The following is a 72,089-nucleotide window of genomic DNA, read 5'->3' on the forward strand; positions in this document are numbered from 1 at the left end:
TTTGTTATCATCAAGCTAAACCCAAATTTATGCCTACAGTTCTAGTAAACATAAATAGGGGGAGATTGTTAGGAATATGTGTATTAGTTTGATGATAAGTTAAACAAAACACTTAAGTAGAAATCTAGTGTTTTTAGCCTCAACAGATAAGACCATCTTGGCTATCCGTTGAAGGAGTAGCTTTACTTAGCAATACGTTTAGTATTGTAGCACATTTCATTCTCTAGATTCAAGTTGTAATTCTTAGATGTTGTAGGAAATTATCAGTCATGTTGACTACTAGTGGATACGCAAATAGGAGGGCTAATTGTAAATATTTCATGCCTTGTAATTTTGTATAAGTGAAGAAGTATCAACTGATATTGAAGACCTTCAAGGGATAAGAAACAAAGCTTCAACGGATGTCTCTAAAGCTTCAACGGATAATATCCATCAACGGATAAGTGCTTCAACGGATAAAGACTTCAACTGCTAATGCATCAACGGATAAAGCTTCAACGGATAAAGCATCAACGGATAAGGCATCAACGGATGAAAGCTTCAACGGATGCTTAGTTCATTAACAGTTGATAGTGACAATTCATAAGCTGACAGAGGCACATGGGTTGACAGAGACAAACGAAAGTGGAAGCCTCTAGGAGGAATCAAGAAAATGCAGCATTTCCATTCTGGTGCAAACAAGGAAGTATTCAAAGATTAACAGCTAAGCCTAAATTGCATTGGATAGAGAAATGAAGTAGAAACATGTGAAGAGCCTTTTTAATTGTATTTTACAGTTTTGTCTTCACTTGTAAACTTGGTGATATATAAACCAAATAGAAGCTAGTAATTAGATGTGAATTTTCCAGAGCTGTTTAGAAAAATCCAGAGAGAAAATCATCTAGTTTGTACTAGGAAGCAGCTGTGATTTAATTCTTTGAATCACAGATTTTCTGAAATAACACATCTCTGGTGGAACAACAAATCCACCAGAAAAGTTTTTAAGTTCTCTGTGTTCTTTACATTTGTGTTTGAATATATATCTGTCTGCATTAGCTTCAAGCAATTCACACACATTTGCTCACAAGAACACTTAGCCTTAGAAACTGCTCAAAAATTGAAAAAGTTTTGAGATTTACATTCAACCCCCCTTCTGTAAATCTCATTGTTAGTCCACTGGGAATAACAAGAACTTAGAGATTTTGTAGCAAAACACTGCTTGATTTTTTAATATAAAATTAAGTGAGTTTTGAAGATCTTTATTTACATATTTGCACAGTTATTTATGTTTAACATCTATTCTACTAAATCATTGATAACAACCAACTGCTAAAGTCTAAGTCGATCAAAAATCAAACATTTAAGCCAAAACACATTCACCCCCCCTCTGTGTTGTATTCATACCTAACAGACATTTTCCATGTTTTGACTTTTTCGATCCGAATTACGGTTTGACCTGTGCGCGGCCCGACGCGATATTTTCGATACGCTAACCCTTTTCGATAACATTATCTTCGTATAAATCATTTTATAAAAGCCCGGTTTTGATAATTATCCGAAATAGGATAACGTTTATCTAAACCATGATAGTGCTTATCCAAAACATGATAGTGCTTATCCAAAACAGGATAGTGTTTATCCAAAACGAACGTATATATCGATCCAACACGATCCAGAACGTACTAATATTCCGTAAATATAAATAGCCCTTTCTTATTTCATTTTCACGCGCAAAATCATAATCAGACAGTACAAACCCCAAAAAACCAGAGAAAACTTTATTAAAACACCGTATTCTTGAAAATCAATCGCACAAACGAAGACGTTATCGAACTCCGATTCGGGCGTGCAATATATCAAAACGAAACTCTCGAAATCTTCATTCTGAATCAACCATTTATTTTTACCCAGAATTATTCCGTCAGGTTTTTCGGCCAAACGATTGATTTATTGTACGATTTGGTTGCATAATCAAGCTTTTGGAGGTGTAAACTTGTGTTCCTGTAATTTTGGCTGAATTTTGGGCTCGTGTGGCGGTTTCCGGCGAGCTCAGGGGCGGCGTTAATGGCCGCCGTCGCCGAAACCGGTGAAGTGGGGAAGACGACAGTAAAATTACCGTCTAATCCCTGTAGTTTCGTGCTTTTTACAGATCAGTCCCTGTAGTTGCAAACCTTTACAAATTATGGATTTCTGTTTATGAAATTTATAAAAACTATATTTCTGTTTATATTTTATTTTCAGAAAATTGTTTTAATTATTTAAAAATCCCAAAAATTCATGATTTAATTTCTGAAAATTATTATTTTCATTTAAAAATAAAACTTAATTATTTAATTTTAGTTGATAATTAATTATTTATTTAGTCAATTGATTTAAATATTAATTGATTAATCAATTTAATTAATTATTAATTAATTTTAATTGATTTAATAATTAGATTAAATTATTTAAAATTGATTTAAAAATTCCGAAAAATAGTTTCGAGTTTTAAAATATTATTTTAAATTATTCTCAAGGCTCGATAATTATTATAAAATTATTTTAAAGTCAGATTCGGGTGTTCGAACCCTATTATTTAATTATAAAATGATTCGGAGTCCAATTTTAATCCTGAAAAATGTTCAAAAATTTGTATTAAATACCTGGAAAATCTTTTTGACCCCAAATCTTCTTTGAAAAATTATTTGGATTGAATATCTTACATGCTATGTGTTATATGTGACCTGACTACCGTATAAGATGATTGTTTGTGCATTGTTTGACTGTTTTTGTTGTAACTTTCAATCTGTAAATCAAATTTGGGTAAAACGAAGGGTAGATAAAAACTTATGACGTCTATGTGACGAATAGAGTAGTATGAGATTGAGTATTGATAGATGATTGTGATGCCTAGCAGAGTAAGCGAGGCATAGAAAAAGAAAGCCAGTGACCCGTAAATATGAATTGGAGTGTAGAAAGAGAAGGCAAGTGATTGATGAATAAAAGCAAGACATAGAAAAGAAGAAAAGTGATTGATGAGTAGAATTGTTAGATGAGTACAAGTAAAGTTGGAAATCATCTATGATAAGACAAGTCTTTTTGAACCTTTCTTCGAAATATATTGCGATTATTTCTGAACTTTCTCATAACATGTTGCTATTATTCAAAATAAATCTTGTTTTATATTGCAAGCGCTTTAAACTATTCAACCTTGAACCCTGATTCTTATTGATCTTGAGCCATAAGCCTTATTCTTCATAAACCATTGATTGTTGAATTCTCAGATACAAGCCATACATATACGATACTACTCCACAAATATATACACAGCAGAAACCAAGTATTTCAACAGAATTTCTTGAGCACGCAAAAACTTATACACCCTGAAATACCCTATCACATCAATGATCAATACCCTGTATTATCATTGAACCATTGTTCTCCCGATACTTGATTTTTCATCAAGCTTGAAGCCATTCTTCATAATTACACTTTGATATACCCTGGTGATACCTGTGAAATGTTTTATGCTCTGAGATAAATGTTTTATCAATGTTGATTATGATTCTGTTTTATTGAATTGCAATGGTTATCCTATTGAATTGTTTTAGAATTGGATGGTTTTATAAATGTGGACCAGATTCGTGGTCAGACCAGATTCTTGGTCATATTAGGCCAAAGTGTGCCTTGGATCCAGTATATAGAGCAAAGCCGGGAGCCTTGCTCGGGGTTAGTGCGTGACTGATCAGCAGCCTAACCTTGGTTGTTTTAAAAATGAAAAGAATATCCAATTTTATTCATTGCTTATTTAGAAACTTGATTCTTATGAATCATCTCAACTGATCATTGTTGAACCTCAGTTATTGCTATTATGGCTTGCTGAGCTAGTTAGCTCACTCTTGCAAATCTGTTTATGTTATTTTACAGTTAAAAAGGAAATTGATGGTAACGAGGATTCTCAGTCCAGTGTGCGAGCTAGGATTTCAGGATAAGACGGACCGAGTTAGCAGGAGTTTTATAATGTAGATGAGATATGTAAGATTGTAAGAATGCTGTCATTATCAGTTGTAAGCAGAACTAGTTGGGATTTGGTACGATGTATAAAAGTTAAGACTGTGGCTTGTTTTCATACTTTTACCTGTTGCGCTCCATGGTTATGGTAAGAAGGGTCTTTGCATATATCATTTTCATAAGCAGGTATTTATATATTGTGTGTGTGTTGTGAACCCCAAACCTCTGACCCGGGTTTGGAGGGCGTCATACAAGGGGTTAGAATTCCTGATCTAAATTGAGAATTGTTCGACCAGGATCCTGACCGAATGGAATCCTGGTCGAAAATCCCACGACCGGGACAAATCAGTCCATAACTCGGTCAGTATCCTGTTCAAAGGGGGATTTCTAAAAAATATATAATAATAACAATAATATATATATCCGTATTTTTAACCCGATTTGGGCTATTTTTCGAAATTTTTATCAGAGTTGAATTTTATTCGATATTTTTTAACCCGGTTTGGGCTATTATTCGAAATTTTTTATCCCAATTTGGGCTATTATTCGAAAATTTTTATCCGAGTTGAATTTTATTCGAGATTTTTTTAACCCGATTTGGGCTATCATTCCAAATTTTTTATCAGATTTGAATTTTATTTGTTATTTTTAACCCGATTTGGGCTATTATTCGAAATTTTTTAATCCCGATTTGGGCTATTATTCGAAATTTTTTATCAAAGCTGAATTTTATTCGATATTTTAAAACTCGGTTTAGGCTATTATTCGAAATTTTTTATCCCAGTTTGGGCTATTATTCGGAAATTTTTACCCGAGTTGAATTTTATTCGAAATTTTTTAAACCCGGTTTGGGCTATTATTCGAATTTTTTTATCCGAGTTCAATTTTATTCAAGATTTTTTAACCCGGTTTGGGCTATTATTTGAAATTTTTTATCCAAGTTGAATTTTATTCGAGATTTATTAACCCGGTTTGGGTTATTATTCTGAAAATTTTATCCGAGTTGAATTTTATTCGATAATTTTTAACCCGGTTTGGGCTATCACCGAAAAATATTTTATACGGAAAAAACCGTATAAAAAATTATCCCGGTAGGACACTTATATTATTCAAAATCTTGAATAAAATTAATATTATTATTTTTCAAAAATAATATTAAAAAAAAACAAAAAAGTAAAATAATAAAAAAGAAGGAAAAAAGGTCGACCAGGATCCTTGTCGTGAATGATCCTGATCGAAATCACCACAACCATGACAAAGTGAAGCATAATTCGGTTAGGGGTGCTTAAGTGACAAAGTACAACTTGGTACCCCAATTTGAACTAAACGAGGCCAAGGGTGATTATTAAAAAAACATTAAAACATACCGGATGGATTAATATTAAAGTTAAAGAAAACACAAGTACAAAGGGGGACCTGTTTGAATATGCTTAAAGCCTTAAAAACGAGCAGAGGGGGTAATTACTAATTAGATTATGTAGAGATGAAGATTAGATTTTATCCCGAAATATGTGCTGACATATATGTTATGTCATAATCAACTTTAAGTTAATTTTGTCCGTTTGGGGTTGTTAATTTTCCTCTTTTTCTGATTTGGATTTGATAGATTTGTGATTCGCCTTTTAACACTCACTTTTTACTCACACTTTCCCCCCTGTCAATTACTGTGTATCGTATCCTATCTTATGTGATTTTTTATTATTTTTTTCCCACAGTTCCCCCGATTTATATTTGTACTTCACTTTTCGTAATACAAAATAACAGAGTACACACCTATTGTGTACCTTCTAGGAGCATATAGCTTGAATTCTTGAAGCCTTATGCAGAGTATTTTTTAGTTTACTTTACATCAACATTACTCCCTCGTTCCTAAAAACGTTTCCTTTTTGTATTGCAGACGTTTGTCAATATACATTTTTTATTATTAATATTTTTAATTTCGTATTAGTATTAAATATAAAAATTTTATTATATTAAAATACTCATAAATACGAATCCAACAAAATCATTCATAACTATGTTTGATATTATATATTAGACGTAAATTAATAATCAATCGCTTATCCTGAACAGTATAAAAAATCGAAAGGGGAAAAGAAATGTTTAAGGGGAAGGAGGGAGTAGTAGACTATGTTTTACTTTTAGTTGTGGATAGATGGAATAATTTATACTAAATAATTGAATAAATAAATACCATTATTCCTGATTAGTACTCAAAAAATGGGAAGAACCAGAAAGTCAAAGAATAGGTTTTTACATATAAATTAAACCTACATCAAGCTAGAAGATAGGAACGTCGTAAAATTGCAGTATTAAAATATCGTTTTAAATCTGCACAAGGCATGCTGGGATAAAATACTATTATCTAAATATATGGTATAGTAAATAATTAATTAAATATACAGTATATGGAAAAGGCATGCTTAAATCAGTCACAGGGAAAAATGCAGTGTATTCTACATCAGATTAAGTAGTATTCACTCCGTCACTCCCAAATATTTATATTGGGGTTAAGCACCGAGTTTAAGAAAAATGATAAATCAATAGAGTAAAGTTAAAAAGTGAGTAAAATAGTGAGACCGATTAATATTACATGTATAAAATGGATATATCGGAGAGAAGCAGTGATGTAGTTATTTTAAAAATTATAAAAACTTTACTACTTTTTGAAAATTTTGAAATGTAAATAATTGAAAGTACATCCCAAAAAAGGAAGCTTAAATAAATGAGAGGGACAGATATAATATGGGTTAATCAATACAATGAGCCAGGCTTTGAAAAATCACCTGGTCAAACCGCGGTAAATTGTAAAATGATGACTGAATTTTACCTTCTACATCTGCATTTTAGTGTCGGAATTTTAAATTTATAATATAATGATCAAATATTATTTTAACTCTTCAAAAGAATGACCGGGGGCCATTTTTTTGTACATATAATTTTATTTTGAAAAAAGATAGTCCTTAATCGTCTTTCTTAAAAGTTAAAATAATATTTAATGATAGAGTAGCCAACCATCAATATTTTGTATGCATTATACAAAGAAAAGTTGATGTTACATGTACCTGGTCTACTAATAACTTGGATAAACTTGGGTCATGGAGTTAAAAAAAGATTGAATTTTAACTTATACATTTAGATGCTTTGGTAAACAAACAGGATGAAAGAAATAATTTAAACCTACCCGCACCTTTTAATTTTTATAATTCAATTAGTAGCACTACGCCTAATTCACGTCAGTAGGATGACATTTTTATGTACAAGATGCGGTGAATGTGAATTTACAATTAGAGTTTTACAAGTATGTATATAATTTTAATATTAAAAAACATACATAAAAAGTTTAAATTACGGAGAAAATGAATTAGTACGTTGGCAACGGCTAGCTGTATAATTTGACTTCCTTTCCTGAAAATATATGCATGCACGTAGACTTTAACCAAAATGTTCTGGTCACAGAACACAAGTAAACAGTTTGTAAGTAGCCTAAAATTATAACAGTTCATCAAGATTGGGCTTGAGCCTGTCAAAATGGATCAATTTTTTGACAAGCCCAAATCCAATTTTAATGGAACACTAAACAGCACACAAATCCATCTCAATATAGCTCTTCCTTCTCTACCTTTTTCCTACTTTCACCAGGGCTATTAATCTACTGGTGCTACCTTCAGCAAAACTCTGGTGTAGCTTGGAAAAACAACACCTTATATACATTGTCTTAAAGGTATGCACATATGCCATTACAACGTGATCTCGACCTCGATAGACCTTTTGTGTTTGATGATGGGGTGACAAGGCTGATTGAACTCATGCCAAGTCTTTTTGAACTATATGCCATAATGCAGATTGCAGATATAATATATCGGATCAGTTGTACAGTATAAGGTCATTTGCATCGAGGAAACTGCCTGAGGTACATCCTTCTGTACAGAATGTGTCCAAAACTGTTTCAGAGACTGATGATTAGTAACTTCACTTGATTGCCCCTGACAACACTACATACCATTTAATAAGGATCAAATGTTATGTTACATTCTTACTGCTATGAAATCATGATAGGTTCGTTTTATCTTTAAAGAACTTGCACGGGAGTCAGTTGGAGAAACTTGGGATAAATTTAGGATGTCCTTCCCAGTTTTCACCCAGGGAGGTCACACACTGTTTTTCTTGTTATTGAGAACAAGAAAATGCCATTTACTCATCGGAAATGGAGTTTAAGTGGTTTCCAGTTCTGCAAGTTTCTATAGACGGTGCTCCCACTAAAGCATTGGAAACATCCCGGGAAGAAAGTAAAAAGACAAAAAAATTGGTGGATAAGGAGTCTTCTTACCTAAGAGCAAGTCCAATGCTAAACCTAAAATGACTATAGCTATTGCTATCATTTGAGACCAAAAAGTGCACTTTGGTGCTAAAATAGGACTTCAACTCTAATGCTAGTTCTATTTTACAACCACATTATCCAAATTAGTGAAATTTTGTCTCTCCCCCAAATTTCATTTAAAGCAAACCAAAATAGATTTCATTTATAGTTATTTAGTGATGGGGCAATGATAGCTATAGCTATCCTTGAGTCCTAAATATAGGACTAACTATCCATTTATGCATTTATAAGACCAAGTATAGCTATGCATTGGAGTAGAATTTTTTTTTGTCTTATATTATAGATATAGCTATGCATTGGACTTGCTCTAACTATGGATTTCTTTCGGAACTGCCTGCCATGAGAATGGAGAATAGGGAAAATTCAGCTGCCGTTGGTGTGTATTACTAAGCGGAGAGGCACTTGGGGGCTGATAGGGTCAGATGTATCACCTTACGTTAGTATGGTAGACAAGACTGTTCGGAGTACAATTCCTAAGGCTGTGGTTTGTTGTAAATTAGTGCAAGCAAGCCAACGAGTATCTGCAGTCTCAGGAATTCCCTAATTATACAGAAAACCTTTAGTATCTTTGTTTAGCACTGAAACAGAAACTCAAAAATATACCAGATATATATTTTGACAGGGAAGAATGCTTCACTTGCATCCAAACCATAGAAAGAAGACTGAAGTTTGTTCTTTTTAACCTTTTATATAGGAGGCCTTTGGGGTCCTACTTTATACATTCTCCATAAAATCTTCTTGCATTCTTCTCCCTCTTCCACTGAACTGAAAAAGAGTTCCAATTTGCCCCTAAACTTTAGGGCAACAGAGTATAGAATATTTGGTAGAGATAGAAACTGCAGAGATATCAGATCCTTATCTTGTTCACCCAGAATAAGAAGTTGGCATCTGGAAGTTATTGGTTTCACGGGAAATTACAAAAAAATATGCTAGTTTTGAAGGAATTGTACCGGTAGAGATGTTCCTAATTAGCCTATGAACTGAAATCGCACTGCACAATAGGCCAGAATATGAACTTATAGTGTATATATTATAAAATCTGTTTAAACAAACAGGTGGATGTTTAAACATGAAATGTAATGTGAGAATAACCACTTAATGGGAAGCTGCTATAAAGCCAGACCTTGGATCTTGGTCCAGCAAAATTAATAATTTTTATAAAATAATGTATTTCGAGCTTTACCTTCTATTGTGCATTTGTCTTCATCTCTTCCAAGCTATTCCACAGTTTTTGATCATTATAGTCCTTAATTACATATGTTGCTCCAGCTTCTACCAGTAATTTTTCAGGGTTTCTTATACCGACAGCTACAACTGCCATTCCAGCTGCCACCCCAGCTTTAGTTCCAGAGATAGAATCCTATATAAATACAAAACAGACAAGTCAGACATTTACAACAAACATAAGCAATTTCATGTCAAGTATCTTGTTTGAGTTATACCTCAAATACGATTGTGTTCTTAGGGGATACATTGAGTGAATCTAGACCCTTTAAGTAGGGGTCAGGGTAAGGTTTTGCGCGTTCACAGTTCTCAGCAAGGACTACTGTCTCAAAGAAGTCTGATAGGCCCAGCATTGTAATCATCATCTCAGCATTTGGTTTTGGAGCATTGGTAACTGCAGCTCGTTTCAAGCCACGTTCCTCAATCCATTTGAGCAACTTGTCTAGGCCATCTAAACGTTTTAGTTCTGTGCCTGCCAATCTGATAAAGTCATCAACAGACAATTACTATGACTGTTTGACCAATTGTTACATTTAAGCAAAACAATGTATTTTCAAGTGTATGAGGATTGGCTTCAGTTGTCAAGTGTAGGGAATACACAAGGAACATATGTTCATCTAAAGAAACTTAAACTTGTTTGATATGACATACTTTCGAAACAATGCTTCTTTATCATCCATAAATTGCATAGCTTTTCCGAATTCCCAATCGGGTAAGAGGACACGAGAAAGTTCCTCATTATGCTTTCCACTGATATGCTCTACAAAGAATTCCTCACTTATGGGAACTCCCCCATTGAAACCCACCTGTAGTGTGCTCATATGTTATTTGTTAATATATTCTGCATAGTTCAATAGAAGACTGTTGGCATGACATCAGGACTTGAAAAGCAACCTGTTGAAGCATCTCCACGAAGGCGTGATAGTGGATAGGATCCGAGTCACACAGTGTTCCATCAATATCAAATAGTATTGCTTCCAGAGGAGCATGACTTAACTGTGAAGATGTGCTGCATTGAAAAAAGAAAGTTATTACCAGTGTAGAATTATGCGAATAGTATAGGAGCTTACTGCTTGATCTTGCAATTAAAAAATGGTAAATTGGCATCGCAGAAACAAATCCTTTTAAGCAAATATAGAACTAATATGTAGAATCAATATATATATATATATATATATATGTCAAAAAGAAGAATGGGTGATAGAAGGAGAAAGATGGGAACCGGGACAAACAGATTAACAGAGAGATACTGGCAAACCTATTTAGCAAATATAGAATCATATGCGAAATCGATATATATACATGTCAATAAGAGGAATGGGGGTGATAGAAGGAGAAAGATGGAAACAGGGACAAACAGACTAACAGCGAGATACTGTATTATAGTTTTTACGTGCTTTTTTCTATGAAGAAATGAACATTATAGATCTTTAGAAAAGTTCATTTGAGTAAGTTTCTTACAGCAACTCAGGTTTACTTGTTCAACTACAAACATTAAACATTCAAAACTCATTTGCTGCAAATGCGCTTATTTAGGTCATGAGGAGTAATGAATTTGAAGAGAAATCTCACTGAAGTACTAATAAGAGGACAACATCTACGCTGTTTACTTCTTATTGCAAGAAACTTTATGATACTTAGACAGAAGGCTTTGTGGCCCTAGAATTTTAATTTTATTCCTTAGAGCCTCTGCCATCCCTTATCTTATACCCCTGGAAATTTGGCCACATGTTATCTGTTTTTGTAATGAACTTGCAAGATAAAAATGGTTTGTTTAGCAATGTAAACACAAAACTCGAGGAAGAGCTTCGGTTTAGTATCTCACGCAGCACTTTATCCAGCGAAACGTGTAGCAACATTAGGTATACTTTTAAGTGTAACTCATATAAATGATTTTAAGGGATCAGAAAGTATAAGGGTAGTTTATGCAGAAGAAAAAAAAAAGTCTAAAATGTAGTTGCAATTTATTGGACTAGAAAGTTGTAGTTGGGCAAACCTATATTCTGCATACTGACATGACTATAAACCATAACTCAGCTTGAGGACATAAACAGTAGATATAATCGTATATCAGAACTCAGACCCATATCTTCACAAGCTTCTTGTTTCCGTGGGTACTTACTATTTGGTATAATTTGAAGGCATTCACCTTAACAAAACGATGAAATCTTATGATTTTGGTATGATTTGGACCTCTATCATTTTTACCTTACTCGATCTTTCAAGTAGGCAGTACTCTAAGTTTAAGACCGAAGAAGTTTGTTTGCTTTCTAGACCGGCTGTTTATAAGAATGAGATTCAAACAAACCAAACCAAATCAAAGTAAAATCAATCATGTATTCCAGAATTAGGTGTATTCACATATACTTGTGGGCCTAGTTAAACATATACAATATACGAATATGTACTTGCATTCATGACCTTCAGAAGTATGTAACTAATCATTTTTAATTAAAACCTGATGTTGGATAACCAATACATGATTTACTTGTTGACATTAAAGATATCATTGAGCTTAAAGAATAGAAGGTGGAGCATTGAAGCAAGCACTATAAGATAAGCTGACATACAAGTTACAACACAGAAAGTGCTCTAGCATCATGTTTGCTCTGATTCAAGTGACACACATCATTTTCCGGGAAAAAGGTACGAGAGAAAGCAATATTTTTACCCACGACTTGTTAATAAGTTTCCCACATATCATCTACTGGTCTTTCACATCATAATAAATTTTAAGACATATATTTTTCATAAAGAATACAACAATATGTCCCAAAAAAAGCAAATTTCAGAATCTCCACCAACAAAGATTTAATTAATCATCCTCCTAAGAAATGTCTGTGTGTTTCACTATTTCAGAATCCCACCAACACCGACTGATTAATCATCCTCCCTAAGCGCTATAACAAGACAGTTCTTTCCCCCTTCTGACGTCTTCACTATAGTTAAGTTCAGCCTAACACCCAAGTTCTTGCAACTTTATCATGTCACCATGTACCAATTTCAGATACCAGGAATCAATTAGCAAGGATTTACTATCGACCACCACCAGTAAATCATAGTAGCTATTATATAATTATTTCTAATTTATTTTTGTATATAATTCAGAGAGCAAGTTTAATAAAAAAAATCCCTTATATCCCTAATACTACCAAATCACATATGCAGTATACTAATTTTTTCCTAAACAAGGAGGGTGGTCATGGGTCATTACTAAATAACAGCAACACACTGATGATATGTAATTACAAATTACACAAACAAAAGCATCAACAAAAAATGCAAACACGCAAATAAAAAAAAAACAGGGGGATATGGAGATTACCTCTGCAAGGAAAATGAAGTAGATGAAACAGAGAATCCAGGAGACACCGAGGTACAAACATTGTTTGTGCAAATGGGTGTTTTGGACAACTGAGTTTTGGAGGAAACAAAGTTAGAAAAAAGGTGAGAAGATATCAATGATAATGGCATGTTCTTCCTTTTAAATCTATTTTTGGTGCCTTGGAGACTAGTAGTTCTGTTTGAGTTGTGTCAGATATTAAAGTGTTGGCTCCTGTTTGTTTCATTTTCATCCTGTCTTTTCTTACTCTTTTTCCACTATTTTCTCCCCTTTTTATTTTGGCACTCCTTTTCAATAAAAATCATTTTCTTTTTCTGTGGTTATTTGTAAATTATAATCATTAGTACTCAAATCTACAACCACAGAGGTTCTCGTACGTGGTTTCTTTCTCCAGATCTCATTCGGATATTCCTCTTCCAATTGTGAGTTTTTCAGCTCTTTTCTTGCATTTTCATTTTTTTGTTAAATTTTATGCAAATAATCATATGCTCTTTTATTTTTATTTTTTGAATAAATGCTCTTTTAATTTCTTGATCCTAAACAAATTTATCTTGTTAATCTTTTTTTTTGTGTGTGTTCACAATCTTGTTTATCTTTTTAATTGATTAGTATAGGATACATATTATTGATTATTGTGGGTTTAATCATGACATAAACGTTATGTATCTATATGACATTAGATGTTTGGATCTATCTGGCTATGTTTTTTCTTAAAATTGTTATATATGATGATTGTATAAATAATTGCAATGCATTTTTTTGATGTAGTTGTTTTATGTTTTGCATTAGCTACTTACATTTTGTATGCTAATTTCTCTATGTAAATGATAAAATTCAATCACTCATTTGAATTTATTAGTCAATGGCAAAGCAAATGAAATCATGTATTGCTCTGCAATCTAATTTCTTGTTTCTTACAAGGGCTGGATCTTAAATTATAAAATGACTATTATTATTTAAATATCTCTCTCAGACTATTTATCATACCTGTTTATGGTGATATTGATCAAGTGTTATATGTATTTTATAGGTGAATTTGTGCATTCATGTGTTTGTTAAGTGATTGATCTATCTTTGGGCACATGTTTATTATACAAACCGAATAGGAGGGACAATGGAAGAAGAAGAAATATATAATTTGAAGGCCATTGTTGAGTTTAATAAGGTTCATGGCTTTTGCAGATTTAATAGAAAGACAGAATCCTTCTGCACATGGCGACTGTGATTGATTCGCCGAACAAGGTAATGATTATGGTTTTAAACAAGTTGGTTTTTGTTCTTTTATTAAAAATGATTCACTCTTAACTCCAACGTACGTGTTATCAAATGAAACATGGATCTGAATGAAGAAAAGTCCAGACTGAAACCTTTTTTTTTTGTTATTTACAATTACAATGTAGTATACATATGTAGGGAAAATTGAGAAACTTGCAACATCCTACTTGATTATTCCCTTAAATATTTTTAGTTATCTGAAACTGTTCAAAGAGATTATAAATTCAAGTTAGAGATACAGATTCATACAAGTAGAAAATTAGACTTTTAAAATTCTCTTTCCAAATAATCCAAGCCATTTAGGCCTTGATAATTATCGTTATACACACCACGATCCTTAAGGCAATTTCATGGGAGAATTGCATATAACCCATAACTGGTTATTCGATTCTATACACTCTAATCGGGTCTGATGCAGTGGTGTTATTGCTGATTGCAGGAGGCAAATGGAAGTGCACTATCTAATAAGAAGTTTACCGTTGTTTTTGTTTTGGGTAAGCTACTTTATTTCCAATTATGTACTTATGACTGCACAATAATTGTATGGTACTATAAGAAAAAACATTGCTACTTTCTTGATTCGGAGAGTGGGTATATACATTTCGTTTTTGTGTTCCTATTAGAGCTCAACTCTTTTAGTGGAAAATGATTTATATTTCTGATGACATTTCCTGTAAGTTTTTGAACCAGCCATCATCTTAGTGTGCTCAAATTGTATGATGGTCTTTTCCATGATTTCAATTTGCTTTTTGAGTCGTCTAAATTTTTGTGAATTTCACTATATTGAATTTGTTGAAGAGAGATTCTTACACAAATCACATGCTTTTGCTCCTAGCCCACTGTGCCCCTGTTTAGTGCTGCTACATGTTCTAGGAAGCACCTAAATTACAGAGTTTTGACTGAAATCTCATTCTATTTTAGAAGTATGGTTCTGCATAAACTTTTAAGTCAATTTGTCGAAACCATCAACTTTTAAAGTTAGTTGATCTTAGTGCTTAGCTCAAAGTGAAATAATTAATTCAAGCTTTGGCTGGAATTTGAACTATATCTCATCTCTTATAGCCGCTTGTCAATTATTCTAGTTTCTGAAGAGTCCTTTCCAACATTTCAGCATATTCTTCCCAAATAAAGCCATCATCATAAGTTCAATATAGCATTAAACTGGAGTTTGAACTTTATCTTAGTTAAGATGGTTGCCTATCAATTTTCTTTGGATTCTGAAGGCTCGCTCTTAATATCTCATTCTATTTGTTTTATCCTCTCTAGTGTTTAATGTTATTTCTGAGTTCTGATTTATTGCTTTTTCAATCGAGCAGGTGGCCCGGGAAGTGGGAAGGGTACACAGTGTGCATATATTGTTCAAAACTTTGGTTATTCCCATCTTAGTGCTGGTGATCTTCTCAGAGCAGAAATGAAGTCTGGCTCAGAAAATGGGTAATTTATTTTTCTTAACTTTTAGACTGCAAATCTGCATGCATCAATCTTGAAAAGAGAAAGAGAAGAATAGGAGGATTACAAGGCAAACATTTCAGCTCATGCTGTAAATGATTCTTGCTTCAGCATACGGGTTTCTGTTGCTTCTTAGAAGGTTTTGTATTAGACACTTATGACTATATTACTTAGATATTCCTATCTGATTTAGTCTAAATCTCATGCATATTCTATAGTATCTTGAATACTGAAATCTAATAACTGTGTGCTGTATGATTTATTGGTTATGAATACTTGTTAATCTCGTGTAAGTTCTGAAAACCAGAACTATGTTGCCTAATTCTGTTGAGAGTTTTTTTTCAAGGAATGTGCCAAGATTTCCTCGTGAAAACAAAAACAACTCTTTGTGTGGATTCTGATAGTCTGTCATTTGAAATCAGGTTCATGATTCAGGACATGATCAAGGAGGGGAAGATTGTTCCCTCGGAGGTAACTATCAAGCTCCTAGAACGAGCAATGCTGGAAAGTGGTAATGACAAGTTTCTGATTGATGGATTTCCTCGCAATGAGGAAAATCGAGCAGCATTTGAAGCTGTTGTAAGTTTTATAAGCATCCACGGCTGTGTTTACCTTTTTCTCTATTAAATTAAAAAAGTTACTTGGCTTCTACATCTGTGAGTGTATAATTGCAAGCGCAGATTTTTTTTTTTTAACAAATTTTAATGCTACAGACTGGCATTGAACCAAAATTTGTCCTCTTTTTTGAATGTTCGGTAGAAGAGATGCAGAGGCGACTGTTGAGCCGAAACCAGGTTAGTAAAGTGAGTTGCGTACGCATAAAATTATTTAAATGCTAGCCTATATATTCATTGTTTGGAAATAAAGAAATCTGCAGAAATGTATTTACGTGAAGATAACAACTGCTTGAATACAGAACCTGCAACATAACGAACAAGTAAATTTCTCGGGATATAAGTTACAGATCCTATTGATGATACATATATCCTGATAATAATCTACAATTATTAGAACCAAATATTCAATCCGTTCAACCGAATCAACCGCAAAAATCACCCACAACCGATCCGCATATTACGGATAACCGCAAAACGCGGGTGGTCGTGTATGCAATTTTAGATAACCGTCAATTTGTGGTTTGGTTGCGGATTTATTATTTAAAAAACCGTGAAAATCTAAGTGCAACCACATATTACATAAATTAATATATTTTTTTATAAAAAATATTTAAAATAAATATATAAATAAAATTATTCAAGTATTGAAACTTGGACTTTGACCCAATATAAATAAAGTCAGGAAAGTTTTGCATTAACTTTTAAATTCCAGGATTTGTTTTTCTTTTGTAATATGTCACTGGACTATTAAATTTATTTGTCATTTAAGCTTGTTGAATTTTTAGGCTTATTGAATTTCTTTTGTAAAACTTCATAATTTTGCATATGCAATATTTATTGAAGTTAGTTTTTTTTAACTATTAGAGCTGTTAAACCGCAAAACCAACTGCAACCAACCGTAGTTACGTGGATGGATTTGGTTGGTTTTTATATATCAACGGTTTGATTGCGGGTGGAGATATTAGAAAACCGTAAGTTGCGGTTTGATTTGATTTTTACCCTTCAACTGAACCAAACTGCACCACATACACCCCTAGCAATTATAATCCAATAACGAAAACATAAATTAAGAAACCGATGCCGTTATGGACATAAATTATGTGCGTGTGAAGGAGAAGACCGTTGTTTCATTGTACTAGGTTCTTCACCAATAATGCATCTACCTTAAGCGCAGCCCAGGGAGCTTCTTCTTTACCTCTTGTAGATAAAGATGATGAAAAGGGAGAGAGTTTGATTTGATGGCCCAGAGTCCAACTAAATGATCTTAAATTAGAGTTGTTAAATTGGCGAACTGATGTTTTGATATACTTGTGTTACATTTGTGACAATGCCACATTTTATTATTATTGTTAATTATTCTACCCTATAAAAGAAGTACAAAACTATGTTGAAACAAAGGTATATATATAGAATCATGTTCTACAACAAAGTGCAGAAACTCTATAAAGTAGCGGCAAATCATCAGTTGTAGTAATAGTAGCGCACAAATTACCAATTTTAGTATAATATTTTTTTAATTATTACCGTATTATATTTTGTTTACGACAACCTGCTTCTTAAGTTCATAAATATTTTTAAGGGAAGGGAAGATGACAACATTGATACAATTAAAAAACGGTTCAAGGTGTACATGGAATCTAGTCTCCCAGTAATCGAGTATTATGAAGCCAAGGGAAAAGTTCGGAAGGTACTGTTATACTCTTATTTCAATCTAAAAATAATAAGGTCGTTTGATTTGCAGCCATTGATATGGTATTTGCTCACAGATTGATGCAGCAAGGCCAATCTTACAAGTTTTTGAAGCAGTAAAGGCTTGTTTTCCTCGAGGTAACATTACGGTAAACCAGATGTGAAAAGACTGTAAAAGATGCAGGAATTGAATTCATAGTGTTGAAGATGTAAACGATCTGTGTAATGTGTTTAAACTTGTATGTGAAAGTTACAAACTGAATCTTCATATTGCATTTCACTTGAGTAAAAGAGAATGCATTTCAGTTCACCATATGCTTACGTTTCATCAGATTTGGGTCGTGTATGTCGGTGGTACATTGATTGATATCATTCACAAGTTTATTACAATGAGATGGTTAACATTAAGAACCAGCCGACCACACCTTTGTTATTATTGTTACATATCCCGCACCTACCAACTTTAACATGAAATTCCTAGTCAGATCAAATTATTCTCTCGCGATATCATTAACAAACAACTTCATCTTCACATCATTCAAAGTTTTAAGTGTGTTTTTTTATAGACATTACTTGAATTTCAAAATCTAGTAATCTTATTCAGCTTCGTGTTATTTTTTTTACCACAAATTCCAAAGTTAACTTGACCATCAATTATTGATGTGTAAATTTATAAAATTGGTTCACGACGAAGGCCTGATATTAATACCTATGTAAGTTATAATTCCTTACCGTCAACAATTGTGAAGGATAATTGGGTTTTTGTTTACCAACTAACTTAAACTAATGAGAAAATAAAAATAAATTTAAAGATTGTAATATTCAAACTCATACAAAATGTAAACCGAACCCAACAACCCCACCCTATATGGTTGACGTCCTTTGCACTTCGGCAGAATTCTAATATCATATGTCACAATCAAGGTCAAATTTCGAGTCTTTTTCGAAAATCGGGTCAAGTTCCAATTTCGAGTCCAAAATTAGGCAAAGGCTACTCTCCGAAATGCAACCAGCAAATATACACATTTCGATGAGGTCTGAAGCTGGGAAACAAACAGCAGGTGTTGAAACTGTCCTAAATACTGGTCATTTTTCTTGGAGTAATATACACATAAACACATGGATTAATAAGGAGTAGACATAGGTCTAAATCCATGTTTAAGGGCAGCTTCCCAAACTGTTCCAATGTCCAGAAATTTGTTGCCACATTCATGTTCAGTCCATCCTTCCAAAGCATGCACCATTCCAGCAACACGCGGAGCACTCATTACTCTTCTTGGCAACCAATTCTGTTACATGAAATGAGAGATATGTGAGTACAAATATTTATCAAGTTAAAGCTTATATATGAACGGAAAGATAAATTTTTTTAATTGATCGTAGATTGATCAGCAGGCTGTACCTGGTGCATAAGAAGTGGTCGGTAGTGTATTTGGATGATATTGTTGTGTATATTACTAACCTCACAAGAGTCGACATTTTCAACAGAGGCCGGGATTACCATTGCTGGTATGTGATGGTACAAACAGTCATCCCGAATTTTCTTTGGAGGAAGTGCTGAAAAAGGAATAAACTCTGTTCCTTTTGATGCCTTTGATTGATCTTCATCCGTCAATTCTTCTCCAACTAGCCATACCATCTGATCATAACTTCTTGAAAGCACAAGATTATGATGATACTTCGTATTATCCTTGAGCATCGAGTACTCATCTTCGTATAACGTGGCCACCTTAATTCCCTTGTGACAAATAATTGAAACTATTGGATAAATAATTTTTGTAATTTTACCCCTAAGGAGCACTTCTGTTGTTCCTTCCGGTATATTATTTAGGACAATAGCAATAGCCAAACTACTTCCGTCCACGATTTTGACATTAAGCTCAGGGTATTTCTCAACATAAAAGTCTCCATTTCGGTTAACTTCTCGATTCTGTAAAGAAAGCATATTAGTTCTAATTATTGACAATCTAGTCTGCAAGTGTGGGTACATTTTGTGGCTTACAAGTAAAAAAATTGTAAGTTTAGAAAAGGAGTAAATATTACTACTTGGTTTAATAGGCCTAGACTGATCACTTTTGTTCCCCTTGCATCAGCTTCTAGTATGGCATTCTCTATCAGGCCTCTTATAGTGCTTCTTTGCCACTTCCAAAAGTACTGCACACATATATTTGAATTTTCTATATAAGAATTTAACAGTAAATTCAATCAACAGTAGGGTTTATCAACACTTTTATCGGAAACTGAGCAAAGGATAAAAAATTTACCTGGAAATTAAATCTTGGAATTGCCCATGATTGTAGCTTGATATCTTTACATTTATTCCTCTCCGAAATGACTGTTTGCCCGAAATAAGAAGTCATTATCATGGACCACCACGTTAGCGGTGACAATAACCACAAGTACCAGGTCGAATTCTGAGGTTTGGAAGCAACAGAGGCAAAGCCTAAACGGAGATGATAAAGTGAGTCCACTGTTGTAAAATGAGTTAGATGAACAACATCTGCAGTATCCTCTTCCCTTTCGAGAGATGTTTGATGCAAAACATCACTAGACTTATCAAATGTTCCATAAATGTAGTCATAAATAGGCATAAAAAGTGATAGATTTGTCCTGAATTGGGTGTGGTGAAGAGAATGGAAAGATGGTGTATATAACATGTATTTAAGTGGCGGAAATGCACTGAAAAGCCATGAAGGTATGAACTCAAAATTGCAGTGTCCCATGTTGTTTAACACATCAAACACCATGATGTAACCAAAAAGAGAAACTAGAGAGGAAGTGCTTGTCAAATTTGTTGTCACCATTGGTACTCCAAATAGAACAAGGTATGCAATATGTTCCGCAAATGGATGAACAATAGCTGTCAAATTTTAAAGAAACAAGCAATATCAGGACTAATGTACCGAGTAGCGATGATAATATAAGAATATAATCTAATAAAGACAAACAGATAGAATGTAAATCCACCTGTAATGGGCTCAGTGACAATGGAAGAGTGGTGGTGAGAGTGGTAGCGAGTGTACAAATAGTGATGGTGAAGTGCCCGGTGGAGCCAATAGTAGATGAACTCAATTGGACCAACGTGAAGTAAAATTGTGATGATGAGACCATCTGTTCTCCAGAGGGGAAATTTAGCAACTTGAGGATCCACCAGACTAATCAGATAGTATAAAAGTCCGACCATCAACATTTGATCATCCCTATATCATTCATATCCCATCTTATTATGTTGCAACATTAAAAATTGAATACAAAACCAATAAACATAAGTTCATCCATTTAATAATCCAAAACCAATCGACAAGTAGTACGTTGATGAATGACTTACCAATCCCGCTCTCTATCTACTTGATCAAACTCGATGCTCTTGTCAACAATTCGATTCTTGGCAGTTCTATATCGAGAGTAAGAAATCCAAAGTTGGCTATGAAGCATTCTCAACAAAATGAATGGGAAAATGAGAAAGTTGAAGTAGTTTGTTTCCTCAACTTGTCGAGTAGCAAATGAATAGATGCTATGAGCCACAAATGGTGCCAATAGTCCATACTTGACAAACAAAATATATATACCATCAGTGAACATGTAATTACACATAGCCTCTTCAACATAAATTTTTAATATAAACAAGATCTGCATTACTGCATATAGTTACATTCATGTAGCAAAACTTGTAAACACACACACACACACACCTTAAAGTTTCCTAGTGGCTTCCATGGCCAGTCGGTAAGCAATCCCGGCCTCGAAGCCATTGTTCCTGCTCTGAATATTTGCTCCTACAAATATTTTCTTCCGTGCTCTCTTTAGCTGGAAATGTGAGAGTGAAATTTTCTTGAACAATATAAGTGCGTTTCCAAATAAACATGATCTGTTGCCCTACTTAAACAAACATTGATGTAGAAACAAAGATTATAATACTCATTTTAAACAAATGAAGTTAAAACCAATGTACTTTACTATGCATATTGAAGCACAATAAGCACACCATTAGTACAAGCAAATGTATAAATCTTTAGAATTCTATGAAAATGTATAAGCTGACCCGAACGCATGATTATTAAAAAATTGCCTTTTTTTCAAAAACCCTCCAGTTCTGTGTTGTACATATGTACCACTAGAAACATGATCTGGTTGGAGCATAGTGGGTTTAGTCAGTGACTCAGTGAATAGGACACTTGCTCTATTTTTATCCCTCTCTGTGAGCCCACAGCTCACATGCCCCTAAAGTAAGAGACCTGTGAGTCTGTGACTACTGACCACCACCTAAATCCAGATGCAGAATGTTACTGTGATTTATTCCTATTCTGAATTTTTTTTCATAGTTGATTTTTAGTATTGTTAGTATTGTTTGTTCATGCCAGGTTTATGTAGAACTAGCGAGCAAGTTTAGTTTTAGAGAAGTGCATTAAATTTATTATTTATGACTTGTCGCGACTTTAATTGGCTCTTCTCAAACAATGCTAAAACTAATGTTCTCAATTGATATACTTTGATTACTTTGAGATTCAATCATGCAATTCGCCCGGGTGTGTTTGGTATTGCTGTTGCACACACCAACAACAGTTTTCCCCTGAAAAGTAGTTAAAAAACTGTTTGGTCAAAATTAAAAACTACTTTTCGAAAAAGTGTTTTCGGCCTAAAAGCTGCTGTTAGGGAAAGTAAGTCCCCATACTTTTAGAAAAAACTGTTTTTCAGTTGTTGTAGGAAACAGATGCTGATTTCACCATCAAATCTTATCAAAAACATCATTATTTTTAATTTTTTGCATCAAAACATATACGTATCAAAAAAAATTACCAAACAGTCATCTGATTTTACAACATCACTTTTTTAACGGTATATCAATTTTTAATAGCAATCCCAAACAAAGCCTATATATGATTGACAAAGGTTCCAACACACAAGAAAAAGTGCTATATATAATAGAATAGAATATGGTATCAGATTAAAAATACTCCATACATCGCAAAATACTTGTCCATTTTGAGATTTACGCGTATTTTGAGTTGCATTGACCGCATAGTTTCATTTATTATTTTTTTATTTTTTTTTGAATAAAAGCTTGAATCTTAAAATTTTATTCACAAAAAAAAAATTTGAAATATAATTAACGGAGATTTACGATCAATGTATATTAAGAGAAAATTACATTTTCATCTTTTGGCACTGCAGACCTACTTGTTACCATGTGGTGTCATGTAGTATAATAATTCTGTTATCTTTTATTCCCGTTTGATTCCCCTCATATGTCTGAGGTGGCAGGTTGTTATTTGCTTTTATCCTTTTGCACTCTACTTATAGGGTCATGTCTGGTAGAGAGAACACATGCTGAATTATTATCCTCTTCTGCAAGAATACAACATCTCTTTTTTCTTGAGCAACTGTAATGGTGTCTTTTACATATTAAACCGTTTGCAGTCTTTATGGTATCAGAGCCACCCATTGCAAAGTTGCTCTCTTGAAACCTTCCTTAAACACCCTCTAAAACTTTAACTATATCTCTAATGGCGGGGAACAGACTTACACTAAGAGATCTGGTGAATCCACTATATCTCCACCCTTCTGATGGTCCAACCTCAGTCGTGGTCGAAAAACTTCAAGGGTCATCTGACTATAGAGCATGGCGTAGAGCTATGGAAATTAATCTGGCTTCAAAGCGAAAGCCGGGTGTAATATCCGGAATATATCGTGTGATTATTTTTGCTATTAAATAATTATTATGTGTGTTCAGTATCTATTCTGTGAGTTAATTGTTAAATGTTATCTGTACTTGGATATTCAAAAATAATATTAATTGAGTATTTTAATTTTTATATGTCCAAAATAAAATATAGATAATTGTCATATCTTCCTAATTATTTTTATGATGATTTATGGATTTATAAGGATCATATGAAATTTATAAAATCTTTTTCCGAGTATTTAAAATCTATTTTATAAAAACGGGAACCAATCGACGTCATCCGTTGTTACGTTTTTGGAACCCGAAACTCTTTCAAGAACTCCTTCCTAACCTAATTATAATATTCTGAGCATATTCCATGTTTCGACTTTTTCGATCCGGCGTACGGTTTGTTCTGCGCGGGTCCCGGCGCAACATTTTCGATACAATATTTGTTTCGGTAAATCAATAAAACCCGTATTTTCGATAAACGGGAGCTTTTTATTAAACTATCCCAATTATCACTTCGTAGTACGTGTAACCAGGCGCTGAGACCAAGACCGTAGTACAAATTGTACTGATTTGGATAATTATCCCGAAAACCGATACCGTTTGGATCAGTTTTTACAAATAAACGTACCGTTTTATATTCGGAATGATCCAACGGGATACTAATATTCCGTAAATATAAATAGTCTTTTCCGTATTTTATTTCGTATCAAAATCATTTGCAGATAGTTAATTCTATAATTTTCAGAGAAAAACCTTAATTACATAAATTATTCTAAGAATCAAACAACAAAACGAAGGCGTTACCGATCTCTGTTTTCAAAGCTTGAGTAACCAAAACGAAGGATTTGAAGTGTTCTATCAGATTCTGAGCTTTGTTTCACTGCAGAATCAAAGGTTTATTTTCTGAAAATTTATTTATTTTCGAATTAAATTTATTAAAAATATAAATTTTTGTTCGGATGATTGTTTGTATGATTTAATGATTGCATGTTGTAGAGCTTGTTTTCCTGATGATTTTGATATATTATACGTCTGATTTGGAGTTCAATAACATGTTCAAATTTGAGTTTGATTTTCGAATTTTAAAATTAGGGTTTATAACCTGTATGAATGTTCTTAATTGAAATTTAGGGGTTTCTTATTCTGAAATAGATTGATGTTGTGGTATAGTGTATTGTATTCTCTGTGAAATTTGCAATCGAGTCGTACAAGTTTCATGAATCAACGAGGTCTGTAGAGAAGGGAGTTGTGTTTTGAAGTTTACGTCGAACCCGCCGGAAACCGACGAGTTTCTTGATCAAATTCCGGCCAAGTTTGGGGTTATTGATGAATTTTGATTGCAGATATAGGTTCCTGGTGTTGTGTAGTTTAATTCTGGAGGTGATGGTGGTGGGAGGATGCCGGAGGTGAGTTCTCCGGCCACCCCTGATTTTCCGGCGACTGAAACTGCAAAATTGCAGTTTAGTCCCTGTATTTTTGAAGATGGTGAAGTTTAGTCCCTGTAGTTGCAAAGTTTTCAAAAATAGGATTCATGTTTATAAAATATTTAAAAATCATATTTCCTATTTATTTTTATTATAAAAATTCATTTTTAATTTCTGAAAATTCTGAAAATTATTATTTTAATTCCGAAAATTATTTTTAATTTAAAAATAAATCTAAATTAATTAGTTAATTAATTTCAGTTAATTTTTAATTAATTAGTTGGTCAATTAATTCGAAAATTAATTGATTAATTGATTTAATTAATTATTAATTGATTTTAATCAATTATTTAATTAGATTTAATTATTTAAAAATGATTTAAAAAATTCCGAAAAATAGTTTCGAGCTTTAAAATATTATTCTAAATTATTTCCAAAGCTCGATAATTAGTATAAAATTGTTTCGGAGCCATAATTGGCCTACCGAACCCTGTTTATTAACCCGAAATTGATCCAACGACCCGTTTTAATTCCGAAAAATGTTTTAAAAATCATTTTAAATATCAGAAAGCCTATTTATGACCCAAGACTTCTTTATAAATAATATATCATTGATTACGTGATGTATTATGTGCTATATATGACTTGTTGATTGACTATCAGTCTATATATTCAGTGTTTACTTGATTATTGCATAACTTTCAATCCGTTAATTGGATTTGGGTAAAACGAAGGGTAGATAGAAGTATGTGTTGAATAGAACTCTATGAGTCGATTATTGATAGATGCTTATGATATGTGAGCAGAAGAGGCAAGGCGTAGGAAAGGGAAACAGGTAGTTGAGGAGTAAGACGATTGTGATTGGAAGCGAGTGCAGTGTAGTAAGCTAATACCAGACAAGTGTTCTGAACTTTCTCGAGATATTGTAGTACTTGATAGTCTTGTTGATATTGCGAGTGCTTTGAAGCACTGTACCCTAAACCTTGATTCCAGTTATTGATCTTGAGTCGTAACCTGATTCTTTCTATACCATTGATTGTTGTATACCCAAACACGAACCTCAAGTATACGATCCTACTCCACAAATACATACAAACTAAATACTAAACACTAAACCAGATTGCTTACACAATTAAATCTTTGTATTTTATGCTTTGAAAGACCAAATCCTTGAAACCCTGAAACATTAATTCCTTTGTTATCCAATTCTTTCATTACCCAACATCCAAACTTTGAAATTACCTTATTGATCCTTACAAGGATTGAAACTCTTTCATTGTTAAACACTCATTGTTGTTAATGATTCTGGTTATTGATTATTATTGCTTATTTTGTTATTATGTTAGAATTGGATTGTTTTTATAAAATTGTGGACCAGATTCATGGTCAGACCATATAATGGTCAAGTTAGGCCAATGTGTGCCTTGGATCCAGTAGTTAGAGCAGTGTTGTGTGCTTTGCTCGGAGTTAGTGCGTGACTGATCAGCAGCCTAACCTTGGTTTTTAACATGAAAATATAATATCCAATTCTAAATCATAATCCATTGTTCACTTGATATCATAATCATGTTCACTTGATGATCATTATTCTCAGTTTTGTCATTGTGACTTGCTGAGCTAGTTAGCTCATTTGTGCGATATTGTTTCTGTTCTTTTCCAGTTAAGAAGGAACCAGTTGGTACCACGGATCCCCATTCCAGCGCGAGAGCTAGGGGTTCAGGTTGATTGAGCTGAGCTAGTAGGCTTCTTTTGGGATAATTTAAGTCTGTAAAAGTTTTTAATAATGTTTAATACTCAGTTTTGAGTTTGGAATAGTTGGGATTTGAACGGTATGTAATATAAGTAGATGTGTGGCTTGTGTGCATACTTTAACCTGTTGCGATCCGTGGTAGTTGATAAATAGGGTCACTGCATATTATTGTTATCTTTATTATTGTTATAAGCAGGTGATAAATAAAGTGTGTATGTGGACCCCAAACTTCTGACCCGGGTTTGGAGGGCGCCACACCGGGTCTTGTGAATGGAGGGTTAACAAAGCCAGCAGATCATGTTCAAGCTGACCTCTGGGAAACAACCAATAATATGGTAATCGCTTGGCTCACTCATAATGTTTCTCCATCTATTATGAAGTCTATTATGTTCATGACCAATCCTGCTGATATATGGTCTAATCTCGAAAAATGTTTTCAACTTACAAATGGGTCTAGAAAGTATAAAATTAACAAGGATCTTTATGAGTTAAAACAACAAAACTTGTCTATAAATGACTATTATACTGCTATGAGATCTCTTTGGAAAGAGCTTAATTCTTTGAACACCTTGCCTACTGTTCCCTCTGCAACTTCTGAAATTCAAAACCTTTTAGATACTATAGCTGCCCAACGAGAATAGGGTCCATTGTTTCAGTTTTTAAATGGTTTGATTGACATTTATAATACCCAACACAGTCTTTTTTTTTCTTACATCTCCTCTACCTTCTGTTGAAAATGTATCTGCAGCCTTACAACTAGAAGAAGCCCAGCGTGATCTTTTGCAAATAAACATGCTTGATTCTGACTCTATTGCTATATTTAGAAAAACTACGATTAGCAGAAACGATAAACCCATCATCTGCACTGTTTGTGGTGAAAAGGGCCACAAAGCTGATAAATGCTGGCATGCTATTGGGTATCCCAAATGGCACTCTCGCCATGGCCAAACACCACCCAAGCTTGGTGCTAGTATTCGTGCTAAGTCCTCAACACCAAGATGAAATTCTAGATCTCCATTCGGTCATGCTAAAGTTGCAGCTACAACTCAAGTGGCCTCAGATTCATCAGCCTTCACACCACAAAAACTTGCTCAATTAGCCCAGTTGATGCCCTAAATTGTTTCTCAGCAACGAGGTTCCGATACAGATGAAGAGCTTGAACAACCCTTTTCTAGCATGATGTCTTTGCACTCAAGTGTGAATGAGTCTCTTGATTCTTGGAAAATCGACTCTGGAGTAACGGATCATATGATATCGGACTTCACTCACCTCCTACAGCCTGTGCCTTTTGCTCCCTCAACTCAAATTAATCTTCCCACTGGAGCTAAAACACATATATCCCCCCGGGCACTGTAAAGTTGCACAAGACTCACATTGAAGAATGTTTTATACCTTCCATCCTTCCATCACAAGCTACTATCAGTACGCAAGATTGCTTCTGATAACAATTGCCATGTGCAATTTTACAGTACTCATTGTCTCATTGTAGATAATGTTACAAAGGAACTTAAAGGCGTGGGCGAAGCCTCTCAAGGTCTATACTACTTGGCGGATCATCTTTCTGGCCATATTCCTACCTCCTCGCTGCTTGGAGAGAAATTACATTCTCATCTTCCTCAAGGTTCTAGCTCGATAGCACTTGTAGCTGCTAGCGACACAGAGTTCAAGGATGTTTAAGAATTGGATAAATGGCATCATAGACTGTGGCACACCTCTGTAGCAAAATTGAAGCTCATACCATGTGTTCGACCTCATCTGCATCTGCCTACTAAAGTATGTGTCACTTGACCTCTTTCTAAATCCATAAAATTTCCTTTTCCAGTTAAGTGATTCTCATGTAAAAACTCCTTTTGAACTTATACATATAGACTTATGGGGACCGTATAAGGAGGTCACGAAGGGTAAGTATAAGCATATTCTGACTATTGTCGATGACAATACTAGGCATACATGGATTTATTTACTTGAGTTTAAGTCAGATGCTTTATCTGCTATAGAATTTGATGATTCGGCTTGTAAGTTGTTTTTTTGCTAAAAACGACATTGTACACCAGATATCTTGTGTGAGAAGGCCTCAACAGAATGCACGAGTAATAAGAAAGCATCCCCATATTTTACAAATTTCCAAATATTTGAGATTTCAAGTTGCCTTGCCTTTAAAATATTATGAAGAGTGTGTGATGACATCAGTATATTATTAATATATTGCCTACCCCTGTATTGGACAACAAGACTCCTTTTGAGTGTTTATTTGAAGAGGTGCCAGACTACAATGTGATGAAAATCTTTGAATGCCTTGCTTTTTCATCCAATCTCACTCACACTGTTGATAAATTTGCTCCAAGGGGGGGTCCCGTGTGTTTTCTTGGGCTATCCATCTCAACAAAAAGGGTATAGATTGCTCAATATTCTCACTATGCAGTCCTTTGTGTCCAGGGATGTACTATTTAGTGAATTAATCTTCCCTTTCAAATCAACTTCTAGCACAACCTATATGCAGCCTTTACCCCAAGCAAACCCATCTACACTGTTAAATGGCATTTATGTCCACTTAGAATGCTCTATAAAGGCCTGGATTGATGTTTTGTACTCAAATTATTTGTGTTTTTGATGTGTTTTGGTAGTACTATTTTGCATTTTGGGCATATATACGGGAACGAGGACATTTAGCATTGCTTTGATGCTAAAATGGTGTTAGAAAGGTGTCGTGAAGATTGCTCGTGGAAAGCCATCAAGAACCAGCAAAATAAAGAAGGCAAATTAAATTTTTTCCAGAAGGTTAGTGCGGCCGCACCGAAGATGCAGAAGGACAGCGCGCCCGCGCTGATGAAGTGCGCGGCCGCGCCGTGTCGGAATTTTAGAATTATTTTTCAATTAGAAGACTGTTTTCTGGGCTTCTGGCTTAATTGGTCTACTATTTAAAGACAACTTAAAGACGTTTTTCATAACAGAGCTTAAGGAGAAGACATCGAGAAGACCTATAGCACAAATACAACCAAGGCGAAGAATATCTAGTTTATTCTTGTGATTCTTTGTTTTAAGTTGTAATCTTGGATGCTCGTTTCTTTTTTTATTGAACCTAATACTCTTGTTTAACCTACTTTTTTTATTATTCATTTTATAAGGACCTAGTTATTATACCATGCTTTCATCCGAACCCATGGTGATGATGAGTTCGGTTATGAACTAATCGTTGTCGTGGGATTCTAGCGGACTTACTTATGGATTTCAATAGTTAATATGTTTTGATACCTTAGTGTGTGGTGTTTATATGACATCCTACTATTGGTTGTGCTTATTCGTCTTATGAGTGTCGCGAACTTATAAGATAGTATGTTAATTTCTAATGAAGCGACAGTAAATTTAGAGGTTTAGAACTTGCCATGCTAGCATAGGTTCATGTATTTGTTATGCATGATTCATAGGTAATTTTAACCATCTTACTTGCCCTATGTAATCACGATAGATAACTTGCACATTAAACCGTTATGTTGTTAAAATCTATAGACATATAGGGTCTCAACATAATTGGTGTCCATTCAGCTTTATCTCTTTTGTGGATGTCTGGTAGTAGGGTATTCGTACAAAGAAAGTTGGCGCTTACTAGTTTCATGTTTTCTGATTAGTGTCATCACCATTGCATGCTAAGGATAAGAACAAAAAGGCTATTGAGTGAAGTAGTAATGAAGTTAGAATCCCATGTTTGTGTGATATAAGTAAGTCAACCTTTTAATCTCTTAGTTAATTGCATGTTAGTTAATAATCTTAGTTATAAACAAAACCAAATTGTTATCATCTTGGCATTGAATAATAACCATACCATTGTTGCATAAGTACATTAATAAAATTAACGTAAACTAGTCTCTGGGGAACGAAGTAGAAATAATTCTATATTACTTGCGATCACGTATACTTGCGTGAATATCTGCGCGTGTTTCCATCCTAAAAAGTTTTTGGCGCCGCTGTCAGGGACTCGGTGTTAATTTTTAGTTTATCTATTTGTCATCAGTGGTCGTTAAAGTTCATTTACTCGAATATTGTTACTTACTTGGGTACTTGTTGTATTTCAGGTACTCTAGAGATCGTGTATGCATATGCGTTCTCGATCTCGCAAGAGAACACTGGATAAAGCGGAGGAAGTAGTTGAAGAAGTTCTTGTTGAAGAGAAGGTTGGGGAAGTTTTTGTTGAGGAGAAAATTGAAGAAGAAGCTCTAGTCATAATGGGAGATCAAGCAGCAAATCATAAGGCTTTGATGGACTATTCTAAGCCGAAGATCAATGATATATAGTCCAGCATTATCAGGCCATCCATCGCGGCTAACACCTTTGAAATCAAGTTGAGCACGATTCAGATGATACAAAATTCAGTTCAGTTTGGGGGTTCTCTTATAGAAGATCCCAACATGCACATCAGAGATTTTATCGAGATCTGCGACACTTTCAAGTTCAATGGAGTTACTGAAGATGCTATTAAGCTGAGGCTTTTCCCATTATCTCTGAGGGATAAGGCTAAGTGTTGGTTACATTCTCTACCATCAGGCTCCATTACTACTTGGGAGGATCTTGCTCAGAAGTTTCTCACTAAATTCTTCCTTATGGTAAAGACAGCTGCAATCAGAAATGCTCTTACGTAATTTACGCAGCAACCTGGAGAATCTCTGTGTGAAGCTCGGGATCGTTACAAAGAGATGCTTAGAAAGTGTCATCATCATGGAATGCCTGACTGGATGATCATTAACTGCTTTTATAATGGGTTGGGTGCAACTTCTAGACCCATGCTTGATGCAGCATCAGGAGGAGCCTTATGGGCTAAAAGCTATGATGAAGCTTATGAATTGATTGAACTGATGGCTACTAATGAATACCAGAACCCAACTCGGAGAATACCTCAAGGCAAGGTAGCAAGAATTCTAGAAGTGGACACAGCTACTACTATAGCTGCTCAACTTCAGGCTTTGACGATGAAGGTGGATTCTTTGGCTAATTTTGGAGTTAATCAGATCACAAGTGTCTGTGAGCTTTGTGCTGGTGCGCATGAGACGGAGCAGTGTGTTATTTCTAGTGAATCAGCTCAGTTCGTGAGCAACTTTTATAGATCGCAACAACCAGCTCCAGCCACCTATCATCCCAACAACCGCAATTATCCTAACTTCAACTAGAGCAACACTCAGAATGCAGTGCAACAGCCTTATCAGCTGTATGCAGCTAGGCAATACAACCCTCCTGGTTTTCAACAACCACAATATGCACCAAGACAACAACTCCAACTTCAGCAGCTACCAAAATCTAATGAAAAACCTGAATTGGAGGAGTTGAGACTCATGTGCAAGAGCCAAGCAGTTTCTATCAAGACCTTGGAGAATCAAATTGGGAATATTGTCAATACCTTGCTAAATCGATAACCTGGTACACTCCCTAGTGACACTGAAGTCCCAGGAAAAAGGGAAGCTAAGGAGAAGGTTACGACAATCACATTGAGGTTTGGGAAGGTTGCAAATCCCGAAAAATATCCAGTTCCATAAGTTGAAGTTATGGTTGAAGAATAAGTGTAGAAGGAAGCAAAAGTGGAACCAAGGAAGACAGCTGTTGTCAACACTCCTCCTGAGGGTAATACAGGGGAAAAACAAGTATATCCTCCACCTCCTTTTCCTAAGAGGCTGCAGAAGCAAAAGATGGATAAGCAATTTTCTAAGTTCTTGGAAGTTTTCAAGAAACTTCATATCATCATACCTTTCGCTGAAGCTCTTGACCAAATGCCTAGCTATGCGAAGTTTATGAAATGTATCCTCTCTCAGAAAGTGAAGCTCGACGACTTAGAGACTGTATGTTGGTGAGACTGCGTAGCTGTATGAACATTTACGTGATAACTCAACATGTACAACACTAGAACATGACAGGTTAATAATACTATGTCTACACAAGAAAGCAGAAGAAATGAAGACAAGGCAAATACAAAGAATCAGAAGATTAGAAGAAGGCTTGAAGTCTGTTTACAGGTCACTGAAAGAAGTTCATTAATATATTCATGCCTCAGTGAAGAATAAAGGTTAAAGACTTTTAGGGTTTCAAAAATATTGAAGATTCAGTGTATAAGTAAATTTCAGTGTATTGGCATTGGTTGAAGATAGACAGTGTATGAAGCATAGGAATCTGAAGAATTGAAGACATGGTATAGACAAAGGTTAAAGAAGACAGCTGCAGTCTTGAAGTTATACTCACTGACAAGAGTTCATTTATATGTTCAAGCGTCGGTGAAGAACAGTGAATGAAGTATTCAAGATTGTAGTAGCAATGAAGACGTTGTCTAAAAGTACCAGAAAGAATTCCATTGAAAGTACAGTTGTTCATTGACATTTAGTGTTCGAAGCAATAAAGTTGTTACAAGCTTAACAATTTAATCAAGGCCATAATACGAAGACTTGAATCGGGGTTAGTCGTCTGTGAACCAGACCAGTTGCACTAGGCGTCAATAGCTCGTGAAAGGAATCTGGGTATTATTTTTAGAAGAATTGTTAAGTTGAGGAACTTACTTGGATTGAACGTTTATTCAGTTAAAGTACGAGAAGAGGTGCGCAGGGTATACAGCTAAGCGGCTCGAGGGATTGGCGAAGCTCAAAGTTTAATTGATAAATTAAATAAATTTATTTAATGGACTTTAATATAATTTATTTAATAAACTTAAAATGATTTATTTTATAAACTTTAAATAAGTTTATTTTATAAATCTAAATTAGTTTATTTATATAAGTTATATTTAAGTTTATTTTATAAATTAAGTTATAATTTAAACTTGAATAAAAATAAAAAGAAATAATGGTCGCCAGTTAACTATATGGTCGCAGGTTGGAGTTGTGAAGAATATTTCTAAGGCAAAACCAACTTTGTAGTCGCATGTTAACTTCTTAGTCACAAGTTGAGTTTATTGGTCGCAGGTTGAGGACCTAGTCGCAACTTGAGTTCTTAGTCGCAGGTTGAGGACTTAGTCGCAAGTTGAGTTCTTAGTCGCAGGTTGAGGACTTAGTCGCAGGTTGAGTTCTTAGTCGCAGGTTGAGGACTTAGTCGCACGTTGAGGACTTAGTCGCATATTGAGTTCTTAGTCGTAGGTTGAGGACTTAGTTACAAGTTGAGTTCTTAGTCGCAGGTTGAGTTACTAGTCGCAGGTTAGCAAGCCCTTACTTCTCAACCATAACTTTATTGATTGATTCAATTAATTTTTGTGGCTCAATTTCAGCCACACATTTTAATTGAATAAAAAGTCAACACTACAATAACAGAAGAATAACGAGAAATTGTATTATTCTCTTCATCTTCTTCTCTCCCAAAAAGAGCTGATGATTTGCAGTAAAGAGATACAGAGGAGATATACACACAAATCCATATAACTTATTCTTCTCACCGGAGTAACGTTATAATTCCTGATTTAACTCTTGTATATTTATAGGGGCATTATAATCGTTACCCGGTAATTAAATCCTTGTACAAACAATAGCTAGAACATTGTATAGGATTTGATTTATAAATCTTTGTAGAAGCTAAGAACTTTGTTGTTCTTAGATTGTAGCCGGTTAATTTATTTACCGGAGTGTAGCAACACCCATCGCGGATTTATATACGAATATATATTTTCCCGAATATCTTGTTTTCCTCATTTTATTGTTCCAAACACTATTTCTCTCAAGAACACGAAACCACTAACCGAGCACTAAATTTTATATCCGTAAAAGATTCGAAAGAATTTTTTAATTTAGTGATTATCGTATTCAATCCCCCTTATACGATAATTCGGGACCTAACAATTGGTATCAGAGCTGACTGATTGATACACAAATTAGGATCCTTAAATTAATTTATTTTATTAATTTTTCATTTACATAAATTTATTTTGTAAATTTAATTTAGAAATTTAATTTAAAAATTTAATTTAAATAATTTTATTTTATGAACTTAATTTAAATGAATTTATTTTATAAATTTAACTAAATTAATTTAGTACTTAAATTTTAGTAAATAAAAATTCTTAATTTAATTAGTTTTGGTTCATCTTTTTTGCTGCCAAATTCGATATTTTTAGCTGCCAAATTGTACTAAGTTACACAGAAGTGAATTGGCTAGTTTTTAGTTAATTAAAAACCTGCCATTGTTTGGTTTATAGTTCATTCCGCAGCTTGGCAGGTAAATAAATGGATTTTATTTTGTTTGTTCTGTCAACCTGCGACCCCAAAGACTTGGTCACAGGTTGTAATTTATAAAAAAAACGAAGGCAGTAAAGCAGCCGTAGCTTAGAATTTGGTACACTACTGCTCAAGGTCACAGGTTACAATCCCTGTAGTCGCTAGTTACTACTTAACAATTCTGAAGCCCCATATATTTTTTATTTTTTCTGATTTATTTACTTTTTAAGAAACTTTAAAATTCTTATATTTAATTTTTTCTTAAATATTAATTTACGTATTATTTAATTTTTAAGAAAATTCAAAATTCTTGAAAATTAGATTTTTCGTAAATATTTATTTTTGATAATTTATTTTTTAAGAAATTTAAAACTTTTGGAAATTTAATTTTTTTTTAAATATTAAATTAAGGGTTCATAAGGTATTGGTAGAATTAAGATTCCTCTGGGCTTTTAAAGGTGATTTTAATCTTTTAAAGAAAACGAAGACCATGTGTTATTCAGACAGAAAATTCCCGAACATGGATTGTAAAGATAATGGTTTTCTTATTCCAATAAAGTTAAAGTTGAGTTCAAGACCTACAGAAGAAAATTGTGGAACTTCCTCAAAGGCTTACTCCATAGGATACCACTGGATTTTTAGATGCAGAAAAGGAATGAAATTTCTACACGTACAATTTTTCTCGAAAATTTTAAGACAACTCTATGATTCCAGATCATACAATCACATAGTGGTTTGTACCAATGCTACATTTATCTGGGAATCACAAAGATAAAAAATGAAGGAATTGTGGAGGTCAGAGAGAATAGTGGGGATATACAAATATCTCAGTTACATGAAGTAATGTTGGAACCTCAAGACAGAATGTAAGAGTTACTGATAGTTGAATCAGAGGAAGCTCAGGTAGAAGTACCTGAGGGATTGGACGTCAGGGCAGTGTTTCACATGTCAAGGAAGTTTAGTCGAATCGAATTCACAAGGAGTACTTATGCTATATCCAAGGATCAAGCTTATCTATTCCGAAGCAGAGACTTTTACGGATTCAGTTCAAGAGGTGGTTACAAGACTGAGATTGGGATATAAACAAGATTTGATAGCTATAGATATGACAAACAATATGTGTCAAGTAACTATCAGGGGTTTTGATATAACAGAACAAGAAGCTTGACAAACAAGGATGAGTTGGGATTCAGTTGAAGAGTTGAGACAAAGGTGGAATGTTTTATTAGGGAAGCAGCCAGTCAAAACTTATAGTGCATCTGGAAAGAGTTGGGATGGATCAGATGACGAGGATCATGAATATCTTACTTTCACAGCAATCTCTGAAGATGGTCCAACTCACATATCTCAGGTTTCAATTTCTTGAACCACTACAATATTTTGTTTTCAATATTCAATGCAAGATAAGATTTGAGTGTTTAAATGTTTAACACTCGCACAAGCATGATAACATCACACATAGATAATGCTGAACTAGTTCACTAGATTATTTTTCTGGTAACTAGGATTGATGTTTAACTTGTGCATGTTGCTTTAGATGATCTTAAATATGTGTTTGAATATTTGTTGAACATGATTAATTGCTTTAGTGAGATATATGTTTTCCAGTATATAAGACCTTTGTTTATGCTTATCTCCCGTATCCTATTACATTGTAACTTATTCATTTGACCTGAATTGTTTGTTAAGATGTATTAGTGTATAACTGGATTGAGATAGCTAGATGAGATACATCAACATGATGGGACTAGATAGAATTAGTGATTTATTTATTAATTCTATTTGTTCCATATCATGCCCGTCTTGCTTAATTCTTATGTGTAATGTTTCTGAATGAATGCCATGTATTCTTAATACAATGCTTACTCATTTCAATTCCATGAATGCATCTCTTAGTACTTGCATTAAATGTATAAAAAGCATGTTTAAGATTACAATAGGGCAAAGACTGCTAGTCCTCCTTATGTAAGGTTGGAACCATTTTCCCCTAGCCTAGAGAAAATTCTATCAAGGGTATTAAAATGGAGAAAATGGTCAGTCAAAGATAAGAATTAGCATGATAAGGTTGTAGTTGTTCTTATTTTTGTTTATAGTAAGATCTTTAATCCATCTGGACCCAAACTAATAAGTTGGGTACCAAGAACTGTTAATCCATTTGTGAGTGCAGGACATAACAGGTTAATTGATTCATATGTACTCTTGGCAATTCATACTCAAGGCATATGATCAAAGAAAGGGACTCAAAATCAAATGTGATCAACAAAAGCTATTCCGTCAATAATCTTTGGAGATGATAGCAAAGGTTTTCATCACGGGACAAGCTATACAGAAAAAGGAATGTCATCATGGATTCAAAAATTGCTATCACTGATAATAACGAATCATTGGAGTCATTGATAACAATTGAAGCATCTTTTTTGCTGAAGAATCAAGGCACAAATCCTCTTATCAAACAGTTCTGCATTAAAGGACAAAATGTCAATTCAATGAAGGATTAGTGTCTCATCTGAAGCAGGAAGGTTGAAAAGCTTGCTCTTGTTAGAGTAAGGAAAAGAAATGCTTGTGGCTAGACTAGAATCTCAAGAAAGGTGAAGTCAATGGTTTCTACCGTAAAGCTTCATCTGATAAAAATTTAGCTATGACATTGGAAGTTCTCACCCTTGAACATCAACACAAGGAATTCTTTTGTAAATAGGGTTTAGTGAGAGGTTCGCCTCACCTAAAATTCAGAAGACGATAAATGTGAGGCATTTCAGAAAGAAAAGTCAAAGACAACATCACATCAAAGTAAAGATATACCTTAGTGATGGTGTTTGACTACTCTTATTAAACAAAGTTGTTGTTCGTGCGTTCTCAAGACAAGACATCATAGATGGTGATTGATTACATCAAAGAAGATCAAGCTGGAAGCAACTGTAAAAGAAATGATCATGTGGTCAGATAATAGGACTGAATTCAAGAAGCATTTCTGATTAATATCTGTAACATCAAGAATATTTTGAGACATATTCAACACTGGAAACTCCATGCCAGAATGGAGTGGTACAAGGGAAGAACCAGAACTTGATTAAAGCTACAAGGGAAATATCAAGCTAATCAAGACTTTTTAAATATCAAAGGTCTGAAGCAGTCAATACAGTTTGCCACAAGTAAGATTAGGCCTTGATCGGGATGTATACATGAAGACCACTAATGAGTTAAGGGCCAACAGAAGCAAACACTGGATAACCTGAAAGTGTTTGGAGAGAATGTTCTAGAGAAGCAAATAATTAAATATTTTCAGTTGTTTGAAGATCTTGGCATTTGCAGCTAAGACTAATCAGGATATTTTCCATGGCTACTCAGTGGAGTCTACAACCTATAGGGCATTTGTGGTTGATCAATAGAAGGTGATAGACAGTCAAAGTGCACAATTCAACAACTCAATGCTCCAAGCTATTAAAGGAGAAATTAATGGTATTGATGATTCATATCCAAGCAGTGAAATGGTAGTGTATAAAATAACTCATTATTTCAATAAAGCCAGTCAGCAAGGGTAAGGATTTTCAGGAAATCCCAGCAACAACTTAGAGGGAGAAAAAGAAGGATCAACTAGTCAGACACACACCACATTAAATATCAGAGGACACTAAAGAACATATCTGCTGAGACAAAGGGTTTGATTATAACGACTGGGAATTTTGCAACGTAATTAAGTAAATAAAGTATGATTTTGTGGTATAAATTATGTGATTAAATGATTTTTATGGTTAATTGTCTTTCTTATATATTAGTATCTGGGAGCGTAGATAGATGCATTCCAATTTAAAGAGTCAGCTTAGGGGTTAAGCTGTGTTGTTGGACCGTCAGGTAGAACGGAACCCATCGTAAAAAGGGATTTAAATGTGAAATATGTGTGTTTATGTGAAATGGAATGTTTAAGTAAGTATTACGTTCTAGTGACGTGTTGGTAAAGTTAATTATGAAGCGTAATTGAAACGCTGAGTGTCGGGCTGTCAGGTAGAACGTGACCCGATACGCGAAAAGAGGAATAATAATAAAAAGGGAAATTTTATGATCAAATATGAGTTTCTTGTCTGTATGCATGATTACGTGATCTGATAATTTTTAAAATGGATTTAAGGGAATTATTTGATTTAAAACAAGGATTATTGGACCTTTATGCATTTTTATAAAATTATTCGAGTAATGTTAAAGCATGAGACTAGTTATGTTATCTTCAAAATAGTCCTAGAGACTTTCTAAAAGTGATAGATGGATTTATTTCATGATCGTTGCATTTTAAAATTATTTTATGGAGTTAAAATGCTATTTGCAGCATAATCTTGTAAAATCCGTTTTTAATCAACCGTTCGTTCAAAATTATTCCGAAAATATGGACGAAAAGCTAATTTTGAAACCTATATTTTAAAATTGATATTTCTTTCATTTCATCTTTTCTGAGAGAGCTATATGATATTCAAATTCGTTTTTGGGAATGAGAATAAAAGAAATGAGAAGTGAAATTAATTGTGGCATAATACCATTCTACCCTTGCCATACCATTATATAAGCCACCCACCCTTCTCTTTTTCTCCCCTTCTTCCCTCACTTCTCTTCTCTCTCTCTCTCTCTCTCTCTCTCTCTCTCTCTCTCTCTCTCTCTCTCTCTCTCTCTCTCTCTCTCTCTCTCTCTCTCTCTCTCTCTCTCTCTCTCTCTCTCTCTCTCTCTCTCTCCTCCCTCACTCCCGAATGCTCTCTCTCTCTCTCTCTCTCTCTCTCTCTCTCTCTCTCTCTCTCTCTCTCTCTCTCTCTCTCTCTCTCTCTCGGCTCTCTCTCCATCTCTCTTCTCTCTCTTACATGCAACCTTAAAACATAGCTTAAATTCAAAGATTTATCCATCAACAATCTTTATTTTCAGTCCTCTATTCATTTACACTTTTCATGTAAGTTTCTAAGCAACTTTTCCTAGCTTAATTTCTTTGGTCATATTCAAGAAAGTGTAATTTCTTGGTATGTGATCATAAAGGAATGTAAACAAGTATGCTTTGTGGTTTTAAGGTTCAAAACTCAAAGAGGAGACCCATGTTGGGAACTCTTGAGTTCGACCACCACCAGTCGTGATCCAAGGAGAGCCGGTGGAATTTAGGAGTGTGATATTCTTGGTGAAATGATGTATTCTAGTTAAAGTGTAACTTGCATGTTTGATAATTGATGGATTCTTGAGTTTTGATGGTAAATGAAGTTTTATGTTTAGAAAATGGGAAATAAGGTTTATTACTAAGTGATTTTGGTGTTTAGTTGATTGAAATGGGATGCATGTCATAAGAATCAATATGCATGTCACTAAAAGTCATTGCATGTCAATGTTCTAAGTCTCTTTTGGTCTTGAACCTAGTTAGGTTTGAATTTTTCTTAAAAATTATGTGGGAAGAATGATTTTTGATGTGTGATAGTATGAATGGTAGCATTAAAATGATTGCAAGTGATTTGGTTGGTTTTGTGCTAGTGTTTGGTTCAAATTTGTGTAAATAAAAATGAGAGAAGTAGTTGTTTGCTTAAGGTGTTTAAGTTTTAAGAATCAAGGAGTCTTTTGTCTTGATTAAATGGTTTTAGTTCGAATTTTTACTTCTTAAAAATGGATTTTTGATTTTGATTCAAGTTTATAAAAGGGTTTTGATTTGAGGATTTGAACTTGCTTCGGTTTTCTTTGAAAAAGGTTTGAAAGGATGAATATTGGCTTGAACTAAAGGTTATAAATGATCCCTATATTTGCATGTCAATTTGTGGTGTTGCATGTGATAAAGCCGAATGGTTTATGGTTATAAAAGTAAATATTTGAATTTAATATCTTACCAAGTGAATGCATGTGAGATTTCTAAGAATTATGTGGATTATTTGTTTGTTTTGGTTCGAATTAAGTGATGTAAAAAGGAGGTTTTTTAGTCATCTTGATATAAGATTATGTATTGATATGGTAACTCGAGTAGAGAGTTTAAAATACAAGGATTAAATGTTATATGTCGTATTTGTATCGCAATACGTGATCTGAAGTCTATATGGTTAAAGTATACGGGTTTTGGTATAAACGTGCTTGTATTTATGATTGAGTATATATATACTCTTAGAGTATTGCAATTAAGGGAAATGTTAAGCGTTCTGCGAACGTCGAGTGGGAATCTAATTAAGGATTGGTTTTTAATTGTAGATTCGGAGCTTGAGGGCATTCAGGCTAGGAAAGGGAAAGGTATACTAGGTGGCAGTAGTTCAACCTTTGTGAAATAAGAAAGCGAATTCAGGCACTAACTCTACTTACTTGTACAATTGTTATAGAGAGGATATTGTTCATACCATGTGTAATATCCCATATTTTCAAATATTACTATTATTATTATTATTTGAAATTGTTTATGTGATTTTATATGAATTTATTGAATTATCTGGTAATTAGAGTTGATGTTTTGGATGTTTATATGTGATATTCGGTGAGTATTCCAATTTTTATATGTCCAGAATACAATATAGATAATTTTAATATTTTTTCTGGTAATTTTTGGACTATTATATGATTTTATAATAATTTATAGATTTATTAATTATTTTCTGAGTAATTATAAAACTATTTTATAAAACCGAGAATCATCCAACTTCAACCGTTTTTACGTTTTTACAACCCGAAACTCTTCCAAAAACTCCTTTCTAACCTAATTTGGTATTTCCGGACATTTTTCGTGTTTTAACTTTTTCAATCCGGATTACGGTTTGACCCGTACGCGTCCCAGCGTACAATTTTCGATACGATAATCATTTCGATAAATCAATAAAACCTGTATTTTTGAAAGACGGGATATTATTACATTATTTTCGTATAAAGTGTTTTTAAGAAGCTCTGTTTGATAATTATCCAAATCTAGTATTAAAATTGTATCGTTGTATAGTTACTTAGCGACTAAGTAATCTATTTTCGGATCTGATATGTTCATGTGATCATCGAATTATTAAATAAATAAATTATGTGCATGGGTTCTGTCAGCTGGATATTATTTTTGTTAATATTTTTTTATTAATTATGTAAGATTATTGGTGTTCGAGTATCGTTTGTGTAATTAGTTGTGACGCTGTGTTATTTTGTTTTTATAGTTAAAAGTGATTTTATTAAAGAATTATTTTCATAAATATTTGGATCATCTCTAAAATCATTTGTATTGCTTCATAATCTTATTTATTATTTTAGGAGTTTATAAAATTTAGAAATCAATATTTTATTGATTATTAATCTTTAAATGATTTTTTGATTTCATTTAATTGTAAAATTAGTATTTAATTCCCGAATTCTTCAAAAATTATGAAATTCATATTTTATTTAGTTACGAAGATTTCGAGAACTTTAAAATTTGTTCGGAAATTTTGAGGATCAGTTCGACCCGCGTGTTATTTTATTTGATCGATAAATTCTAATATGAGTTGCATTTTGGAAATAATTTCAAATTATGGAAAAATTATTTTAAATAACTTTTAATTATTTGTGATATTTTATAAAATATTTTATTAATGTTCGGATTTTAATTACCCGTGAATTGCTCGTTAAAACTAAAATACGGGTCAGATAAAATTTTGTTGCGGGGTTTATTTGATAAAAATAAGGGGGCAGGGGTTTATAATCGGGTTTTAACCCGTTCTCTTCCTCTCCTCAATTCCTTGTCTCCCACAAATCTCTCTCAACAAATCTCTCTCTCTCTCTCTTTCCCTGTGGTTTCTCTCTCTCGATTACTCCCTATATCTCTCTCTCTCTCTCTCTCTCTCTCTCTCTCTCTCTCTCTCTCTCTCTCAATCTATTCCTTCTCTACTCCCCATTTCTTCTTCTCATGTTCTGTGTTTTTCCCCCACCGCTGTTCTTTCTGGTTCCGGTAATTACTCCGACCATTTTTTTTCTTTTCTTCCGGTTGCTAGTCCAATTCCTTCCTGCTGTTATATATAAATACATGATTATATATATATATATGTGTGTGTGTGTGTTTTGCGTGTATATGTGTGTGCCATGTATGTGTGTATTGTTCACGTGTGTTCGTGTGTGTGTGCGGCGGCGTGGCCGTGTGTGCTGCGGTGGTGCTTCCCTGTTCCTCTGTGGGTTATGTTGTTGGGCTTGTTATTGGGCTTTGCTGATTGGGCCTCTACTGTTGGGGCCGATTGTGTGCAGTTGATTTGGTTGTTATAATTCTAATTTAAATTCCTTTTATGCAAGGATTAATGATTAAATTCATGATATTAAATTTTAATTCGTGCAGGAAATGGTTTAATAATCGGTAGAATTTATTCGGACACCCGAATAATTTTCTGGCACCAATAAATTTTATCACCGTCGGCGATGAGCTTAGGTGAGCCGACGGTGGACTATGATGATTCAATCTGAGTCCTACGATTTAAAACACAAAATACGAATACAAATTATAAAATATGGATTAAAACATAAATATACGGATGATAACGATTAATAATTGTATTTAATTGGTATTGGTGAAATTGTGAATTGACTTTGTTGACTGAAGTTGGTGATTGGATTTTGGATTGCGATTAACATTGTTGTGATTGATTTGACGTCGGGATGTTCGACGGGTAGGCTGATAAACAAAGGAGACGCTGCCCGATTTTCGGGAAATTAATTCCAAAAATACGGGAACGTAACCTATAATTATCGGAAACGTCGAACGAGGATATATAATTAAATTTTACGAAACCTAATTATGTGTTGGGACAAGATATTTTATCAATAAATCATTCTTCCTTTTAATACGAAAAGAACGCCTCTAGACTCAGAAAAATATTCCGATTTCAATAAAAATACTTTTGAGACCTAATTTTCTTTTATTGTAAGGTCGTTTGATTTGCGAGTCAGTTCTGTGTCGCTTATTTATCAAAAAGTCATATTTTGACCCGATTTTAATTTTAAACGTACCGAGTCATATGTGATATGAACTATGTGATACATGGATTATGTGTTTATATGCTATGTGAATTACGTATGTACGTAAGTCATAAGTCCTGTGTTTAGTTGTTATAATTATGTGTGGGCTATCGTATGGGTAGACAATTGGGTTTTGATGCGCAGTTCATCGAGTAATTATCGTTTAGACGATTAAAGTTATATATTTTAATTACAGATGCGGATCATTCGATTTGATCAAGACAAGACGTTGGATAAGGAATGAGACGGAATGGTAATGGGTATCTGGCTTCTAGCAATCGCAGGAGCAGCATATCGGTGAAGTGTTGAAAAGAAGGACGGTGATATTTTGAGGCAGAATGTCATAATAGATGTGTTATTGCGAGTGTGACTAACTACTAAATCCCAAAGGCAAGTATCCCTATCATCAGTTATTGTTCAAGTGATATTTATTTTGAATCTTATCATGCAAGTATTGCTTTCCCTATTCTCAGTTCAGAATAGATAAATATTTTACATATCGCTGAATTAAATGATCCGGTTTATGCAAGCACTCTTCTGTTATTCTATGTTCAGAATAGCTAAGTGATTTTACTTATCAAATTACTGGATTTATAAATGTTTTGGGATTTTGAGAAATATGATTTTGTTGCGAGTATTTCTACCCAAGTGAATGGGGGAAATAAAATTATTTAGGATGTCGATTGATTCGGCTCCTTTTTCAATAAAAAGGTTTTAAGATTGGAATGGTTACTTGTTACTGGTTACAGCGTAGGTGATCGAGATATCGGTCCAGCTGTAATATCTTTCAAGGCGAGTATATGCCTTTTCTGGCACCCTATAGGTACCGTATGGCTGCGGGATACGGGTAGTACCTATATTTACGGTATGGCTGCGGGATACCGGTGCTGTTTCATGACTGATCATCTGGAACATCATGAAATATAATTGGTTCCAATCTAAACTGTTGTTTCTAAATTGTTTTGATATTCTTAGAATAAATGGTTTATCAACTGTTTATTTTTTGGATTAAAGGTGAAATGCGGTTTTGATTCAGTTTCTGAATTATGCTGATACTTACTTTATTGTTGAATATCAAAGGTGGTATTTGTATAGATGATTGATGTTGACTTCGGTATGGGATGTTGTGAGCATCAAATTTCGTATTGATATCTAATTTGATATGACAACAAAATGAGTATTCATTTCAAGAGTTCGGTTTTGAGTAAAGTTTATGATTCATTCCATAATCATTGCTTCTTGTTATTGTTGTTTACGATATTTCCGTAAACACTGTTTTACGAGTTTTATTCTCGTCAAGATTCAAAGTATTGCTGAAGCATTTCGCTCAAAAATATCAAAATGGTTTTAAACACAATTAAGGAACCAATTCTTGGGTTCCTTAACTAAAATTTTATGATTCAGCAATTATAATTTTAAATGTTCTGCTCTAATGCAGATGTCGGTTTAATATCAAAATGACCCTATATACGTTATAACGATCTTGCTGAGCATTTCTTCCGCTCATATTTGCCTGTTTTTAAATTTAACCTCTAGTAAGGACAAGCTTGCGCTGTTTAGCCATGTAATTCAAGGAAGCAAAGAAGAAGCTTTTGGAAGGTGGTTGGTCCAGGGTTTGCGAACTAGTGTAAGTTTTATTGTGTAAAGTTGTTTATATTATATTATATTATAGTTGTGTATTTTATAGTTGGGCCTAGTATACTTCTTTTCGAAGTTATACTAGGGGGTTTAGCTTTGAGTTTGGAATTTGTTCAAAAGAGTTTTAAAAGAAAGTGAAAATTTATTTGTGGAATTTGGATATCTTGTTTCTAGAACTGTAACCTTAAAAGATCTTGGATTAGTTTGGGGTCAGATATGATAAATATCTTCCGATGGCTATGGTTTATTGATTAAGCAGGTTAATTTGGATTGAGGTTTCATCATGACGACCAAATCCTCTGACCCCGGATTTGGGGGCGTTACAGGTTGGTATCAGAGGTGAGGTTATAGTAAACTGGAAACGAGAGTGTGTAGGAGTGTGTATAGCTATGTGAGGACGATTGAGCTCATATCGAGTTCCTGTTGGACAATTGGATATAGTACCAACGAGTAAGCTAAGATAGGCGCATTCGTTTGAGATAGTTGTGCTGAGCTGGATGGAACTTCGGGAAGCTGCAAACTTCTATTATGGAATCTTCCGAGGCTATTACGATTCGACGAAGATGGAGATTATTGATATCCTTGGAACATGAAGAAGTATCTAGAATTGGATGGCGAGTCAACTGAAGAGGTCAAATAGAAGATATGTAAATACCTTCTCTTTCTATAATTCCTTTTGACATCTCTCAAAAAGAAGTGATTGTTAGAGGATATATTCCCTAACACTCATTTACAATCATATCTGTGTTTTAAATATGCCAGAGACTGTCATGAAGCCTATTTTTTAGGTTTTGATAGCTCTGCCAAGTTATGATAATTTAATTCCATTTTTCTTATTTGGTGGATAGTTTTTTGGTGATGTGAAACCACTTGCTCATGTGGTGCTGTTAGATATATTTGATAATGTCATGGATAATATGATTTATGTTTAGTTTTCAGATCTTACTTAAACAGGATAAATCAGTACTTACTGGAAGTCAGGACTTAAGGATATCAGTACTTATATTATCAGGAGATAATCATCAGAAGATGGATATCAGAACTTAAGTGCTGAAGGATGTTCAGATAAGGACAGTAGCTGATTAAAGGAAAGAAGATTGAGATAAACATAAGAAGAGATATGCATGAAGAAGGAGTTCTACGAAGAATAGAATACTTGGAAGAAAAGATATCTGATTGATATATTTTAGGAAGCAGAATTATATTCCATATCAATTAGCGATTATCTTGTAACTGTGTAGTATATAAACACAGACATAGGGTTTACACTATAAGTGTTATCATATTCGAGAAGATTATTCATTGTAACCCTAGCAGCTCTCGTGATAATTATTCATCACTGAGAGGTAACAGTTCCATACTGTAATAGAGTTTATTGTTTCAATAAAGTTTGTTTTCTGTTACTTGAGATATTAAAGTTCGATTTGATTGTACTTTACACTGTATTCACCCCCTCTACAGTGTGTGTGACCTAACAGGTGCCATAATTTTGTTCTCTGGATTTCATTTTCTTCAGAAATATCAGCTTTGAAATCTTTTCAGTTTTATTCATTTGATTTTGGATTCCTTTGATATTCTTTTATTCTGACTGAGATGAACAACCCTAACTATAGGGGACACAAGGTATACATGTCTGTGTGATAGGAGTTGGATGGGACGCCATCACTTGTGTGTATTGTGACTACAAGAATGCTAACAACCTTTAGTAGTGTCTTATTTGGACACACAATACCAAGTTCATTTGATCATATTGATCTCTCAGTTATTCTTTTATTTTAACAATACTTTTTCTCAAATTCAGATTTTGGTCCCGTTATGATATCAAATTCTTTTCTTTTTGAGATTCGATAATTTTATCATCTCAAACATTCAAAGGTATGCCAATCAAGTTAAGCTGAGTTATCCTGGTCAAGTCAAAGCAGGGTTATGTGATATAATTACCAAGGATGACAGTGGATTGCAATGCGATTAAAATATTAGTGGCGTATAGCGAATTCAAACGGTTTCTTTACCTCTCTCTCTATTTATCTCTATCTCTCTTTCTTTTTCTCTATCTTTCTCTCTACTTCTTTCTCTCGATCAGTAAAAGCGATTCTAGTGAGAAATTGGTCAAAGGATGTGGATGGAACAATAATGCGGAGTGAAGCTCATGTGATAACTGTATGGTATAAGGAATTGCAGTGTTATTGAAAATTTTGAGAAAAATTGCGTATGCAAGATTGAGAAGTTGGTTAGAAGACCTTTAGTGCTCTCTTATGCTAATTCTGAGGACAGAATCCTTATAAGGGGTAGATTGTAATATCCCATATTTTCAAATATTACTATTATTATTTGAAATTATTTATGTGATTTTATATGAATTTAGTGAATTATCTGGTAATTAGAGTTGATGTTTTGGATGTTTATATGTGATATTCGGTGAGTATTCTAATTTTTTATATGTCCAGAATAAAATATAGATAATTGTGATATTTTTCTGGTAATTTTTGGACTATTATATGATTTTATAATAATTTATGGATTTATTAATTATTTTCTGAGTAATTATAAAACTATTTTATAAAACTATTTTATAAAACCGGGAATCATCCAACTTCAACCGTTTTTACGTTTTTACAACCCAAAACTCTTCCGAAAACTCCTATCTAACCTAATCTGGTAATTCCGGACATTTTTCGTGTTTTAACTTTTTCAATCTGGATTACGGTTTGACCCGTACGCGTCCCGGCGTATAATTTTCGATACGATAATCATTTCGATAAATCAATAAAACCTGTATTTTCGAAAGACGGGATATTATTACATTATTTTCGTATAAAGTGGTTTTAAGAAGCTCTGTTTGATAATTATCCAAATCTAGTATTAAAATTGTATCGTTGTATAGTTACTTAGCGACTAAGTAATCTATTTTTGGATCCGATATGTTCATGTGATCATCGAATTATTAAATAAATAAATTATGTGCAAGGGTTCTGTCAGTTGGATATTATTTTTGTTAATATTTTTTTTATTAATTACGTAAGATTATTGGTGTTCGACTATCGTTTGTGTAATTAGTTGTGACGCTGTGTTATTTTGTTTTTATAGTTAAAAGTGATTTTATTAAAGAATTATTTTCATAAATATTTGGATCATCTCTAAAATCATTTTTATTGCTTCATAATCTTATTTATTATTTTAGGAGTTTATAAAATTTAGAAATCAATATTTTATTGATTATTAATCTTTAAATGATTTTTTGATTTTATTTAATTGTAAAATTAGTATTTAATTCCCGAATTCTTCAAAAATTATGAAATTCATATTTTATTTAGTTACGAAGATTTCGAGAATTTTAAAATTTGTTCGGAAATTTTGAGGATCAGTTCGACCCGCCTGTTATTTTATTTGATCGATAAATTCTAATATGAGTTGCATTTTGGACATAATTTCAAATTATGGAAAAATTATTTTAAATAACTTTTAATTATTTGTGATATTTTATAAAATATTTTATTAATGTTCGGGTTTTAATTACCTGTTAATTGCTCGTTAAAACTAAAATGCAGGTCAGATTAAAACTTTTTGCGGGGTTTATTTGATAAAAAGGGCAGGGGTTTGTAATTGGGTTTTAACCCGTTCTCTTCCTCTCCTAAATTCCTTGTCTCCCCCAAATCTCTCTCAACAAATCTCTCTCTCCCTGTGGTTTCTCTCTCTCGATTACTCCCTCTCTCTCTCTCTCTCACAATCTATTCCTCCTCTACTCCCCATTTCTTCTTCCCATGTTCTGTGTTTTTCCCCCACCGCTGTTCTTTCCGGTTCTGGTAATTTCTCCGGCCATTTTTTTTCTTTTCTTCCGGTTGCTAGTCCAATTCCTTCCTGCTGTTATATATAAATACATGATTATATCTATATGTGTGTGTTTTGTGTGTATGTGTGTGTGTCGTGTATGTGTGTGTTGTTCGCGTGTGTTCGTGTGTGTGTGTGACGGCGTGGCCGTGTGTGCTGCGGCGGTGCTTCCCCGTTCCTCTGTGGATTATGTTGTTGGGCTTGTTATTGGGCTTTGCTGATTGGGCCTCTACTGTTGGGGCCGATTGTGTGTAGTTGATTTGGTTGTTATAATTCTAATTTAAATTCCTTTTATGCAGGGATTAATGATTAAAATTCATGATATTAAATTGTAATTCGTGCGGGAAATGGTTTAATAATCGGTAGAATTTATTCGGATACCCGAATAATTTTCGGGCACCAATAAATTTTATCGCCGTCGGCGATGAACTTCGGTGAGCCGACAGTGGACTATGATGATTCGATCTGAGTCCTACGATTTAAAACACAAAATACGAATACAAATTGTAAAATACGGATTAAAACATAAATATACAGTACAGATGATAACGATTAATAATTGTATTTAATTGGTATTGGTGAAATTGTGAATTGATGTTGTTGACTAAAGTTGGTGATTGGATTTTGGATTGCGATTGACTGTGTTGTGATTGATTTGACGTCGGGATGTTCGACGAGTAGGCCGATAAACAAAGGCGACGCTGCCCGATTTTCGGGAAATTAATTCCGAAAATACGGGAACGTAACCTATAATTATCGGAAACGTCGAACGAGGATATATAATTAAATTTTACAAAACCTAATTTTGTGTTGGGACAAGATATTTTATAAATAAATCGTTCGTCCGTTTAATACGAAACGAACGCCTCTAGACTCAGAAAAATATTCCGATTTCAATAAAAATACTTTTGAGACCTAATTTTCTTTTACTGCAAGTTCGTTTGATTTGCGAGTCAGTTCTGAGTCGTTTATTTATCAAAAAGTCATATTTTGACCCGATTTTAATTTTAAACGTACCGAGTCATATGTAATATGAACTATGTGTGATACATGGATTATGTGTTTACATGCTATGTGAATTACGTGTGTGCGTGAGTCATAAGTCCTGTGTTTGGTTGTTATAATTATGTGTGGGCTATCGTATGGGTAGACAATAGGGTTTTGACGCGCAGTTCGTCGAGTAATTATCGTTTAGACAATTAAAGTTATATATTTTAATTATAAATGCGGATCATTCGAGTTGATCAAGACAAGACGTTGGATAAGGAATGAGACAGAATGGTAATGGGTATCTGGCTTCTAGCAATCGTAGGAGCAGCATATCGGTGAACTGTTGAAAAGAAGGACGGTGATATTTTGAGGCATAATGTCATAATAGATATGTTATTGCGAGTGTGACTAACTACTAAATCTCAAAGGCAAGTATCCCTATCATCACTAATTGTTCAAATGATATTTATTTTGAATTCTATCATGCAAGTATTGTTTTCCCTATTCTCAGTTCAGAATAGATAAATATTTTACTTATCGCTGAATTAAATGATCCGGTTTATGCAAGCACTCTTCTGTTATTCTATGTTCAGAATAGCTAAGTGATTTTACTTATCAAATTACTGGATTTATAAATATTTTGGGATTTTGAGAAAGATGATTTTGTTGTGAGTATTCCTACCCAAGTGAATGGGGAAATAAAATTATTTAGGATGTCGATTGATTCGGCTCCTTTTTCAATAAAAATGTTTTAAGATTGGAATGGTTACTGGTTACTGGTTACAGCGTAGGTGATCGAGATATCGGTCCAGCTGTAATATCTTTCAAGGCGAGTATATGCCTTTTCTGGCGCCCTATAGGTACCGTATGGCTGCGGGATACGGATAGTACCTATATTTACGGTATGGCTGCGGGATACCTATAACGACTCGTGTATTTTTATTTTATTTTTAATATTTGGAAATATAATAAAAGTTTAAGTAAATAAATAAAGGTGTATATTGATTTTGGCAGTAGTTACTGATTGTTATATTTATGATTTGTTAATATGTGGACTTGGAATTATGTGGTTTATTGGCGAATTATATGATTTTATTTCGCTTGCAAAAGTGAATTTATGGTAATTTTAATTCCATAAATCTTTGAGTTGTCTTTAAAATTGGTTTTCTAATTTTATAATTTTAATAATTATTCTTATTACTTTATAAAATTAAGAAATCAATATTTTATTAATTATTCATTTATAAATAATTTCCTGAGTGTGTTAAATGCTAAAATCCATATTTAATTATGGGAATCTTTAAAAAATTATGAAACTTATAATTTATTAAGTTCGTATTATTCTGAGAATTTTAAAATTATTTTGGAAATTTTCGGGAATCGTTTTACCCGCGCACCGTTTCGTTATTTGTTAAGAAGCGGGTATAAGGTGTACCTTAAAAGTTGTTTAAAATTTTTGGAAATTTATATTTTTATTTATTTCGGGATATTTATAATATTTTAGGATTGTTTTCATAATTTTCTGAGTTCGTTTTCGGGTGCACTTGAGTTCGTTAATTGAGAAATTATGGGGCAAACGGAGACTCGAAACCCTTATAATTATCCTATGGCTACGTGTTGAATTTTCAGAAGGGGAGTGTGCCACGTGCTTCCATTTCTTGTGTTCATCAGCAGAAAAAAAAAAAATAATAAGCACCCTCGTGCTTACCCCCTTCCCCTGTGTTCATCTCTCAATCTCTTTAATCTCTCACAATCTCTCTCACATTCCTCTATCTCTATCTGTTCATTTTCTTTCCTCGGTTTCTTTTTTTTCCTGTTCCCCGTTGTATTTTTCCGGTGAGTCTCCGGCTGCATCTCCGTTACCTCTGTTCTGTTCGGTTCTTATTCGGGCATGTATATATATGTACATATCTGTGTGTGGTTGTGTGTGTATTGAATTGTATGTGTGTATTTCTTGCTGTGGTGATTGCGGCCGCCGGTGGTTCCGGCCACCTGTGTTCGGTTGAAGTGTGATGTGCGTGCGCGTGCTGCACGTGTGTATCATGCCTTGTCTTGTTGCTTGGTTGCCTTCTGTTGCATGTTTGTTCCTGTTTATCCTGGTTGCCGCCTGATTAATTCAGGCGAGGTGACCCTGTTTGTGTTGTGTGTTGCAGCGCGTAGGCGCGTGTTTCCTGTTGGGTTGTGTCTGTGTGCGTTTCAGTTGTGTTAGTGTGTGTTGAGACTGTGCGGCGTTGGCCGTGTTTGGCTGCGTTGCGCTGTGGTTCTGTTCTGTCTTCTTCTGTTGTTTTGCTTGGCTGAGTTCGGCCCTGTTATTTTGGGCTTGGGCCTCTTGTACAGATTGGATTAGATGTTATATATTTTGATTCAATTTCCTTTTAAATTGCAGGAATTATTTGAGTTAATATTCGTGATGTTATCGATGTTATGCGGGAATTTAGTTGAATTAATCGGCGAAGTTTTGTGTTGGAAACCCGAAAAATTAATCGGGTATTCCCGGAATTTTGCCGCCGTCCGCGATGATTTTTACGAGCGGATGGTGGACGGTGATGAAGATGTTCTGAGTCCTAAATTTTATAAATAAATAAAATGATTTTTTTTATATAAAATATTTCCGGATTTAAATAATTAATTGTGATTGGTGTTGGGATATAAGCTGTATAAAAGAACGAAGTAATATTGTGAATTGTGTGATTATTGACGTCGAATTGCAATCGACGGGTAGTCTTATAAATAAATAAGATGCTGCCAAAATTTCCTAAAAATACGTTCAAAAATATATTTATATGTTATCTTAATAATATTTCCGACTATGTGACTATGTGATTACAGGTTATGTATATAATAATAATACGAGTCGGGTTGTCGGATTTGGGTTATTAGGATTTGAGGATATCAAGCATGTCGGTATAACTAATTAGGGTATTTTATAATTGTAGATCCCAATCGAGTCATTCCAGGATCGAAGTCAGTGTGAAAGCTATTAGGGTTTGTAAAGCGTTGCAAGGCAAGTACCCCTGACCATTCTTTTATGGTTCAGTGTATATGGATAGCTAAATGTTTTATTCTCGTAATGGAACAAAAACGTTTTAAGTTACGTATTCCCCGTAGTTATAAAATCACCGTTTTCGAATTGTTTTGGGGAGAAGTAACTTTAAAAAGGTACCTATCTAAAATGAAATGAATTGCAAAAACGGATTTTATATGTGTGCTGGCTAAATAAATGATTTTGAAAATGAGATGGGTACAAGTGTTTTGAAAACTGGATAAAACGGTCAGATATGGGATACATTGGGGGCCAGAGTAGGCCTATTGAGGTGGCGTAAGAGGCTAATTCGGTTGCGCGTATTATAAAACCGATTAGTCCAGCAGGTTAGAGACTTAGCTAGTCTCTGAGTTCCGGAACATGTAAATGGGATGGCAGTTAGAGCCGTCTGGTGATGATAGCCTGATCAGCTGTCTTCACATATCCGTTATGTATCTGATTGGGATTTGTGAATTATGTGAAACCATGATTTATTGATACAGCGGTTTTATAAAATGATTAGCATGTTAAAAAAAAAATTGGACTCTGGTATTACGCAGCACACTATATTGTTGTTTTCACAAAGCATGCTAATTAGTGTTTTACTTTGATTATCATTATGAAATGTTGATATCGTGATTACAGCTCTGTTCCCATTATTGTTACTTTACTGTGTTAAATTGTTATTCATATTTGGTACTGCTGAGTGATTATGCTCACCCTTGCAAACTGTTACGTATATTTCGCAGATGCCTAGAAGATCTGACAGACCGACCCGTGTTTCCGCCCCTTCTGGACCTGGCTCCTCTGAGGTAGTTTGTATCAGACCATGAGGTCTGAAGCGTTGCTGAATAAAGTTAGTGCGTCGTAGATAGCGAATAAAGAATTTGTAATAATGAGAAACCTGAATTATACTTGAACCTGGATCGGATCTTGGTTCGGGGTCGAGTTAGTATATTTTAATAATAATTCTGTTGTTTATATTTTGGTAATTGTGTTTAGTGACGTCAACTCCTGACCCCGGGGTTGAGGCCGTCATAGTTGGTATCAGAGCTACAGGTTCAAGTCCCTGATTCAGGTTAGGGATTGTGTTAAGTAGGTGATAACGTGAGTCTTTAAGTGTGAGTCAGCAACTCATATAGAGGAGCAAACCTTTAGAGTCAGTCGAGGGTTCCGACGACGTTACCTTGGCATCTATTAAATGTTTTGATAGAACTGCCTTGACCTGGTCGTGTCTTGTCTGTACACTATTATGTTGACAGTGGCCTATTGCGATTTCGAGTTCTCCATCTCGGGCTTCTGATTCGGATAGCTCATATACGGAGAAACCCCTTGATGCTGTTGCTGAGGAGACCCCTATGCCTCCTCCACCAGTTCCTTCTTATGTACCTCGAGACATTCCTGGATCTGGTCCTCGTTCCCGTTGGATACGTAGGTCTGTGTCTGCTGTCAGGGATTTCCCTCCTGGCTACGGTCCCAGTTCTTCCATGATGAGACCTCCGGCACTTACTGTGGCCCCTAGTGGTATTTCTTCACCGATCCCTTATCATGTGCATAGGGCGGTGAATACTTCCTTTATCAGAGACCAGAGTCCAGAGTTTGCTGCCCAGTTGGACCAGGTACCTATTGCACCATTTCAGGGTATTTCTGCCCCTTCCCCTGAGGTGCGAGTCCGTGTGAGAGCACTGACCCAGATGGCTGTAGAGAGGGCTAGATCTGTTGACCGTTTCATTAGTTCAGAGTTCAGAGATGTGCAGTATCAGGATCTAGTGAACTGGCTAGTGTTTGAGCTAGGTTCTATTGGTGGCAGTGGTAGAGACTAGACAGAGTTGCAGTAGAGGGATGCAGAGCTCAGAATTGACTTTTAGGAGTTCTGTGGTTATTTACTTTGTATATGTACATTATGTTGTGATAGTTTGTAGTAGGCGAGGCTGTTTTGACAGCCAATTTTGGTGTGTATTCGGATGGTTCTTTGTATTTGGATTTTCAGTTGTACTAGTTGGATTTTGTTGGTTACTGTAGTTCAGCTGCTTTATATTATCTTTCAGTTTTTTTTATGTTGTGTTGCTATTATTATTGCTATTATTATTGTTGTTTCTGTTGCTGGCATTTTTAGATTATAATCATTCACTCAGGACGGATCCAATTATAATGAGGGATGAGAATATTGTCCTAGTGGCAACGCTCTCCTGATGCATAAATATAAACTGCTGGAGCAATCCATTTTCTTATATATGACTATTATATTTCAGGAGATGCCACCAAAGAGAAATTCTCAGCCCAATAACAGATCTGCTGGGGATCCTTCCATGAGTGATTTGATGAACTTGTTGCGTCAGCAGACTGTACAGCTGGCCCAACAGCAACAACAATTCCAGCAACAGCAGCAACAATTGTAACAGCAACAACAACAGCAACAGCAGCTCATACAGCAACAACAACAACAAATCCAACAGCAGCAACTACGAATCCAACAGCAGCATGAAATGAGAGGGGCAAATCAAGGTGTTAGTTTTAAGTCTTTTCAAGCAGTGAAGCCCCCAGAGTTTAAAGGAGAGGTAGATCCTGTTGCTGCCAGGATATGGTTAAAGGAAATGGAAAAGGCGTTTGCACTCACTAAGGTGAGTGAGGATTTAAAGACTGATTATGCTAGTTATTTTCTGAGAAATGATTCGAATTATTGGTGGGAATCCACGCGAGCCCTAGAAGGAGAAGGTCCAGTTCCCTGGGCCAGATTCACAGAACTGTTTTTGGAAAAATACTTTCCAGCCTGTCTCCAAAGTCAAATGGAGATGGAATTTTTGGAGATGAAACAAGGAAATAGGAGTGTTACGGAATATGAAGCGAAGTTTACGGAGTTGGCCCGTATAGCACCGGAATATGTAAGTTCAGAAGCTTAACGAGCGAAGCGGTTTCAACAAGGGTTGAAGCCAGAAATAAGAAGTGGAGTTGTAGCCTTACAACTCAAGATATATACTTCGGTAGTTCAGGCTACCCTGGTGATAGAGAGTGATCAGAAGTTAGCTGCAAAGGAGCAGGGTGAGAAGAAGAGAAAATTTGAAAGTGGACCCGCTAGATCAGAATCAGAAATAGCGAGTCGGAAGTTTTAGCGTTGGTTCGATAGGAATAAGAATAAAAAGTTTAAAGGGCAAAAATTTCCCCAAGTTAAGCCAGGTACAACATCAGTTAACTCTGCCCCGACGAGGATGAGTAAGCCAGTGGTTGATTGTAAGACGTGTGGGAAAAGGCACAGTGGACAGTCCCGAGAGAATGTTAATTGTTTTAAGTGTGGACAGAAAGGCCACTATTCCACGGAATGTAAGTCTGAGATTCAAGGAGTTACTTGTTTTAGTTGCGGCAAAGTGGGACACATAGCTAGGAATTGCAAGTCAGTAACCCAAGGTAATGCAGGGAGGAGTGTGTCTCAAGGACCAACAACCAGTATTGCGAGAGCTAGGACTTTTAAGATGACCCAGAAGTCTCCAGTTCATGACTCTGATGTGGTTGCGGGTACGCTTATTCTTAATTCCGTACCTGTTAACGTTTTGTTTGATTCGGGAGCGTCCAAATCTTTTATATCTGTGAGTTGTGTGAATAAAATACAATTAATGCTAGAAGATTTAGATGAACCCTTAACTATAGATATGGCTAATAAGGATAAAGTACCTGTAAAACAATTTTTTCCTAGTTGTTTCCTAGAGATTTCGGGGTATATGTTCCTTGTTGATTTAATACCCTTCGAGTTGGGAGACTTTGATGTTATTCTAGGTATGGATTGGTTGTCTCGATATAGGGCAAACATTGATTGTAAGAAAAAGAGAGTTGTTATGTACACCTCAGATAATAGAAGGATTAGTTACCAAGGACAGAGGCGAGATAGGAAGTTTCTCTCAGTGATGCAAGCAAGAAAATTGCTGAGACAAGGATGTGAAGCGTACTTAGCTCATGTAGTGGATACGAAGAAAGAGACCCCTATTTTGGATGACATCCCTGTAGTAAGAGAATTCCCTGATATTTTTCCAGAAGAATTACCAGGATTGCCACCTAATCGTGAGATAGAGTTTTCCATTGATTTGATACCTGGAGCTGAACCAGTTTCTAAGGCTCCATACAGAATGGCCCCGATTGAAATGAAAGAATTGGCTAAGCAACTTCAGGAGTTATTGGATAAAGGAGTTATTCGACCTAGTGTTTCCCTGTGGGGTGCTCCAGTGTTATTTTACGAAGAAAAAGGATGGAAGTATAAGATTGTGTATTGATTACAGAGAGTTAAATAAGTTGACAATCAAGAATAAATACCCCTTGCCGCGGATCGATGATTTGTTTGACCAGCTTAAGGGAGCATGTTACTTTTCAAAGATTGATTTAAGGTCCGGTTACCACCAATTAAAGATAAAGCCCGAGGATATTCCCAAGACTGCATTTCGAACAAGGTATGGCCATTACGAGTTTCTAGTAATGTCGTTTGGATTGACGAATGCGCCAGCAGCTTTTATGGATTTGATGAATAGGGTATATAAGGAGTATCTGGATAAGTTTATTATTGTATTTATTGATGACATCCTCATATATTCGAAAAATCCAGAAGATCACGCGGTGCATCTATAGATTGCCCTTCAAAAGTTAAGAGAAAAGCAATTGTATGCTAAATTTTCTAAGTGTGACTTTTGGTTGACGGAGGTACAGTTTCTTGGACATGTGGTGAGTAAGGAAGGTATCAAAGTAGACCCGGTAAAGATTGAAGCCGTATCAAAATGGGAGCAACCGAAGACACCCACGGAAATAAGAAGTTTTCTTGGATTAGCAGGATATTATCGAAGGTTTGTGAAGGATTTCTCAAAGATTGCATCCCCACTAACTAAGTTGACCAGGAAGAATGAGAAGTTTGTTTGGACGGAAAAGTGTGAAGAGAGTTTCCAGGAGTTAAAGCGAAGATTAGTGACGGCTCCAGTGTTAGCATTGCCAGATGAGACGGGAAACTTTGTAATTTATAGTGATGCTTCTCTGAAAGGATTGGGATGTGTGTTGATGCAGCATGACAAAGTGATTGCATATGCCTCCAGACAACTAAAGCCTCACGAACAAAAATATCCAGTTCATGACCTTGAATTGGCGGCTATAGTATTTGCTTTAAAGTTATGGCGTCACTACTTGTATGGAGAGAAATGCGATATTTACACCGATCATAAGAGCCTAAAGTACATATTCACGCAGAAAGATCTGAACATGAGACAGAGAAGGTGGTTGGAGTTGATTATGGACTATGATTGTTCAATTAACTATCACCCAGGTAAAGCCAATGTAGTGGTTGATGCCTTGAGTAGAAAGGAAAGGCTGAATATGATTAAGATTTCGGAAGAGTTGGCGCAAGATTTAGAAAGAATGGAAATTAAAGTTCGAGTACCAAATGAAATTCAGGAGCAACTATATGAAGTTACTTTCCAGCCAGCATTAATGGAAAAGATTAGAAGATGTCAAGAAGGAGTTATGGAGCAAGAGTTGGATACTTTGATAGGAGAAGAGTTGTGTACTCAAAAAGATAGTCAAGGTTTATATAGGTTTTTGTCCAGAGTATGGATTCCTGATGTAACAGAGTTGAAGAACGAAGTATTTCAGGAAGCACATAACTCTAGGTTTTCTATCCATCCTGGTAGTACCAAGATGTACCAGGATTTGAAGAGAATTTTTTGGTGGCCAGGAATGAAGAAAGATATTGCTAATTGGGTAAGTAAATGTCACGTGTGTCAGACGGTGAAAGCAGAGCATCAACGACCAAGTGGATTGTTACAATCCTTGGAGATTCCCCAATGGAAATGGGAAGATATTGCTATGGACTTTGTAGTAGGATTGCCAAAGACGAGAGCGAATCATGATGCTATTTGGGTAATCATTGATAGATTGACTAAGTCGGCGCATTTTCTTCCGATTAATGAAAGGTATTCATTGGAAAAGTTAATTAAGTTATACTTGGATGAGATAGTTACCAAACATGGAGTTCCTGTTTCTATAGTGTCGGATCGAGACCCGAGATTTAATTCCAGGTTCTGGACTAAATTCCAAGAGTGCCTAGGAATGAAATTGAGTATGAGCACTGCTTATCATCCTCAGACGGATGGCCAAAGTGAGAGGACAATTCAGACCATAGAGGATATGTTAAGAGTCTGTGTTCTAGATTTTAAGGGTAATTGGGATGAGCACCTACCTTTAATTGAATTCTCATATAATAACAGCTACCATGCCAGTATAGGGATGCCACCTTATGAAGCTTTGTATGGTCGAAAATGTAGGTCACCATTGTACTGGGATGAGGTAGGAGAAAAGAAAGTGTTAGGCCCTGAGTTGGTTCAGCAGACTAGAGATGCTATAGTATTGATTCAGAAAAGATTGGAAGCAGCTCAAGATAGACAAAGGAAATACGCAGATATGCATAGGAAAGACATGAACTTTGAAATAGGAGCATTGGTGCTACTAAAGGTATCGTCTTGGAAAGGGTTAGTACAATTTGGTCAGAAGGGTAAACTTAGCCCTAGATTCATAGGACCCTTTGAGGTTTTGAAGAAAGTAGGAAAGGTCGCTTATGAAAAAGCGTTACCACCGCAGTGGCAGCACATTCATATTGTGTTCCATGTGTCTATGTTGAAGCCCTATGTCCCTAATTCGAATCAAGTTATAGAATACGAACCGATTGAGCTTCAACCAAATTTGTCTTATGTGGAACAACCGGTCCAAATTTTAGACCGTAAAGAACGAGTCCTTAGGAATAAATCGATTCCTATAGTAAAAGTTTTGTGGAAGAATCCTCGAGTAGAAGAATCTACTTGGGAATTAGAGTCAGACATGCTTGATAAATATCCTCATTTGTTTAGCTGAGTCAGATTCTGGGGACAGAATCTTTTTAAGGGGGAAAGAATTTAACGACTCGTGTATTTTTATTTTATTTCTAATATTTGGAAGTATAATAAAAGTTTAAGTAAATAAATAAAGGTGTATATTGATTTTGGCAGTAGTTACTGATTGTTATATTTATGATTTGTTAATATGTGGACTTGAAATTATGTGGTTTATTGGCGAATTATATGATTTTATTTCGCTTGCAAAAGTGAATTTATGGTAATTTTAATTCCATAAATCTTTGAGTTGTCTTTAAAATTGGTTTTCTAATTTTATAATTTTAATAATTATTCTTAGTACTTTATAAAATTAAGAAATCAATATTTTATTAATTATTCATTTATAAATAATTTCCTGAGTGTGTTAAATGCTAAAATCCATATTTAATTATGGGAATCTTTAAAAAATTATGAAACTTATAATTTATTAAGTTCGTATTATTCTGAGAATTTTAAAATTATTTTGGAAATTTTCGGGAATCGTTTTACCCGCGCATCGTTTCGTTATTTGATAAGAAGCGGGTATAAGGTGTACCTTAAAAGTTGTTTAAAATTTTTGGAAATTTATATTTTTATTTATTTCGGGATATTTATAATATTTTAGGACTGTTTTCATAATTTTCTGAGTTCGTTTTCGGGTGCACTTGAGTTCGTTAATTGAGAAATTATGGGGCAAACGGAGACTCGAAACCCTTATAATTATCCTATGGCTACGTGTTGAATTTTCAGAAGGGGAGTGTGCCACGTGCTTCCATTTCTTGTGTTCATCAGCAGAAAAAAAAAATAATAAGCACCCTCGTGCTTACCCCCTTCCCCTGTGTTCATCTCTCAATATCTTTAATCTCTCACAATCTCTCTCACATTCCTCTATCTCTATCTGTTCATTTTCTTTCCTCGGTTTCTTTTTTTTCCTGTTCCCCGTTGTATTTTTCCAGTGAGTCTCCGGCTGCATCTCCGTTACCTCTGTTCTGTTCGGTTCTTATTCGGGCATGTATATATATGTACATATCTGTGTGTGGTTGTGTATGTATTGAATTGTATGTGTGTATTTCTTGCTGTGGTGATTGCGGCCGCCGGTGGTTCCAGCCACCTGTGTTCGGTTGAAGTGTGATGTGCGTGCGCGTGCTGCACGTGTGTATCATGCCTTGTCTTGTTGCTTGGTTGCCTTCTGTTGCATGTTTGTTCCTGTTTATCCTGGTTGCTGCCTGATTAATTCAGGCGAGGTGACCCTGTTTGTGTTGTGTGTTGCAGCGCGTAGGCGCGTGTTTCCTGTTGGGTTGTGTCTGTGTGCGTTTCAGTTGTGTTAGTGTGTGTTGAGACTGTGCGGCATTGGCCGTGTTTGGCCGCGTTGCGCTGTGATTCTGTTCTGTCTTCTTCTGTTGTTTTGCTTGGCTGAGTTCGGCCCTGTTATTTTGGGCTTGGGCCTCTTGTGCAGATTGGATTAGATGTTATATATTTTGATTCAATTTCCTTTTAAATTGCAGGAATTATTTGAGTTAATATTCGTGATGTTATCGATGTTATGCGGGAATTTAGTTGAATTAATCGGCGAAGTTTCGTGTTGGAAACCCGGAAAATTAATCGGGTATTCCCGGAATTTTGCCGCCGTCCGCGATGATTTTTACGAGCGGATGGTGGACGGTGATGAAGATGTTCTGAGTCCTAAATTTTATAAATAAATAAAATGATTTTTTTTATATAAAATATTTTCGGATTTAAATAATTAATTGTGATTGGTGTTGGGATATAAGCTGTATAAAAGAACGAAGTAATATTGTGAATTGTGTGATTATTGACGTCGAATTGCAATCGACGGGTAGTCTTATAAATAAATAAGATGCTGCCAAAATTTCCTAAAAATACGTTCGAAAATATATTTATATGTTATCTTAATAATATTTCCGACTATGTGACTATGTGATTACAGGTTATGTATATAATAATAATACGAGTCGGGTTGTCGGATTTGGGTTATTAGGATTTGAGGATATCAAGCATGTCGGTATAACTAATTAGGGTATTTTATAATTGTAGATCCCAATCGAGTCATTCCAGGATCGAAGTCAGTGTGAAAACTATTAGGGTTTGTAAAGCGTTGCAAGGCAAGTACCCCTGACCATTCTTTTATGGTTCAGTGTATATGGATAGCTAAATGTTTTATTCTCGTAATGGAACAGAAACGTTTTAAGTTACGTATTCCCCGTAGTTATAAAATCATCGTTTTCGAATTGTTTTGGGGAGAAGTAACTTTAAAAAGGTACCTATCTCAAATGAAATGAATTGCAAAAACGGATTTTATATGTGTGCTGGCTAAATAAATGATTTTGAAAATGAGATGGGTACAAGTATTTTGAAAACTGGATAAAACAGTCAGATATGGGATACATTGGGGCCAGAGTAGGCCTATTGAGGTGGCGTAAGAGGCTAATTCGGTTGCGCGCATTATAAAACCGATTAGTCCAGCAGGTCAGAGACCTAGCAAGTCTCTGAGTTCCGGAACAGGTAAATGGGATGGCAGTTAGAGTCGTCTGGTGATGATAGCCTGATCAGCTGTCTTCACATATCCGTTATGTATCTGATTGGGATTTGTGAATTATGTGAAAGCATGATTTATTGATACAGCGGTTTTATAAAATGATTAGCATGTTAAAAAAAAAATTGGACTCTGGTATTACGCAGCACACTATATTGTTGTTTTCACAAAGCATGCTAATTAGTGTTTTACTTTGATTATCATTATTAAATATTGATATCGTGATTACAGCTATGTTCCCATTATTGTTACTTTACTGTGTTAAATTGTTATTCATATTTGGTACTGCTGAGTGATTATGCTCACCCTTGCAAACTGTTACGTATATTTCGCAGATGCCTAGAAGATCTGACAGACCGACCCATGTTTCCGCCCCTTCTGGACCTGGCTCCTCTGAGGTAGTTTGTATCAGACCATGAGGTCTGAAGAGTTGCTGAATAAAGTTAGTGCGTCGTAGATAGCGAATAAAGAATTTGTAATAATGAGAAACCTGAATTATACTTGAACCTGGATCGGATCTTGGTTCGGGGTCGAGTTAGTATATTTTAATAATAATTCTGTTGTTTATATTTTGGTAATTGTGTTTAGTGACGTCAACTCCTGACCCCGGGGTTGAGGCCGTCATTGTTGGTATCAGAGGTACAGGTTCAAGTCCCTGATTCAGGTTAGGGATTGTGTTAAGTAGGTGATAACGTGAGTCTTTAAGTGTGAGTCAGCAACTCATATAGAGGAGCAAACCTTTAGAGTCAGTCGAGGGTTCCGACGGCGTTACCCTGGCATCTATTAAATGTTTTGATAGAACTGCCTTGACCTGGTCGTGTCTTGTCTGTACACTATTATGTTGACAGTGGCCTATTGCGATTTTGAGTTCTCCATCTCGGGCTTCTGATTCGGATAGCTCATATACGGAGAAACCCCTTGATGCTGTTGCCGAGGAGACCCCTATGCCTCCTCCACCAGTTCCTTCTTATGTACCTCGAGACATTCCTGGATCTGGTCCTCGTCCCCGTTGGATACGTAGGTCTGTGTCTGCTGTCAGGGATTTCCCTCCTGGCTGCGGTCCCCGTTCTTCCATAATGAGACCTCCGGCACTTACTGTGGCCCCTAGTGGTATTTCTTCACCGATCCCTTATCATGTGCATAGGGCGGTGAATACTTCCTTTATCAGAGACCAGAGTCCAGAGTTTGCTGCCCAGTTGGACCAGGTACCTATTGCACCATTTCAGGGTATTTCTGCCCCTTCCCCTGAGGTGCGAGTCCGTGTGAGAGCACTGACCCAGATAGCTGTAGAGAGGGCTAGATCTGTTGACCATTTCATTAGTTCAGAGTTGAGAGCTGTGCAGTATCAGGATCTAGTGAACTGGCTAGTGTTTGAGCTAGGTTCTATTGGTGGCAGTGGTAGTGACTAGACAGAGTTGCAGTAGAGGGATGCAGAGCTCAGAATTGACTTTTAGGAGTTCTGTGGTTATTTACTTTGTATATGTACATTATGTTGTGATAGTTTGTAGTAGGCGAGGCTGTTTTGACAGCCAATTTTGGTGTGTATTCGGATGGTTCTTTGTATTTGGATTTTCAGTTGTACTAGTTGGATTTTGTTGGTTACTGTAGTTCAGTTGCTTTATATTATCTTTCAGTTTTTTTTTATATTGTGTTGCTATTATTGTTGCTATTATTATTGTTGTTTCTGTTGCTGGCATTTTTAGATTATAATCATTCACTCAGGACGGATCCAATTATAATGAGGGATGAGAATATTGTCCTAGTGGCAACGCTCTCCTGATGCATAAATATAAACTGCTGGAGCAATCCATTTTCTTATATATGACTATTATATTTCAGGAGATGCCACCAAAGAGAAATTCTCAGCCCAATAACAGATCTGCTGGGGATCCTTCCATGAGTGATTTGATGAACTTGTTGCGTCAGCAGACTGTACAGCTGGCCCAACAGCAACAACAATTCCAGCAACAGCAGCAACAATTGCAACAGCAACAACAACAGCAACAGCAGCTCATACAGCAACAACAACAACAAATCCAACAGCAGCAACTACAAATCCAACAGCAGCATGAAATGAGAGGGGCAAATCAAGGTGTTAGTTTTAAGTCTTTTCAAGCAGTGAAGCCCCCAGAGTTTAAAGGAGAGGTAGATCCTGTTGCTGCCAGGATATGGTTAAAGGAAATGGAAAAGGCGTTTGCACTCACTAAGGTGAGTGAGGATTTAAAGACTGATTATGCTAGTTGTTTTCTGAGAAATGATTCGAATTATTGGTGGGAATCCACGCGAGCCCTAGATGGAGAAGGTCCAGTTCCCTGGGCCAGATTCACAGAACTGTTTTTGGAAAAATACTTTCCAGCCTGTCTCCAAAGTCAAATGGAGATGGAATTTTTGGAGATGAAACAAGGAAATAGGAGTGTTACGGAATATGAAGTGAAGTTTACGGAGTTGGCCCGTATAGCACCGGAATATGTAAGTTCAGAAGCTTAACGAGCGAAGCGGTTTCAACAAGGGTTGAAGCCAGAAATAAGAAGTGGAGTTGTAGCCTTACAACTCAAGACATATACTTCGGTAGTTCAGGCTGCCTTGGTGATAGAGAGTGATCAGAAGTTAGCTGCAAAGGAGCAGGGTGAGAAGAAGAGAAAATTTGAAAGTGGACCCGCTAGATCAGAATCAGAAATAGCGAGTCGGAAGTTTTAGCGTTGGTTCGATAGGAATAAGAATAAAAAGTTTAAAGGGCAAAACTTTCCCCAAGTTAAGCCAGGTACAACATCAGTTAACTCTGCCCCGACGAGGATGAGTAAGCCAGTGGTTGATTGTAAGACGTGTGGGAAAAGGCACAGTGGACAGTCCCGAGAGAATGTTAATTGTTTTAAGTGTGGACAGAAAGGCCACTATTCCACAGAATGTAAGTCTGAGATTCAAGGAGTTACTTGTTTTAGTTGCGGCAAAGTGGGACACATAGCTAGGAATTGCAAGTCAGTAACCCAAGGTAATGCAGGGAGGAGTGTGTCTCAAGGACCAACAACCAGTACTGCGAGAGCTAGGACTTTTAAGATGACCCAGAAGTCTCCAGTTTATGACTCTGATGTGGTTGCAGGTACGCTTATTCTTAATTCCGTACCTGTTAACGTTTTGTTTGATTCGGGAGTGTCCAAATCTTTTATATCTGTGAGTTGTGTGAATAAAATACAATTAATGCTAGAAGATTTAGATGAACCCTTAACTATAGAAGTGGCTAATAAGGATAAAGTACCTGTAAAACAATTTTTTCCTAGTTATTTCCTAGAGATTTCGGGGTATATGTTCCTTGTTGATTTAATACCCTTCGAGTTGGGAGACTTTGATGTTATTCTAGGTATGGATTGGTTGTCTCGATATAGGGCAAACATTGATTGTAAGAAAAAGAGAGTTGTTATGTACACCTCAGATAATAGAAGGATTAGTTACCAAGGGCAGAGGCGAGATAGGAAGTTTCTCTCAGTGATGCAAGCAAGAAAATTGCTGAGACAAGGATGTGAAGCGTACTTAGCTCATGTAGTGGATACGAAGAAAGAGACCCCTATTTTGGATGACATCCCTGTAGTAAGAGAATTCCCTGATATTTTTCCAGAAGAATTACCAGGATTGCCACCTAATCGTGAGATAGAGTTTTCCATTGATTTGATACCTGGAGCTGAACCAGTTTCTAAGGCTCCATACAGAATGGCCCCGATTGAAATGAAAGAATTGGCTAAGCAACTTCAGGAGTTATTGGATAAAGGAGTTATTCGACCTAGTGTTTCCCTGTGGGGTGCTCCAGTGTTATTTGTGAAGAAAAAGGATGGAAGTATGAGATTGTGTATTGATTACAGAGAGTTAAATAAGTTGACAATCAAGAATAAATACCCCTTGCCGCGGATCGATGATTTGTTTGACCAACTTAAGGGAGCATGTTACTTTTCAAAGATTGATTTAAGGTCCGGTTACCACCAATTAAAGATAAAGCCCGAGGATATTCCCAAGACTGCATTTCGAACAAGGTATGGCCATTACGAGTTTCTAGTAATGTCGTTTGGATTGACGAATGCGCCAGCAGCTTTTATGGATTTGATGAATAGGGTATATAAGGAGTATCTGGATAAGTTTATTATTGTATTTATTGATGACATCCTCATATATTCTAAAAATCCAGAAGATCACGCGGTGCATCTGCAGATTGCCCTTCAAAAGTTAAGAGAAAAGCAATTGTATGCTAAATTTTCTAAGTGTGAGTTTTGGTTGACGGAGGTACAGTTTCTTGGACATGTGGTGAGTAAGGAAGGTATCAAAGTAGACCCGGTAAAGATTGAAGCCGTATCAAAATGGGAGCAACCGAAGACACCCACGGAAATAAGAAGTTTTCTTGGATTAGCAGGATATTATCGAAGGTTTGTGAAGGATTTCTCAAAGATTGCATCCCCACTAACTAAGTTGACCAGGAAGAATGAGAAGTTTGTTTGGACGGAAAAGTGTGAAGAGAGTTTCCAGGAGTTAAAGCGAAGATTAGTGACGGCTCCAGTGTTAGCATTGCCAGATGAGACGGGAAACTTTGTAATTTATAGTGATGCTTCTCTGAAAGGATTGGGATGTGTGTTGATGCAGCATGACAAAGTGATTGCATATGCCTCCAGACAACTAAAGCCTCACGAACAAAAATATCCAGTTCATGACCTTGAATTGGCGGCTATAGTATTTGCTTTAAAGTTATGACGTCACTACTTGTATGGAGAGAAATGCAATATTTACACCGATCATAAGAGCCTAAAGTACATATTCACGCAGAAAGATCTGAACATGAGACAGAGAAGGTGGTTGGAGTTGATTAAGGACTATGATTGTTCAATTAACTATCACCCAGGTAAATCCAATGTAGTGGCTGATGCCTTGAGTAGAAAGGAAAGGCTGAATATGATTAAGATTGCGGAAGAGTTGGCGCAAGATTTAGAAAGAATGGAAATTGAAGTTCGAGTACCAAATGAAATTCAGGAGTAGCTATATGAAGTTACTTTCCAGCCAGCATTAATGGAAAAGATTAGAAGATGTCAAGAAGGAGTTATGGAGCAAGAGTTGGATACTTTGACAGGAGAAGAGTTGTGTACTCAAAAAGATAGTCAAGGTTTGTATAGGTTTTTTTCCAGAGTATGGATTCCTGATGTAACAGAGTTGAAGAACGAAGTATTGCAGGAAGCACATAACTCTAGGTTTTCTATCCATCCTGGTAGTACCAAGATGTACCAGGATTTGAAGAGAAATTTTTGGTGGCCAGGAATGAAGAAAGATATTGCTAATTGGGTAAGTAAATGTCACGTGTGTCAGACGGTGAAAGCAGAGCATCAACCACCAAGTGGATTGTTACAATCCTTGGAGATTCCCCAATGGAAATGGGAAGATATTGCTATGGACTTTGTAGTAGGATTGCCAAAGACGAGAGCGGATCATGATGCTATTTGGGTAATCATTGATAGATTGACTAAGTCGGCGCATTTTCTTCCGATTAATGAAAGGTATTCATTGGAAAACTTAATTAAGTTATACTTGGATGAGATAGTTACCAAACATGGAGTTCCTGTTTCTATAGTGTTGGATCGAGACCCGAGATTTAATTCCAGGTTCTGGACTAAATTCCAAGAGTGCCTAGGAACGAAATTGAGTATGAGCACTGCTTATCATCCTCAGACGGATGGCCAAAGTGAGAGGAAAATTCAGACCATAGAGGATATGTTGAGAGTCTGTGTTCTAGATTTTAAGGGTAATTGGGATGAGCACCTACCTTTAATTGAATTCTCATATAATAACAGCTACCATGCCAGTATAGGAATGCCACCTTATGAAGCTTTGTATGGTCGAAAATGTAGGTCACCATTGTACTGGGATGAGGTAGGAGAAAAGAAAGTGTTAGGCTCTGAGTTGGTTCAGCAGACTAGAGATGCTATAGTATTGATTCAGAAAAGATTGGAAGCAGCTCAAGATAGATAAAGGAAATATGCAGATATGCATAGGAAAGACATGAACTTTGAAATAGGAGCATTGGTGCTACTAAAGGTATCGCCTTGGAAAGGGTTAGTACGATTTGGTCAGAAGGGTAAACTTAGCCCTAGATTCATAGGACCCTTTAAGGTTTTGAAGAAAGTAGGAAAGGTCGCTTATGAAATAGCGTTACCACCGCAGTTGCAGCACATTCATAATGTGTTCCATGTGTCTATGTTGAAGCCCTATGTCCCTAATTCGAATCAAGTTATAGAATACGAACCGATTGAGCTTCAACCAGATTTGTCTTATGTGGAACAACCGGTCCAAATTTTAGACCGTAAAGAACGAGTCCTTAGGAATAAATCGATTCCTATAGTAAAAGTTTTGTGGAAGAATCCTCGAGTAGAAGAGTCTACTTGGGAATTAGAGTCAGACATGCTTGATAAATATCCTCATTTGTTTAGCTGAGTCAGATTCTGGGGACAGAATCTTTTTAAGGGGGAAAGAATATAACGACTCGTGTATTTTTATTTTATTTCTAATATTTGGAAGTATAATAAAAGTTTAAGTAAATAAATAAAGGTGTATATTGATTTTGGCAGTAGTTACTGATTGTTATATTTATGATTTGTTAATATGTGGACTTGGAATTATGTGGTTTATTGGCGAATTATATGATTTTATTTCGCTTGCAAAAGTGAATTTATGGTAATTTTAATTCCATAAATCTTTGAGTTGTCTTTAAAATTGGTTTTCTAATTTTATAATTTTAATAATTATTCTTAGTACTTTATAAAATTAAGAAATCAATATTTTATTAATTATTCATTTATAAATAATTTCCTGAGTGTGTTAAATGCTAAAATCCATATTTAATTATGGGAATCTTTAAAAAATTATGAAACTTATAATTTATTAAGTTCGTATTATTCTGAGAATTTTAAAATTATTTTGGAAATTTTCGGGAATCGTTTTACCCGCGCATCGTTTCGTTATTTGTTAAGAAGCGGGTATAAGGTGTACCTTAAAAGTTGTTTAAAATTTTTGGAAATTTATATTTTTATTTATTTCGGGATATTTATAATATTTTAGGACTGTTTTCATAATTTTCTGAGTTCGTTTTCGGGTGCACTTGAGTTCGTTAATTGAGAAATTATGGGGCAAACGGAGACTCGAAACCCTTATAATTATCCTATGGCTACGTGTTGAATTTTCAGAAGGGGAGTGTGCCACGTGCTTCCATTTCTTGTGTTCATCAGCAGAAAAAAAAAATAATAAGCACCCTCGTGCTTACCCCCTTCCCCTGTGTTCATCTCTCAATCTCTTTAATCTCCTACAATCTCTCTCACATTCCTCTATCTCTATCTGTTCATTTTCTTTCCTCAGTTTCTTTTTTTTCCTGTTCCCCGTTGTATTTTTCCGGTGAGTCTCCGGCTGCATCTCCGTTACCTCTGTTCTGTTCGATTCTTATTCGGGCATGTATATATATATACATATCTGTGTGTGGTTGTGTGTGTATTGAATTGTATGTGTGTATTTCTTGCTGTGGTGATTGCGGCCGCCGGTGGTTCCGGCCACCTGTGTTCGGTTGAAGTGTGATGTGCGTGCGCGTGCTGCACGTGTGTATCATGCCTTGTCTTGTTACTTGGTTGCCTTCTGTTGCATGTTTGTTCCTGTTTATCCTGGTTGCCGCCTGATTAATTCAGGCGAGGTGACCCTGTTTGTGTTGTGTGTTGCAGCGCGTAGGCGCGTGTTTCCTATTGGGTTGTGTCTGTGTGCGTTTCAGTTGTGTTAGTGTGTGTTGAGACTGTGCGGCGTTGGCCGTGTTTGGCCGCGTTGTGCTGTGGTTCTGTTCTGTCTTCTTCTGTTATTTTGCTTGGCTGAGTTCGGCCCTGTTATTTTGGGCTTGGGCTTCTTGTGCAGATTGGATTAGATGTTATATATTTTGATTCAATTTCCTTTTAAATTGCAGGAATTATTTGAGTTAATATTCGTGATGTTATCGATGTTATGCGGGAATTTAGTTGAATTAATCGGCGAAGTTTCGTGTTGGAAACCCGGAAAATTAATCGGGTATTCCCGGAATTTTGCCGCCCTCCGCGATGATTTTTACGAGCGGATGGTGGACGGTGATGAAGATGTTCTGAGTCCTAAATTTTATAAATAAATAAAATGATTTTTTTTATATAAAATATTTCCGGATTTAAATAATTAATTGTGATTGGTGTTGGGATATAACTGTATAAAAGAACGAAGTAATATTGTGAATTGTGTGATTATTGACGTCGAATTGCAATCGACGGGTAGTCTTATAAATAAATAAGATGCTGCCAAAATTTCCTAAAAATACGTTCGAAAATATATTTATATGTTATCTTAATAATATTTCCGACTATGTGACTATGTGATTACAGGTTATGTATATAATAATAATACGAGTCGGGTTATCGGATTTGGGTTATTAGGATTTGAGGATATCAAGCATGTCGGTATAATTAATTAGGGTATTTTATAATTGTAGATCCCAATCGAGTCATTCTAGGATCGAAGTCAGTGTGAAAGCTATTAGGGTTTGTAAAGCGTTGCAAGGCAAGTACCCCTGACCATTCTTTTATGGTTCAGTGTATATGGATAGCTAAATGTTTTATTCTCGTAATGGAACAGAAACGTTTTAAGTTACGTATTCCCCGTAGTTATAAAATCACCGTTTTCGAATTGTTTTGGGGAGAAGTAACTTTAAAAAGGTACCTATCTCAAATGAAATGAATTGCCAAAACGGATTTTATATGTGTGCTGGCTAAATAAATGATTTTGAAAATGAGATGGGTACAAGTGTTTTGAAAACTGGATAAAACGGTCAGATATGGGATACATTGGGGCCAGAGTAGGCCTATTGAGGTGGCGTAAGAGGCTAATTCGGTTGCGCGCATTATAAAACCGATTAGTCCAGCAGGTCAGAGACCTAGCTAGTCTCTGAGTTCCGGAACAGGTAAATGGGATGGCAGTTAGAGCCGTCTGGTGATGATAGCCTGATCAGCTGTCTTCACATATCCGTTATGTATCTGATTGGGATTTGTGAATTATGTGAAAGCATGATTTATTGATACAGCGGTTTTATAAAATGATTAGCATGTTAAAAAAAAAAAATTGGACTCTGGTATTACGCAGCACACTATATTGTTGTTTTCACAAAGCATGCTAATTAGTGTTTTACTTTGATTATCATTATGAAATGTTGATATCGTGATTACAGCTCTGTTCCCATTATTGTTACTTTACTGTGTTAAATTGTTA

At 35.2% G+C, this 72,089-nt stretch overlaps 3 protein-coding genes and 1 non-coding gene across 9 annotated transcripts; 1 reads left to right on the forward strand and 3 right to left on the reverse strand.

The window, feature by feature from the left end:
* Nucleotides 1–7,358: 7,358 nt before the first annotated feature.
* Nucleotides 7,359–13,184, reverse strand: LOC141724262 (haloacid dehalogenase-like hydrolase domain-containing protein Sgpp). Of its 4 annotated transcripts, none has more exons than XM_074526329.1 (6): nt 12,900–13,184; nt 10,469–10,583; nt 10,226–10,380; nt 9,793–10,054; nt 9,534–9,710; nt 7,359–7,377 (listed from the first exon to the last, which is right to left on the reverse strand). In XM_074526329.1, the coding sequence occupies exons 1-5, from the start codon at nt 13,046–13,048 to the stop codon at nt 9,537–9,539; spliced, it is 855 nt and encodes a 284-aa protein (XP_074382430.1). In that variant the 5' UTR covers nt 13,049–13,184; the 3' UTR covers nt 7,359–7,377; nt 9,534–9,536. The 4 variants fall into 4 exon arrangements, with proteins under 4 accessions (XP_074382430.1, XP_074382428.1, XP_074382429.1 ...); XM_074526327.1 differs by lacking the exon at nt 7,359–7,377 and adding an exon at nt 7,414–7,913; XM_074526328.1 differs by lacking the exon at nt 7,359–7,377 and adding an exon at nt 9,174–9,341.
* Nucleotides 12,882–18,260, forward strand: LOC141724263 (UMP-CMP kinase 3-like). Of its 2 annotated transcripts, XM_074526330.1 has the most exons (9): nt 12,882–13,021; nt 13,283–13,339; nt 14,100–14,159; nt 14,632–14,686; nt 15,509–15,626; nt 16,064–16,220; nt 16,355–16,444; nt 17,838–17,945; nt 18,025–18,260. In XM_074526330.1, the coding sequence occupies exons 3-9, from the start codon at nt 14,130–14,132 to the stop codon at nt 18,109–18,111; spliced, it is 645 nt and encodes a 214-aa protein (XP_074382431.1). In that variant the 5' UTR covers nt 12,882–13,021; nt 13,283–13,339; nt 14,100–14,129; the 3' UTR covers nt 18,112–18,260. The 2 variants fall into 2 exon arrangements, with proteins under 2 accessions (XP_074382431.1, XP_074382432.1); XM_074526331.1 differs by lacking the exon at nt 12,882–13,021 and having other exon boundaries at nt 13,191–13,339; nt 16,355–16,435.
* Nucleotides 18,261–18,734: 474 nt separating this feature from the next.
* Nucleotides 18,735–22,072, reverse strand: LOC141724261 (very-long-chain aldehyde decarbonylase CER1-like). Of its 2 annotated transcripts, none has more exons than XM_074526324.1 (7): nt 21,640–22,072; nt 21,276–21,493; nt 20,915–21,147; nt 20,212–20,807; nt 19,991–20,101; nt 19,410–19,877; nt 18,735–19,236 (listed from the first exon to the last, which is right to left on the reverse strand). In XM_074526324.1, exons 1-7 carry the CDS (start codon nt 21,697–21,699, stop codon nt 19,072–19,074), a joined length of 1,851 nt encoding a protein of 616 aa, XP_074382425.1. In that variant the 5' UTR covers nt 21,700–22,072; the 3' UTR covers nt 18,735–19,071. The 2 variants fall into 2 exon arrangements, with proteins under 2 accessions (XP_074382425.1, XP_074382426.1); XM_074526325.1 differs by having other exon boundaries at nt 19,994–20,101; nt 21,640–22,070.
* Nucleotides 22,073–31,405: 9,333 nt separating this feature from the next.
* Nucleotides 31,406–31,512, reverse strand: LOC141663387 (small nucleolar RNA R71). Its single transcript, XR_012551461.1, has one exon. It is a non-coding gene; the product is annotated as a small nucleolar RNA R71 (small nucleolar RNA).
* Nucleotides 31,513–72,089: the final 40,577 nt, after the last annotated feature.

The sequence above is a fragment of the Apium graveolens genome, chromosome 5 (genome assembly GCF_009905375.1).
Source record: "Apium graveolens cultivar Ventura chromosome 5, ASM990537v1, whole genome shotgun sequence".
NCBI classification, from domain to species: domain Eukaryota; kingdom Viridiplantae; phylum Streptophyta; class Magnoliopsida; order Apiales; family Apiaceae; genus Apium; species Apium graveolens.

What these genes read in the sequence shown, in the direction of transcription:
- LOC141724262 (XM_074526329.1), bottom strand. Translation starts at nt 13,048, where the DNA reads ATGCCATTATCATTGATATCTTCTCACCTTTTTTCTAACTTTGTTTCC. An exon ending in ACTTCATTTTCCTTGCAGAG is followed by an intron (nt 10,584 to 12,899) that starts GTAATCTCCATA and finishes TTTTCAATGCAG; the next exon opens with CACATCTTCACAGTTAAGTC. An exon ending in TCGTGGAGATGCTTCAACAG is followed by an intron (nt 10,381 to 10,468) that starts GTTGCTTTTCAA and finishes AGCACACTACAG; the next exon opens with GTGGGTTTCAATGGGGGAGT.
- LOC141724261 (XM_074526324.1), bottom strand. Translation starts at nt 21,699, where the DNA reads ATGGCTTCGAGGCCGGGATTGCTTACCGACTGGCCATGGAAGCCACTA. An exon ending in AGCCACTAGGAAACTTTAAG is followed by an intron (nt 21,494 to 21,639) that starts GTGTGTGTGTGT and finishes TTGTTTGTCAAG; the next exon opens with TATGGACTATTGGCACCATT. An exon ending in AAAATGTCGACTCTTGTGAG is followed by an intron (nt 19,237 to 19,409) that starts GTTAGTAATATA and finishes TTCATGTAACAG; the next exon opens with AATTGGTTGCCAAGAAGAGT.
- LOC141724263 (XM_074526330.1), top strand. Translation starts at nt 14,130, where the DNA reads ATGGCGACTGTGATTGATTCGCCGAACAAG. An exon ending in TACCGTTGTTTTTGTTTTGG is followed by an intron (nt 14,687 to 15,508) that starts GTAAGCTACTTT and finishes TCAATCGAGCAG; the next exon opens with GTGGCCCGGGAAGTGGGAAG. An exon ending in AAGTCTGGCTCAGAAAATGG is followed by an intron (nt 15,627 to 16,063) that starts GTAATTTATTTT and finishes ATTTGAAATCAG; the next exon opens with GTTCATGATTCAGGACATGA.